General features: G+C 44.0%; 2 protein-coding genes across 5 annotated transcripts; one reads left to right on the top strand and one right to left on the bottom strand.

Annotated features, from left to right (window-relative positions):
* Window positions 1-16206: 16206 nt before the first annotated feature.
* On the top strand, window positions 16207-51288 carry MORF4L1 (mortality factor 4 like 1). 3 transcript variants are annotated; one of them, XM_019945786.3, is made up of 13 exons: window positions 16207-16345; window positions 20785-20831; window positions 22526-22593; window positions 25858-25974; window positions 27502-27588; window positions 28394-28474; window positions 31439-31464; window positions 31949-32037; window positions 33052-33153; window positions 34329-34417; window positions 35909-36081; window positions 36362-36446; window positions 50732-51288. In XM_019945786.3, exons 1-13 carry the CDS (start codon window positions 16306-16308, stop codon window positions 50748-50750), a joined length of 1023 nt encoding a protein of 340 aa, XP_019801345.1. In that variant the 5' UTR covers window positions 16207-16305; the 3' UTR covers window positions 50751-51288. The 3 variants fall into 3 exon arrangements, with proteins under 3 accessions (XP_019801345.1, XP_004317874.1, XP_004317875.1); XM_004317826.4 differs by lacking the exon at window positions 50732-51288 and adding an exon at window positions 37853-38605 and having other exon boundaries at window positions 16211-16345; XM_004317827.4 differs by lacking the exons at window positions 25858-25974; window positions 50732-51288 and adding an exon at window positions 37853-38605 and having other exon boundaries at window positions 16218-16345.
* Window positions 51246-70599, bottom strand: CTSH (cathepsin H). Of its 2 annotated transcripts, none has more exons than XM_033852248.2 (12): window positions 70452-70599; window positions 67105-67136; window positions 66328-66433; window positions 64697-64767; window positions 64012-64116; window positions 61344-61430; window positions 60524-60579; window positions 58640-58721; window positions 57291-57359; window positions 54427-54533; window positions 52490-52615; window positions 51246-51676 (listed from the first exon to the last, which is right to left on the bottom strand). In XM_033852248.2, exons 1-12 carry the CDS (start codon window positions 70540-70542, stop codon window positions 51601-51603), a joined length of 1008 nt encoding a protein of 335 aa, XP_033708139.1. In that variant the 5' UTR covers window positions 70543-70599; the 3' UTR covers window positions 51246-51600. The 2 variants fall into 2 exon arrangements, with proteins under 2 accessions (XP_033708139.1, XP_033708140.1); XM_033852249.2 differs by having other exon boundaries at window positions 70415-70538.
* Window positions 70600-70996: the final 397 nt, after the last annotated feature.

Genomic DNA, 70996 nt, shown 5'->3' with positions numbered 1-70996 from the left:
TAGTGGTGGAACCGGCGGAGGCCACACAGAATTCACAGCTGGGTGACTGGGGCGCCACAGGCTGTGAGCCCTGAAGCCAGCACACTCATTAGAGGCGGGGATCGGTCAGCAGCGCAGTCAAGACTCAGGCTCTGGGCCTGGCCCCACCTCCCAGCTACTTCTGTGACAGTGACTATACACATGCCACCACACGAAATCTCCGGATACGTTTCTGTGCAATTGGGGTAATAAAATCCACCTAATGAAAGTTCTTAGGTGGGGTAAGTGAGGCAAGGAGACTACGTTTGTAAAGTTCTTATCACGCGGAAAGCTCTCAGTGTTAGGACCATTTGTGATAAGTTTTCGCTTACACCTAACTTCTATCACTTATGGTTGAAATCTAGATGGTAAGTGACACAACTGAGATTCAAAGCCAGGTCTGTCTTGATCAAAACCTAAGCTTCTGGGACCACAGCTCCCTTGAATCTGACCTTGTTTCAGCTCCTGGCTGCTGACCACCCTTGAAACCTCCCTCTCCCCTGCCCGCCCATCATGACATCATAACAGGACCTGCCCTCCTTCCTGGATCCCTCCATCCCCACCTCGCCAGTGTTTTCACCAGCTGGGTCCTCACTCTCTTCCCCACAGACTCTCCTGTGCTATGTGAAATTCTCATTCAGGTGTCACCCATGCCATCTCCTAAACACCAGCAGGCCACCAGGCCACAGAGAGGACACCAGAAGGCCTCTCTCCAATGTGACATCCTTAACAGCCCCCTTGTCCTATGACTCTGAACACTCCATGTCCCCTCTTCTGGCTCCTTCACCTTTCCCTGCCCTTAAAGCACATGGATCCCCCCCATTTTGCTTCTTGTTCTCTTCTTCTCTTAATTTATACCCTCTTTTGAAGATTAAGTCCATCTCTATGGGAATACTCATCAATCTAGTTACAGTTTGCATCCTCAGCTTCCAGGCCGAATGTTCAACGATGACAGATGATAGTTGACTATCCAATCTCTATTCCCCTCTGATTCTAGATGCACAGAATTCTCACTGATTTGCAAGAGCAACTTGCACAGCTAGAAATACTCATGTTTCTCCTGCAGCCGACCTGAGTGTTTCCAGTGATGTCCCAGCAGTATTTCTCCAAGGATAGTATTTCTCGTAGGACAGTGTGACTGTCCGGAAGACCTCAACCCAAAGCCTTGAGAGATGGCGGCTGCCTGACAAATGTTTCCTTCTGGGCACTGCCTCGGTTCGTGACTGTCACACACAGCAGGTGACTGGGGTACCAGCAGGTACAGATTTTACCCTCTAGCACTGTTTACTGGTGACGTGCTTGTGCTTTAAACTTCTAAATTCATTTTTTTTTTATTGTCTTAAGAGGAACATCAAGTGGGGTTCAATTTCAAGTTAAACAGTGTATTTTGTTTTGTCTCTCGAAAGGGTATGTGGTGCTTTAGTTTAGCACTAAACTAAAATGAAGGAAAATGACGAAGCAGTGACATTTGAGCCCACAGGAAGATGTGAAAGGGGAGCTGACTAAACTCAAGGAAAAAAAAGAAAAAAAAAAAAGAGCTAAAATGATTTCAGAGATGAAGTTCAGTTATAAGGGAGCAGAGAGAAAACAGGTACAGATAGCATAGTAAGGACCATAAAAATGAAAATTACTAAAGTGAGCAAAATGAAACAGAAATAAAGAAACAAAGGGTTATAGGGAAATGGTAGATAGAGCCTACAGGTGAAGCAATGCCACATACAGATCACTGGAGCCCCAAATAAGGAATCGAAAATAATGGAAAAGAAAAAAGAATTCAAAACTATGATTAACAATGAAAACTTTTTTAAAAAATAGGGAGGTGTTTTATTAGTTCCTTATAATCAGGCAAGCTCAACAAAATAATACGCTAATTAAATTTGCGAAATGCCTTGGTAATAAAATTTCATGAAATTTTAAGACAAGGAAAAGCATTTGTCATGTGAAATCACATCACATTGGACAGGCACTGTGGTTCACATTTTGGGGGCTTGTGATTCCCTCTTCTGCTGATTCTCAAAAGAAGAAATTTTAAAAATACATAGTACGATGCACATATATTCTGCTTTATCTCATAATTTCAGAAAAAAATATGTGCACACAAATGGAAACACTAAAACAATTAAAAATGAACAATCTCCTCAATATCCTTTCATTAATTAAGAAGAAACAAAAGGGCTTCCCTGGTGGCGCAGTGGTTGAGAGTCCGCCTGCCGATGCAGGGGACGCGGGTTCGTGCCCCGGTCCGGGAAGATCCCACATGCCGCGGAGCGACTGGGCCCGTGAGCCATGGCCGCTGAGCCTGCGCGTCCGGAGCCTGTGCTCCGCAACGGGAGAGGCCACAACAGTGAGAGGCCCGCGTACCGCAAAAAAAAAAAAAAAAAAAAAAAAAGAAGAAGAAACAAAAATGGATAGCCATCACAGAGTGATCTTGGGTATCCAGTCAGGGAAAAGTGAGGGAAAGTCAGGAGCAGATGGGATGGCAGTTTTAGGAGAGAAATCTAAGACCAGCAATAGAACTTCTGACATCAATACTTGATCCTACACATTGAAAGGGCACATTGTATATAAGGAAACTGTCCTAGTATAATCAATACCACGATATAGCCTTATAACATTATTATGTTTTAAAGATAAAGAGAATTATTTGACTATTTCAGCAAAAAGGAAAGACGATCAGGCTGGTAACATACTTCCTGGCAGCCCAATTCAATGCCTGAAGATAATGGGGCCATCTTTACAAGATACTGAAAGAATTAAAGAAGTGTGAGCTAAGAAATGTTTATACCCATCTAGGCTATTTCTTCATGAATAAGCTTACAGACAAACCACTTTAAATGTATATGAGCTTAGGAAATATTAGCCAAATGGATCTTTCTTGAGAAAACTACTAGATGAGTCCCAGCCGACCAAGAATGCATGGAGGTTTGGCAAAGGGAAATTAAGGCAGCAGTAAATGTATTTAACTGTACAGCTAGGCAAAAGCAAAGGTACAGATACAAATGACAGAGGAGAATGTCAGTATTCTGCCAAAACAAAAACGGTGCGATAAATGAAAATGGTAGAATGTAGAAAGTAGAATACACTTACAGATGCTTCGGCTGTACAAAATAGTATTTGAAGTTGGCAGATCAGATATAAATATGTGAACATATATAATAGTACAAAGGAAGACACTAAAAACGTATGAGTGATATACTACTAACTAAATTGGATGGTAGAAGAGAGAAAGGGGGGAAGAATAAGATATAAACTAGTTTTATTGAGGCAGATCATTGGAACCAACTCTAAGGAAAAGGGAAACAATGTTCATAGCAGCACTATTTACAATAGCCAAGACATGGAAGCAACCTATCCACTGACAGATGAATGGATAAAGATGTGGTATACATACACAATGGAATACTACTCAGCCATAGAAAAGAATGAAATGATGCCATTTGCAGCAATATGAATGGACCTAGAGATAGATTATTATACTAAGTGAAGTAAGTCAGACAAAGACAAATATGATATCCCTTATATGTGGAATCTAAAATATGACACAAATGAACTTATCTACGAAACAGAAATAGACTCACAGATACAGAAAACAAACTTATAGTTACCAAAGGGGAAAGGTGTGGGGGGGAGGGATAAATTAGTAGTTTCAGATTAACATATACACACTACTATATATGAAATAGATAAAAAACAAGGACCTACTGTATAGCACAGGGAAGTCTACTCAATATCTTGTAATAATGTATAATGGAAAAGAATCGGACAAAAATATATAATGTATTTATATATAATATAAATATATATAACTATTTATATATAAATATATATATATAACTGAATCACTTTGCTGTACACTTGAAACTAACACAATATTGTAAGTTAACTATACTTCAATAAAAAATAGAAAGCTAATAAAATATAGTGAAAGTCATTTAAACGTTTATATATAAATAGAAAATATAATATGACAGAACTAAGACCAACCATATCTGTCATAGCAATAAATTTAAACGGGTTTCGTGCAGCTGTTTAAAAAACAAAGGATTTTCACACTACCTCTAAAAGCAAAGACCAACTTATGCTGTATATGGGAGATATATCTAGAGCAAAGTGATTCACAAAGGTTACAGCTAAAGGGGAGGAACCATGGTTCATCAGGTTTATTAGGCAAAGATAAAACTATAACAACAACAAAAGGCAATACAGGGGTAAAGATCTTATATTGAACGAAGCAGAATTTAAGGCAAAAGGCATTAAGTGAGATGAGGAGGCCATTTGATAATGCTGAAGGGTTCAGTCCACAGTGGAGATAGATTTATGCTTTTTATTTTCTGTATTTTTGAGGTCTTGCTGACATGGGAGAGATCGCCCTTCTCAGAACTCTGTCATCCTTAGTGATGGCAAGCATGGCTTTCATATGAAAAACAAGCCAATGCAGAGCCCACCCCCCCCAACCCCCTCCTCTGTCAGGCCCTCATGCTCTGGACCCATCATCCAAGGCCAGAGACAGCTCACTGCAGCCCTGCACGCTGGAGCCTGCTGCAGTGATTCACAGCAGCCAACCCTAAACCCACCTACTCTGCCTTGCCCGCTCCTTCTTGCAGAAACCACAGTAAACCCTATGCCCTTGTGTCCCTCTCACTCCCTCTGCCTTCCGGCCAGAAGGTGCTTCTCTGGGTGGCCCTGTGTGCCATGCCTCCCGCCTCTAGGGAACTGGCGGTAAAACTTTCTTGCTTCATGACAGTCATTTCTGTGTGTGTGTCTTACCAGACCCGGTTAAAACAAATCCCAGGCACATATGAAAACAAGACATAAGAAATATGAATATACGCATATTAAATAAAAAGTAGAAACTTTATAAAGCAGAAATTACCACAAGATGCTAAGATAAACACACTGACATGGACATTCACAGAGGAATACCTGCTATGTATGGCAACAGCCTCCAAACCCTTGAGGCCACCACAACAAAGGTTTGCTTTTTGCTCAGCCCACGACTCTGCTGTAGGTCAGCGAGCTCATGTCACACCTTCTCACTTCAGGATTCAGGCTGACAGAGCAGCTGCTCCTAAAACTGCCCATCAATGCAGCAGAGGCACAGAAAGCCCTGGAGCATCTCCCACTAAGGATCAAACAGTCTGGCTCAGAAGTGACACCTCATTTGTGTTCACAGCCCTGTGGCTGGAACTAGTCAAAGGGCCCATCCAACTGCAAGGGCCAGGACGGGCAATGCACCCATATCCCCACCAGGGGGAGGCAGAGAGCTGGACACAGTCTATGAACTGCATAAATACAACGGATGCAAAATTGACATACAGGAAAAACAGCCTTCATGTATAAACAAAAATAAGTTAAAAGACATAATGGAAGAGAATATTCCATTTAAAATGGCAACTAAAAGAAGAAAAGCTTGGTGCTTTGTGACAGCCTGGAGGGGTGGGATAGGGAGGGTGGGAGGGAGGGAGACGCAAGAGGGAAGACATATGGGAACATATGTTTATGTATGACTGATTCACTTTGTTATAAAGCAGAAACTAACACACCATTGTAAAGCAATTATACCCCAATAAAGATGTTAAAAAAAAAAGACACGTGCACCCCAATGTTCATTGCAGCACTATTTACAATAGCCAGGTCATGAAAGCAACCTAAATGCCCATTGACAGACGAATGGATAAAGAGGATGTGGTACATATATACAATGGAATATTACTCAGCCACAAAAAGGAACAAAATTGGGTCATTTGTAGAGAGGTGGATGGAGCTAGACACTGTCATACAGAGTGAAGTAAGTCAGAAAGAGAAAAACAAATATCATATATTAACGCATATATGTGGAACCTAGAAAGATGGTACAGATGAATCGTTTTGCAGGGCAGAAATTGAGACACAGATGTAGAGAACAAACGTATGGACACCAGGGGGGGAAAGAGGTGGGTGGTGGTGGTGGTGGTGTGATGAATTGGGAGACTGGGATTGACATGCATACACTGATGTGTATAAAATGGATGACTAATAAGAGCCTGCTGTATAAAAAAATAAATTAAATTAAAAAAAATTTTTAAAAATGACTAACTTCTAACTTGAATGATCACCTATATTCTAGAAATACAATGTGAATGACTCAAATATCTACAAATGGGAAACACAGCTCTGGAGAATTATCTGGCAAGCCCTCCAGTGACTGGGAGCTATTTTTCTACACGAGAGCTGCAGGCTGTGACCAGAGAGGACCAAAATGATACTCTCAGGGGAGTGTAAGGAGTTTTAAAAATGCATAATTTGGGACTTCCCTGGTGGCACAGTGGTTAAGAATCCACCTGCCAATGCAGAGGACACAGGTTCGATCCCTGGTCCAGGAAGATCCCACATGCTGTGAAGCACCTAAGCCCATGCACCGCAACTATTGAGCCTGTGCTCTAGAGCCCGTGAGCCACAGCTACTGAGTCCGCGCACCACAACTACAGAAGCCTGCGCACCTAGAGCCTGTGCTCCACAACAGGAGAAGCCACCGCAATGAGAAGCCCGCGCACCGCAGCAAAGAGTAGTCCCCACTCGCCACAACTAGAGAAAGCCTGAGCGCAGCAATGGAGACCCAACGCAGCCAAAAGTAAATAAATAAATAAATAAATATATTAAAAAAAAAAAAAGTAGAATGGTGGTTACCAGGGGCTGCGGGGGAAAATAGGGAGTTGTTTAATGGGTACAGAGTTTCAATTTGGGAAGATGAAATAGTTCTGGGGATGGATGGTGGTGATGGTTGCACAACAGTGTGAATGTACTAATGCCACTGTACTGTGCACTTAAAAATGGTTAAAATAGTAAATTTTATGTTTATTTTACCATAATTAAAAAAAAAAGAAACACAGTATAGAATGGTATCCAATCCAGGATCGCCTATTGCATCTGATTATTATGGCCACTGTATCTCTTTTAATCTAGCAAAAGTCATTTTTTAAAAATACAGTGCTTACTTCTTAAGGATACAGGGCCATTTGTCCTACAGAATTTCCCACTTTCTGATTTAGTGCTATTGCTTGCTTCCTTGCGCTGTCATTTGTCTAGTTCCTCATCCCTATTTCCTGTAAACTGCAAGTAATATCTAGTGGTTGATAGATCCACGCAAAACATTTTTTGTCTAGAATAATAACCATTGATCTTGTGTACTTCAGGTTATGTCACCACTGAAGACACACAATCTTGTTGAAGATTAGTAAACCACTAGCAAAACTCAGATTAATTTCTCCGGATGATGACAGCCTGATACCTCCGTTTTACAGTTAGATGCCCACCCCTGCATCTAGGAAGTAACCATGTAGTGTTGCTTTGACCCTGTGTGACCCTTATCAACTATTAACGCAATGGTTTAACCTCGATGGCGAATCCTCGTTTTTTCGGTTCTTTTTCTTTTCTTATTTTTGGCCATGCCACGTGGCATGCGGGATCTTAGTTCCCCCACCAGGGCTGGAACCTGCAGCGGAAGTGCAGAATCTTAACCACTGGACCACCAGGGAAGTCCCCGGATAACCCTCGTTTATAATGGTTTGCCGATTTATGCTTTTTCTAATCCTACATTTTTTTCCCCCACCCTATAAAGTAGAGCGCTCCCTCATCACCTGGGACTCTGGTTACTGGGAACTACAGTTCCTACTAGAAAAGCAGAATAAATCTTTAATTTTTTTTGTTTTGGTGGGGAAAGGTTTGAAATAATGGTCCCTTCCCACGCAGATGTGCTATCAGACTATGGGATAAATGTCTTTACCTTTTAGTTCTGTGTGTGAGCAAACGCCGTAATTAATTCAATTGATTTCTGAGACTGCGTTAGCTTTTTAATGATCTTCTATTATGTGAACAATGGGGCATGGATTGGTTCAACCACCGTCGTGTCACTGAAAAATGCCAGAAACCTCCAAGTTACGCGGGGGCCGCGGGAGGCCAGCCAGCTCTACAGCTGCGCTTTGGATTCGGATCTTCTGTAGAAGGGGGAGCGCGCTCTGCCAGCGGGGGTCTCGGGGTACACGGGAGGCACCCCAAGCCCACTGCCTTTCCCCCGGAAAAGTGTGGGGTCGGCGGCATCAGCCTGCTTTACCGCTTGACCTCTAGAGGGCCATTGACACTATTAAACAGAAAGAGTTTTTGTGCACAGAATCAGAAGTGAAACACAGTTTTGAGAATAGTAAAAAACTTTCCCAAAAAATTATGAGAAAAAAATTAAATGCAAAATATGTCTTGGAACAAGTTTAAATAATCTTATTATTTGAAAAGACCTAGAAAAAGGATCATGTTTGACTGCCCAGCTAGCTTAGTCTGTAGAGCATGGGGCTTTTAATCTCAAGGTCCTGGGTTTGAGCCACCATTGGGTGGCAGCTCTTCATATCACCTGTAATAATTAACCTCAATTCAGAGAACCTTAGTTTTCAAGCAATTCAACACATAACTGACTTCAATCTGGAGTTTCGTATTTTCAAACAATTCAACACTTTAAAAACTACTAAGACTGAACAAGTTAAAAAAGGGAACAATAAAACTAGAAAACAATTTCATGTTATAATTACACAGTTAAAGGTTATCTGTGTAGAAAAATATCTGTTACTGAGTGGTCTATTTGAAGGGCAGTGGAATGCCAAAGGTTAGGATATATCAATAGAAGACATGAAAAATTAATGAAATTGTAGGGTTCACACATATTGCTGAAGTGATCTCTGATAAAATGTTTGAACTGTGTAATTTTAACTTTATGCTCTGCGATACTGAAAATTAGTTTGGAGATCAGCTCTGATTCACACTATACACATTAATTTCATATCCTTGAATTCCTCTAAGTAAATTAATTTACTTTGTGCCTTTGGGAAGGGCTAGTGATTATTACGGGCTGTTTAAACTACTGTAAGATTGTTTTAGTGATTAGCTAATCAGGTAGCTATTGTGAACAGGCACAGGGCTTTCTTAATCCTTTTTTTCCTAAGTTAGTGATCCAGATTGAACATATTTCCTGCAGCAATTTTGGAGTCTCAAAACATATCTCATTCAATATCCTGTGATAAACCATAATGGAAAATAATATAAAAAAGAATGTATATATATGTATGTATAACTGAATCACTTTGCTGTACAGCAGAAATTAACACAACATTGTAAATCAACTATACTGCAATAAAAAAAAAAAACCATATCTCAAAGCAAGGGATTATCTTTTCCTTCATATGTTTTCCTAAATAAACTCAATTACTTAGGGCAAAACTTTGCTTTTATGTTCACAGCTGCAAATTCTTTCCTTGTCTTAAATATTTTCCATCATTCCCAGCAATTCTCAAACATTCTCCAAATTACTGTATGTTATTACCATCAGTTCAAGATACAATTTCAGACTTTGGAAGAAACACATGGAAAATTTCACAATCGAAAATGAAGATTCTCTAAATACTGCTGTTATTACAAAGGAATACCTAATCTCTAGGTGATGGGAGGCGAAGTAGAATTTTTCAAAAGGCAAACTCTGTCAGAGAAAAAGCAAACTGGTAAATTGATGAGAAGTCAATGAAGATACATTTACTTTTAAATATACATCCATTTTAAGTTGAAGATCCGTGTTATGGGTTGAATTTACGACTCCCTGATATTCATATGTTGAAGTCTTAACCCCTAGTAATTCAGAATATGACCTTATTTGGAAGTAGTGTTGTTGCAGATGTAATTAATTAAGATGAGGTCATATCAGAGTAGAATGCACGCTTAATCCAACATGACTGGTGTCTTTATAAAAGAGGGAGCTATGGACATAGGCATGCACCCAGAAATGTACATTTAGACACATGGGAGAATGCCATGTGAAACGAAGGCAGACATTGGGCTGATGAGTTTATAAGCCAAGGAGTGCTAAAGATTGCCAGCAAACAACCAAAAGCTAGGGGAAAATCCTAGAACAGATTCTCCCTTAGGGCCCTCAGAAAGAACCAACCCTACAAAAAGCTTGATCTTGGACTTCTACATTTGTTGTTTAAGCCACCCATTTTGTGGTATTTTGTTATGGTAGCCCCAGGAAACTAATGCAATCAGTGTTCTATTGGAGGTGATTTTTTTTTTTTTTTTTTTTTTTTTTTTGTGGTACGCGGGCCTCTCACTGTTGTGGCTTCTCCCGTTGCGGAGCGCAGGCTCCAGACACGCAGCCCCAGCGGCCATGGCTCACAGGCCCAGCCGCTCCGAGGCATGTGGGATCTTCCCGGACCGGGGCACGAACCCGTGTCCCCTGCATCGGCAGGCGGACTCTCAACCACTGCGCCACCAGGGAAGCCCTGGAGGTGATTTTGATTTTAAATTTATTTTAGTATACCTATATTAAGTGTTGTCATCATCTTCCTTTCCTTTCCTACTTATATTAAGTGTTGTCATCATTTTCCTTTCCTTTCCTTTCATTTCTGAAGCTGTAGGAAAAGCAATGGTTTGTTTACATGTGGACGTAAATTCAGCTCAAGTGAGGACATTATGATTACAGCTCCTTCAGACGTAACATTTAGAAATTAGCACAATCTCGAACTATATTTTCTTCTTATTGTTGGCTGGTGACTTATTATGTTGGCTACTGACTTATTACTATTTGTACTAAAAGAATATATTCAAAGATATACTAAGTTAAACACATTTTATTCTCCCATGGAACTCATATTTGGAGACTTTATATTCAACTATTCTATTAATAAATCATTTTAAGAAAGTGTGCTAATTCTCAGTGGTCCAGTTTCTTCAACAAGTAAATGGCAATAGAAAGAGAGAGACAGAGTGAACTCAATCAAATGAAATGCATGGACCGTGTTTGGATCCTGATTAGAATCAACCAATCATAAGATTACACTGTGACATAACACAATACAATCATGAGATTATATGAGACAACTCAGGGAATCTGAACACTGACTCAATACTTGAAGATACTACGGAATTATTTATTTTTAAATGTAATAATGGTACAGTGTTTTTAAAATGCCCTTATCTTTCAGAGATATGTACTCACTTGTTTAGAAATGAAATAGACATGATATTTGGAATTTGTGTGTATGTATTTTGGTGGGGGAGGAATAATTGGGTACCAAAGACACAAGACTGCCCATATGTTAGTAACTATGGAGGCTGAGTGTTGAGTACACACCATGATTCACTGTACAATTCACTTTGCTTTTGTATATAGTTTTAAGTTTCCATAAATTTAAATACTGTTTGATTATGCAAAATCCCAAAGTATCTTAACCTCCTTAGCCCAGTGATCAAATTTAGCATCACTAATGAGACAACCAGACATCATGTGCCTCCTGATGTGATGCAGTGAGAAGTGCAGAGCATCACCTATAAAATATTCTTGTCAAAAACATTCAACTTAGATCTAACCAAGTCTTTAGATGTAACTTAAGTTTATAGGAAATATAGGGAAAGAGAAATGAGTTAAGTAATACCACAAGTAAACAATCAGACAAATGCAGAATGTCAAAGATTCAAAAGAATCAGGGTTTTCAAAAAGCAAATGTAGCGAACGAATACTAACACCACTAACAATAAAGGGTATGTGTGTGGGTGGCCTGTTCTGTGCCAAGGGCTCCCCTCCCACTCCTGTGGCAGTCCAGTGAAGCCAATGAACTGTTTTTCCAGAATGTTTTTAAATGTATAAAATAAAAAACAACAACATAGGATTATAAATGAAAACAATTATATTGAAATACAGTTATCAAAATACCTTAAAATAGGGCTTCCCTGGTGGCGCAATGGTTGAGAGTCCGCCTGCTGATGCAGGGGACACGGGTTCGTGCCCCGGTCCGGGAAGATCCCACGTGCCTCAGAGTGGCTGGGCCCGTGAGCCATGGCTGCTGAGCCTGCGCATCTGGAGCCTGTGCTCCGCAAGGGGAGAGGCCACAACAGTGAGAGGCCCGTGTACTGCAAAAAACAAAAACAAAACCAAAAAACTTTCAGATATACTATGGTCATGTACATGCTTCATTTTTTTTTTTTTTTTTTTTTTTTTTTTGCGGTACTTGGGCCTCCCACCGTCGCGGCCTCTCCCGTTGCGGAGCACAGACTCCGGACGTGCAGGCTCAGCGGCCATGGCTCACGGGCCCAGCCGCTCCGCGGCACGTGGGATCCTCCAGGACCGGGGCACGAACCCGCGTCCCCTGCATCGGCAGGCGGACTCTCAACCACTGCGCCACCAGGGAAGCCCCATGCTTCATTTTTTTAAAAATAAATTTATTTATTTATTTATGGCTGCATTGGGTCTTCATTGCTGCGCGCAGGCTTTCTTTAGTTGTGGCGAGTGGGGGCTACTCTTCGTTGCAGTGCGCGGGCTTCTCATTGCGGTCGCTTCTCTTATTGTGGCGCACAGGCTCTAGGCGTGCAGGCTTCAGTAGTTGTGGCACGTGGGTTCAGTAGTTGTGGCTCGCAGGCTCTAGAGCGCAGGCTCAGTAGTTGTGGCGCACAGGCTTAGTTGCTCCGCGGCATGTGGGATCTTCCTGGACCAGGGCCCGAATGTGTGTCCCCTGCATTGGCAGGCAGATTCTTAACCACTGTGCCACCAGGGAAGTCCCCATGCTTCATTTTTAATACATTAAATAAGATCTAGCAACAGGTCTAATAACTACAGTAATTTCAAAGTAATGACTGTAAATAATATCTCTAAGATATATGCAAGAACTAAAGTGATATGAAAACATCTTATTTTTATTGCGACAAAACCACAGGTGCTGCTGATATTTTCAAGGTTTGCTACCTTCATTTATAATGAAAGGAAATGCTAAATTTCACTTTGAATTTGATGAAACTAAAGATGTAATTTTTTTTTCTCATCCAAGTTCATGGACCCTTTGATTGTATCCATGGACTCCTACCTTAAGAACTGCCTGTCTAGATTTTAAAAGACTTAAGAAATTTAACAACCAAACGGAATACATTGTCATTTAATGGATCCTATTTTGAAAAAACAATCAACAAGCAAACAAACATAAAAATATTTTAGGAACAAGTGAGGAAATGTGAAATGGGAATTATATGATTTTAGGGAATTATTGTTAATTGTGTTGGGTGTGATAATGGTATTGTGGAATGTAGGAGAATGACTTTCTATTTTGGAAGTACATACCGAAGAAATCAGGCATAATAGGTCCTGATGTCTTCACATACACACACACACACAATACACACACATATATATGTATTATAAGGCAAATATGGGAAAATATTTACAATTGTTGAATCGAGATGATATGTAATATATTCTTTCTATTTTTCTATGTTTGAAGTTTTCATAAAATGTAAAATAAGGTGATTTTTAAAGATTTTTTTATGGTATAATATAGGTATGGTGAAGTGTATTACTCATAAGTGTACAACTTGATGAATTTTTACATTTGTAAACACCCAGGTAACCACACCAGATTAAGGTTATAGAACATTTCCAGCACCCTGAAGTTCCCTAATGCCCCTTTCCAGCCAATTCCCCCTTCTACCCCAGCAAACCACTATCTTGACTTCTGACACCATCGTTAAAGTATATTGTCTTTGGTGTCTGGCTTCCTTTGCACAACATGACTTCCTCTTATATTAAAACAAGTTTTTAGAGACTGATAATACCATGTTTGGCGTGGATACGGGAAAACAGGCCCTCTCTTTAATTGTTGGTTGAAATCTAAGTTGATGAAGCCTTTAATAAGTTTAAAATGCCCACAGTCTTTGATTCAGTAATTCTACATCTAGGGGCCTAAAAAAATAAAAACAATGGGCACAAAGGTTTAGTTTGAAAGACATACGTTTCTAACAGTATGAAAAACTGAAAGCAACCTAAATGTCCAGCAAGAATCAAGGTTAGGTAAATGTGGTCTATTTATACTGAAGTATGTCACGAACAATTAAAAATGTGAGGGCTTCCGTGGTGGCGCAGTGGTTGGGAGTCCGCCTGCCGATGCGGGGGACGTGGGTTCGTGCCCCGGTCCGGGAAGATTCCACATGCCGCGGAGCGGCTGGGCCCGTGAGCCATGGCCGCTGAGCCTGCGCGTCCGGAGCCTGTGCTCCGCAACGGGAGAGGCCACAACAGTGAGAGGCCCGTGTACCGCAAAAAACAAAACAAAAACAGAAAAAAAAAAAATGTGAGATAGACACATAAGTAATTGGAGTGACCTCTAAGCCATATTATGAAGTAAAAAAAGAAGACACAGAACAATATATACAGTCCATTTATGGTAAAAGGAAAAACAATTAGGGAGCATACAAAAATGTCCATGCAAAATGATGGGGAAGTAAATGAGGGAAAACAGAAGGATTCCTCAAGTTTTGCCCTGTATTTTATACCTCTGAATTGTTGCATCATGTACAACTCAAATATTCAGATATTACTTGCATAATTAAAACATAAAGGCAAAAAAATTAACTTTAATATAAATGGAGAAAGAACACAATGAGGGTGCTAGGATAAAGAAACTGCAAGGATACTCAAACAACTTACAATAGTAGTACCTTTGTGGGGGAAGGAGCAGATGAGGGACTGAAGTGGGAAAGGGACTTCTCACTATCTTCACTTTTTTTTGTTGTTGTTGTTAAAGCTTCATGCACATTATCTGATTCTTATCCTCAGAATAAGCCAATGAGGTACATTTTGCAGATAAGGAAAGAGCATAGAGAGATTAGCCAAGCCGTCCAATTCCTTTTGTTTGTTTTTGTTTTCTTTCTTTTTTTTTTTCTGCACTGCACAGCATGCAGGATCTCAGTTCCCCCGACCACAGATCCAACTGGAGTCTTAACCACTAGACAGCCAGAGAAGTCTCACTATCTTCAGTTTTATATTAAAATTAATTTGAATTATTGAATTTTGAATTATTTAAAAATATTCTGTATTCAAAACGTTAAAAGAAGTATACTTCAGAGTTTTGGTGTGGTGATGGGGTCACAAAGAGGCCCTTGCCCCTTTCTTTGATATTCTAAGGAGTGGAACAGACCAGATGCTGTGCAGACAAATGGAGTGAGGGTTCTTTGTGGGTTTCTGTGGTCAAAGAAGGGCTTGTGTTCAGGCAAGACTGAAGGAGAAACTGGAGTCAGATAAATGGAGAGGGGTCTGGAATTCATGGGGTGCATAGCATGCTCAGGGGAGGGTTTAGAAAAGGCATGGAGACAAGCACAAAGCCTGGAGGACGGTGGGGGACTGTTTGTGGAAGGACTTCAAATGCCAAGCTAAGGACCTTGGGATTGATCATCCTTAACGTTTGCTGAGCGTCGATTCACTGTTCAGCGCTGCACTGAGCCTTTCCATGCAAGTCTCACAGTACACCGATGGAAAGGTGGTCTTATTCTCCCCACTTTGCAGGTGAGCAAACTACAGACTTTTTGAACAGGGGAACGACACGAGGAAATTCGTTTAAACTGTGTGTGTACTCAGTAACAGTTCAAAGACATCAGGTGACCAAAAAGTGCACACATAGGACAGGTGCAGAACCCCAGCGTGGGTATTACTTGGTATTATTCACGGTAGCCTCTTTGGGCGGCGGGCATAAGCACATCACCCCAAAAAGCCAGAGCTCGGCCCCACAGCCTGCCTAGTGTCTCCCTCCCCGTCCTCATTTCCGCAGGACCCAGGCTGGAGAAGGGGAGGTGCAGGACCCGACAGATGGCCGTCAGTCCCACCAAATAAACTGTCAGTGAGCTTGCTAAACAACGAAACTTCTAGACGCGGACTCCACTGCCTACCCCCCTTCTGGCCAGATTGCTGGCCGTGAAACTTTTCTAGGCGGAAACTACTCGAGATGCTACTGAAAGTAGGCTTCAGGAAGCAGCCTTTTCTCTCAGGCCATTTCAAAGCCCACATCATTGTGGCCCTGTACTGCCCGTGGGCCTCCGCAACTGGGCCTCTCCCATTCTTAAAGTGAGGCACTGCCTTCCCTTGCCCTCGCTCCAACAAACAAGCAAAATCAAATCCCGACTTTAAAAACCCCAGGCGGTCCTGGGGTAGGGGGTGGGAAGAGGCCGCCACCCCTCCCCCACACCGCGGCGCCTCAAGCGCCCGGGAACTACCGATCCCGGCGTGCCCCGGGGCGGCGCGGGCGCAGGGGCGCGTGCGCGGAGGGCAGCCGTTGGCTGGAGCGGCGGCTGCGCGGGTCGCGATGCTGTGAGGTCTGCGGCCGCTGGCAAATCGGGCCCAGGATGTAGAGTTGGCGGTGGCTGACGGCGCGTCTGACGCGCAGTTGGGTGGGGTAGAGAGTAGGGGGCGGTAGTCGGGGGTGGTGGGAGAAGGAGGAGGCGGCGGCGGCGGCGAATCACTTATAAATGGCGCCGAAGCAGGACCCGAAGCCTAAATTCCAGGAGGGTGAGTCTAAGCTCCTGGGGAAAAGGCATCTATCGGCGCAGGAGAGGGAGGCGGGCTCGGGGTGGTTGAGGTTTGGGGGCCGGGGGTGGCAAGGGCTGCGCCCAGAGGAGGCGGCGGACAGGGCTTTGTGCGGGGAAAGCGCATTGCGGCGGGTTATTTCGGTGCGTCATGAGGAGAAAATACCTTGTGAAGTGAAAGCGTTAGGCAGGCGTTAGAGTGGCAGAGGGAGCCATTGCCGCGTGGCAAAGCCTTAGTGCAGTGTTTGTTCTGAGGAAGAGGGCGCGGAGAAAGTAGCCTATTGTAGGGAGGCGACTGGAGCGCCATGGCGGCCGTCAGGGGAAGTGATGTGGCGTGGGGGAGGGGAGTCAGCGGCGGCGGTTTCGGGCGCCGGCGCGGAGCACCCCGGCCGCGTGGGCGGCCAACGCCTGGCGCTCTCGGGGGGCCTCGAGTCCGGAGGTGGTCGCGCTCGGTGGAGCCGCCGGGCTGCGGCTGGGGGGGTGGGCTTCGCGTCTCGGGGCGGGAGAACTGCGTTGTAAAATGGCTGCTGCAAGATGGCCGCGCCATCATGGCCGCCGGCGCCTGGGTCCCCGGCTCTCGGCCGCCGACGCCGCTTTAGGGCAGATACAGCGCCCCCTTCTTCGCCCGCTCCCGCGCGGGAACCGGTTCCCCGATGCTTACCCCAGGGAGGTGGGTGGGAACTGGAGAGAAAAAGCGCGAGCGTCTGGGTCGGCTTTGTGTTGCCGGCAGGCGTCTCTTTGCTTACCGAAAAGCCGAGTGCCAAGATCCTATGGGGATGTGACTGCGCTCTCGCTGTGCGGTTGCTTGTAAAGCAATAAATAAAAGCTACCTGAACGCGGTATTATGTTTCCACCTAGAAGTCCCATTGCCTTGCTGTTATCTTTTAAGTACAGCAGTTGTTTGACCAATTGCAGCAATACTTGGTTAACTGATTTGAAAGTTGAGTTTTTATTGTCTTTGATCGACATGTCTCGGCCGACGGTAGAATCTGATTTCAACCGTCGAAGAAGACAGCTCTTTAATTTCCACAATTAACGTATCCAATCATTTATATTAAAGTGGAGGTTTAGGAGTAAACTAAAATGGAAGTAAAATTCTGTGAGGCAAGCAAGAACACTTTAAAATTCCCTTTCATTATTATGGATGTGTTGGTTACCGTAGATGTCGAGACGTCTGCAAAAAATTGTTGTAGCGATTTTCAAACTTTAATGTGCATTAGTCGTTTACACAAAACCCAAGTATATTGTAACTCTGTGGAATATTTAAGATGTTTCTAAGCGTGTGTCTGCTGTGACTGACTCTTAATATCTGCTTTCTCTCACGCTGAGAAGCTGTGTGACTACCTTCTATGGATTGCCTTTTTTTTTTTTAACCAGATATTTTGGAGCAGGGATTCTTAATCTAGGGTCAGTGTTTATAATTCAGAAGATCCGTGAACTTGAACGGGAAAAAGTGTTGGTTTCTATTGTCTAACTAAAATTTAGTATTTTTCAGTTGTGAATGTTAGAACCCCTCCCCCACAAAACAAGCAAAGCAAACAAAGAAACAAAAAACCGCAGTAGTATTAACTGGATGTTTTCATGTCCCAGCATTACAGTGGTGGGAGATACATTGAGACGAAATGTATGCTCGTCATTATTTCAGAGTTGTGGTAGTAATTGGATCAGTGGCTAAATGCTTATATCCATTAAGAAGCTCATATAAAACCATAGAACGTGATATTTTAAATGTTTTGGTAACTATTTCAATACAGTTGGTTTCTTTTGTAATACTGTTTTACGTGTTTGTAGAAAAATTCTGGGAATAGGCCCAAAGGCTTAACCAGACTGTGAAGGATCCATGGCACAAAAAATTAATCCCCACTGTAGGATATGAAAGGAAGATCACCCAGGTGTGCGACAGTTAAGGTTGGCTTACTGGAGGAAGTGCTTTAGTTCTAAACTAGAGGGATGGTAAGAGTGATAACAGCGAAGGAGAATCCATGTGCTGCTATAGTGGTGAATTAGAGAAGAGTATGAACTAGTGTATCTGTAAGGTTTTGAAAGCTACCCAAGAGTCTCTGCACTTAACCATTACCACCACTTTCCAGACATGTTTTCTACTCTTGTGTCAAAGTTGTAACCATCTTTAAGAAATTATAATTATTTATAAGACATCTTCAGAGAATATCTTGTAAGGAAAAACGAATATTCTGTTGGAACTCACAGAATTATAACACTGCAGAAGAATTGAGCTTCTGTAATGGTGGAAATACGAATGATCAGAAACAGTTTTTTTTCTAAATGGTTCTTTTAAACTTGGAAGTTTTTATTTAATAATGGTGCAACATGTTATAAGCAGTTTTTAAGCACAGTGACTGTTTTGCACTCGACTTGGTCTTCCACTTGAAATGTTAAAGCATAAGGTAAAGAAAGCTATTGGGCAACTAGCCCATTGTCTGGGGGAGGACTTTTAGCTTGTTAGGAGACTGACTGATGCTGGAATTCGAGTAATGTTCCCAGTAAGCAAACGAGTGGGAGGATGGGGAATTGGAATCGCGTCACCCTTGGAATTTTAGAGCATTGGGCAAAATTACCTTTGTAGTTTGATACTAGAAAGGATTAAGAGTGAAGAAAGATTTAAAGAAAATACCTGAGACTGTGGTTTGCTCCTTACCCAATTAACAGTCCCCAGTTAACACTTCCATGAAAAAAATAGGCATTTGTTATCCTGGGTCATGCTCTTCAACTTACTGTATATTTTTTCAACAGGATATTAGGGCCAGGTAGCTAGAATGGAGGTCAAAAGGTCTTAGCCTCAGTGCAATTGTCTTTGGAGGCAGCCACCAAAAGGAGGGAGAGGGGAGTGAGGCCATTTTCAGAGTGCCTTTAGAGAGTACCTGGAGTGTTAAATTTGGGTACACAGGTCTGATCTTTGGCGCTGCTCTTTAGGCCCTATACCTTATCTATATCCCCATGGTCTCATTCTTATCCACCGTATTCAGCAGTGGCTCCAGCCTAGCTTTCTCTTGCCCTCCAGACACATGTACTCAACTGCTTAGCAGATGGCTCCAGTTTGGATGTCCTGTAGGCACTGTAACTTACTCCAAAATTGATCAGAAACCTCTCCCCCCATTTCCTTTTCTCATTAATGCTCCCACCATGCTGGAAGTCAGTTTAAAGTGTTTCTACTTTGGCTTAGCTGTCCTCCTCACTGCTTTTGATTCATACCTATTTTCTGTTCTTATCCCTGACAGTTGGGAGAAGTCTTTGGTCTCCTTGTTTCTAGTCTCCACTTTTTCTGCATAGGCCTAGTAGCCTCAGGCAGTGGTTCCTCAGAGTGGACCACTGCACAAGAATTTGTCATGTTTCTTCTATGCTTTGGTACCAGTTGCTTTCCTCAGCATGGGCCCTTCCCTGTGACCTACCCAAGTAGCTCATCAGTCACTCTTCTTACTGCTTATGAAGATAGTTAAAATAGGAAATCCAGTAAATTGTGCAAAACTGTTTGGTTACATGTCAGTGTCACCTATACTGCCCTGTAGTCTTTTCAGAAACGAGCTAGTAGGCTATTTTAATTTAATTTTAGAGCTGAAAGAGCTGACTCTGTTGGCATTTTTGTTACCTCTGGGCCTGTTGAAATCAAGTGGACCGAAAATAATGTGAGAAGTCTATTTCTTCTACAATCAAATGATATTTTAAGGTACTGCCAGGAATTGCCTGCCTGATTTGTCTGATGAGCAGGGGTGTCTTCCAGATCTTATTCCAGTCCCTAACATTTTATTTAGTCTTGCAAGTCTTAATGGTAGATGCAACACAGAGTGTAAGTTCCAAAGGTTAGAATTGTCTGGGTTTTTTTCTTTTCTTTTTTTTTTTTTTTTTTACTTTTTCCCATTGAAGCAGCCCAACACCCAGAACATCATTGAACACACTGAAGGCATGAACATAGTGGGACCTCTTTTTTTAAAAAAACAGCTGTATCTGATGCACATAGAAATTTTTATGCACAGATTGTTTTTCTTAGTTTAATCAGTTTAAGACGGTTGGAAGCAGAGAAGGAATAGGTAGAGCATAAGGTCCTAAACTTAAGATGTCTTTAAATACCACATGTATCAGTACATTGAAAAATAAACCAATTCTGCCAGTAGATAGCTACAGTAGATTTAATTTGTTTAGGTGATAGATGATTTGATGATTTTAATAGATTGATATCCTGATTACTTTTTGTTGTTTACATCAGTTGCTAAGGTGTTTTTGTTGTATTGAAGTTTGATCTGAAGCGTTGATGGATGCATTGCCTTACCCACTTGCCTACTCTTTTGAGGAGTACCATGGTACAGGTGTGACGGCTCTCCATCACAACCAGATGTGCATATTCTTACATATGAAGATAAATCACAACTAACCCAGTACTTTTTTTTTTTGTCTTTTTTACTTTTACAGGTGAGAGAGTGCTGTGCTTCCATGGGCCTCTTCTTTATGAAGCAAAGGTATTAAACTTGTTTTCTCTTGAAAAGTTGGCTGAAATTACTGGTTGGATAATATCAGTTTTCAGTGGTTGGTAGCTTTAGTGAGAGCTACCTTTTTCATAGATTTTCATAGATTCATAGTTCCTCATCTTCTCCTTATGGATGTCTTACTGTTTTCTTAGTGGGTCTTATAAAGCATTGCTGTCTTGCCATTCATCTTACTGAGCTGCTAAAGGTCCAGTAGTTGGAAAGAGCATTTGAGGGGAAAGATAGAATATTGACTATTTATGGGAGCAAAATAGCATTTTGTAGTTAATGACTTGTGAGAAAATACTGCCAAAGTTAACTTTATTTGCAAATATAATGTGCTGAGTAAGCACTGAGTAGTTACATTAAAGGTAAAAACTAACATTTAAGATGAGTACATTTAACTTACTTGTTGGATTGTTTGGCAAAGTCTGAATTGTGGAGGGGTTCCGGGGGGGTTCCCTTTCCCTTTTCTCTGTATCAGTGTTGTGCTCAGGTAATAAAAACTGATTTTCCATTTAGCCAAAGGTAAGTGGGATGATGCATTACGAAGTCAAAGGTGTTCTTAGTATTTTGTTTCTGGTAACTTTTTTAGCACAAATATTTAAGGTGTGTCAACTTCTTTTACAGTGGTAGTTTTTAAAAAATGAACAGTATGCTGAACAGTATAATATTTAAAGGCAATTTCAATGTATGTTCTAGGTGAATATGTCTCAGAAAGTAAGACTAAAGTGTCAGTGTGACTAACCATTTTCACTACTTTTTACTTATTTTGAATACAGAGTGGATGTATGTTTTTAAAGTTCTTAAATGGCTGAAACTGGATTCATGGAGATGGTCAAGAACTTTTTGTGTGTGCACGTATATCTTAATGGTATAATACCGCTGCAGCTTATAATATATTCTGAGTCCAAGTTTTTTTTTGTTGTATCAACTTCTGACAAACTACTGGACTGGCAGATTTTTCTGCTCTGGCAGCAGAAACACTCCAGTGAACAATTTTAAATGGTGATTGAAATAGCTTAAACTATTGTGGTTCTCTTGATTTGCATCTGATAAAAACTTAAATCCAGACAGCCCTCACTTTTTCATAGTTAATGACTTCTAATGATTGGATCCAATTTGTTTGGCTGCTTTTAAGAAGAACACAAGATGTTTTTCATCTGTCACTTTGCTAGTTGCTGATAATCTGCAGCAGAACAGCTATTGCCTTGTGTAAACTAATGAAATTTTTTAATGATTCAAATTATTCAAAATTATTTTTAATTCTTTAAAAGAATTTAATAATTCTTCAGCTGAATTTATTTTTGAAATAAATGTAGCTTTTGGCTAGTTGGACTTTGAGAAAGCACAAATACTGTTTTCATTAGCTGTCCTTGGATAGCTTATCTAGCCCAGTGATTTAAGGTTTTAGGGGGACCTTTTGTGCTTATGGTTCTTCAGATTTGTTGGACTGACTCCAACAAATTTTAAGACTGTTCGGCAGTTTTATAACTCTGAATACCTAAGTAGTCTGAAAGTTTAAATAATGTTCTTTTAAAGAGTTGCATCTTATTATGTTCATTTTGGCCACCAGAGAGTTTAAGTGTAGAGTTTGTCTTTGAAAGATTGGTCACTTGAAAATTATCCAGGTAGTCTTTTTTATTTCCTTCAGTATTTCTAAGTGAACTTTTTCTTTTTTATTTCAGTGTGTAAAGGTTGCCATAAAGGATAAACAAGTGAAATACTTTATACATTACAGTGGTTGGAATAAAAAGTGAGTATTAGATCTTTAAAAGCAATGTTTTATTTATAATTAACAAGGTAGCTTTGTGTCGTAGACTGATAACAAGCATATGCTTCTTAATTTTTGCAGTTTTAATGTAAATACATGTTGAGGCAAAGGTGAACCATTTGTAGTGTGATGAAAATAGAATAGAAATTAGGGTATACAGCCTTTTTTTTTTTTTTTTTTTTTTTTTTTTTGCTGCACTGCGCAGCATGTGGGATCTTAGCTTAGTTCCCTGACCAGGGATCAAACCCACGCCGCCTGCACTGGAAGCTTGGAGTCTTAACTACTGGACCGCCAGGGAAGTCCCCTACAGCCATTTTATTTTACATTCTTGGAGTATTTCTTGTGTTCCGGTATAATGTCTAATAATAATTAGCCCAACTATTTTCTGGTTTTGGTACATTTTAAGACAGCTTGAGTTTTTTGCCTTAACACAAACTTAGTGATTACATATGGTATTTCAAGCAGTTATACTCAAAGCTAGTTGGCTTTTTCTACCTAGAAGCGGGGGGAGGAGGAAAAAGATTGCCTGATTTGGAAGTATTAACCAGCTCATGTTTTGAACTTTAGAAGCATAATTAAATGCTAACAAAGTGAATTTGTGTGGTTCACTTTTTGGCATATGACCTAACAGAGGTACAGAAATTTAGTTACAGAACCTAATTTTGCACCCCAAAGAGTTAAAACTTTTTTTTCTTTTTTAGAAGTGATATTGATGTTGCTGGGAGTGGACAGTGGTTATAGATTGAACACATTCTAGAATGTTTAGCCATTGGAGCTCTTTGTCAGTGATGGGTCCTTCTTCTTGGGGCCCATAAATATCACATTTGATAATTTAATTCATTTTTGGTGCTTGTAATTGAGTAGCGTATAATTTTTACTATGAGAGGATTTTAATTTTATTAATGGTGTTTTGTGCTTCAAAAATAGTACTGCCAGAAAGTGTAGTGCTAGAGGAGTTGTTTTCTAGCAGATTTTAAAGCTTTGTGTCACCTTAGCCATACTCTGGTAGCCATACTCTGGTAGCTCTCCAAGTGAGCACTGCCATCTGATTTGATGAATACTCTTGCTTTGGAAGGAGCTTTTCTCCTTGACATTTACTGACTCTGTGACTTTGGTCGTCTTTCATACAGTCCCATAGCCAGGTGACCAACCCAGTTAGTTTTATTTATTAGTTAGAAAATTTTATCACAAAATGGTTTTAGCTAAGAAGAAATACCAGACCCTTACATTTTCTTCCATTAGTATAATTGTAGAAAGGTAGAGATGTAAAAGGTGTAAAAAACAAATGATTTTTTCCAGTTAATGATAATTAAAATATTTATAATAATAATATGTTGGTAATACAGTAACTCAGAGTGACCCTGTGGGCTTTTAATCCTTTGGTCTTTTTCTTTTTTTTTTTAAATTTATTTTATTTATTTATCTTTGGCTGTGCTGGGTCTTTGTTGCTGTGCACGGGCCTTCCCTAGTTGTGGTGAGCGGGGGCCACTCTTCATTGTGGTGCACGGGCCTCCCACTGCAGTGGCCCCTCCTGCCGCAGAGCACGCGCTCCAGGCGTGCAGGCTTCAGTAGTTGCGGCGCACGGATCCAATTGCTCAGCAGCATTCGGGACCTTCCCGGACCAGGGCTCGAACCCGTGTTCCCTGCATTGGCAGGCGGATTGTTAACCACTGCGCCACCAGGGAAGTCCCTCCTTTGGTCTTAATAGAAGTAAATGTCTATGATTTTAAATGGGATTTCAGGATTAATGCTAAATTGAAGGTAATATCCAGGAAAGTTTATCTTCTGGATCCCAGTGTAGTTTATGGCTTTTTCTTCCCTGTTAAAAAAATGAAGTGTTTAAAACTGTATTGCAGTCTTTTACTAGACTTAATATGTTATATGTCAATATTCTGTTAACGTCAGGTAAAGTTGAGAGTATATCAAGATATAAAGAGAATCTCAGTTCTCTATAGGAAATAGAATATCTTATTTATGCATATCATGTATGGGAAGTCTATCCAGGAAATTAAAGAAAAGCAAATAGCAAATTCGTGGAATAGATCTGACCCCATCCCCGTGTACACTGTAACTGTTTTAGGATTTCATCTTAATAGAGTGAAGACAGCTTTTGTGCTTAATTCTTTCATGTATAATATTTTCTATAAAATTACATGTAGGTATGTACAGTGTGAAGACTGGGTTTTAAGTGGCATTTGTAGCTTATAAGAAATTGTGGAAATACATAAAATGCTTGCATTTTCTGATAGTGTTGCTTGAAAATAAACCTTTGTTTCCTTTGTTACGTTATCTAGTAACAAATAAATGATAGGGTACACAGTTTTTTTGGTTTTTTGTTTGTCTCATTTTATATATTACTCCTTGTAAAAAGAATTAAGGAAAAAATAGCACTAAATATTGGAGGTCTTTATATCTTTGTAGACGTTGAGGAATATTAACAAGGATGTGTTTTTTGTAGTTGTTTTGGTGTATAGATGAATATAAGGAATTTTGAAATTTTTGATCTTTAATAAGTATTTAGAGAAGCCTTTAAATCCATACAGAAAGGAGGAGGAGTTGCTCAAATACCCAGCAAGTATGTTATGTTTTTATTTAGTGCTGTGTAAGTAGTGCCATGGATCATTGTAACTTTGGGAATTAATGACAAGCTACCTTTAGAAAATTCTGAGATTCTTTTATGCTTGAGCTATGTGTAAAAATTTCTGGATATTTGGCCTTCAGTTACTACCCTAGTAGTGGTGTTCTTCAGAGCAAAAGATGTTGTCATTTCATTTTCATGTGGTTCAGCAAGGGTTTTCAGCTCCTGACATGTGAAGGAAACTCAAGAATTGGCTTTTAGATCAAGGTCCTTATTTAGATGCATTTTATATCGGGGGAAGGAATTTGCAAGGTTCTAAAATAGAACTTTGTGGTAAATAAAAATTTGCTAGCTCCCTTTAATTTAGAGAGAATTGCAACAGGTATAAGAATCAGATCCTCATTTTGAGTACAGTTCATAGGATACTGTACTTTCAGAAAAGCATACCACAAAAGCTCAATCTCCAAACTGGAATTTTCTTAAACTTCAGTAAATGTATACTTTTCAAAAGCACAATAGATAGTAAGATATTTCTAAATTCTCAAAAACCTTATTGGAATTTGTTGACACAGACATTTAAGTATTATATTTGTAAATAAATCTTAAAGCTTAAGCTAAATTCTACACCTAGTTACTGAGATTACTTTGTACTATGCTGTCTGTATCAGAAGTGCTGTGAGGCCCAGGCGCTCTGAAAAAACTTTGAAGACACGTGAGGATATTGTAGCACTTTTTCCTGTTCCTGAAGGAGCTCCCTCAGTACACCACCCCCTCCTGACCTCTAGGTAAATGCATGTTTTAAAGTTTTCTCTAGGAGATCATGTTGAGGATTGCTTTTTAGTTTTTATTCTTCTTTTGGCTGTCTTACATAAGAGGTCAAAGGTGGGAAATTATTAAATAAAAGACTTTGAGGATACATCTTTTTGTGTCACTAAAGGAGCTCCATCAGCAGGAGGAAAAAATTTGCACAAAAAGTTCAGCATTCCCTAAGAAATACCTTATCTTTGTTTTCCCCTTTGGAAAAAAAGCCACATCAGAAATCCTGTTCTGAACAACAAGGTCCTACTATGGCACAGGGAACTATATTCAGTGTCCTCTGATAAAATATAATGGAAAAGAATAAGAAAGGAATGTAAATATATGTATTACTGGATCACTTTGCTGTATAGTAGAAGTGAACACAACATTGTAAATCAACTATACATCAATAAAATAAAATTTAAAAAAAAGATCTTGTTTTGAAGGAGCTTTTCTAAGTGCCAGAAGGCCTTAGCAACTGGATATTTTAAGAGAGTGGTTGGTTCTATCTTTTGATGTTTAGAACACCAAGAATGGTTTTGCCTCGAAAGTTGGTGTATTCGTTTGTGAGTGAGTGATAACCATTGTAACACTTCAATTTACAGTCTTAGCTGAGCTGATCTAGATGGTATTCCGTATTGTAGACCTCCTAATATGTTTCTGACAGACCTTGAGTGTTTATTTTTTATGTCAAACTCTCAAGTGTTTTATATGTATTATTTAATTCTCATAACAATCCTACGAGATAGGTACTATTATCCTCATTTTACGGGTGAAACTAAGGCACAGAGAGTTCTGTAGTTCTGTATCCCAGGCAACCAGCCAGTTAGTTTTAGTTCTTTAAGAAGTCAGCTTATTATGGATTCCTGTGCCTCATGGTTTTTTTGGAATTAAAGTTCTTTTAGGTACCTTTATTCTGTAAGGATAGTTGCTTAGGGGCTCTTATGTTAAATGCCATGCTTTTATGCCATTTAAAAAAACAATTTGAATAATCTCTTTTTGGACTCGCAGTTTAGATTTGGAATGTTGCTTCTGAGAATATGTTTATTGCCTTTAAAAAACTTTTATTTATTCTTTGGCTGCACTGGATCTTAGTTGTGGCACATGGGATCTTTCATTGTGGCATGCGGGCTTCTCTAGTTGTGGTGCGTGGGCTCTGTAGTTGCAGCATGCGGGCTCTCTAGTTGTGGCGCACGTCTCAGTGGTTCTGGTGTGCAGACTTAGTTGCTGCGTGGCATGTGGGATCTTAGTTCCCTGACCAGGGATAGAACCTGCATCCCCTCCATTGGAAGGTGGTTTCTTAACTACTGGACCACGAGGGAAGTCCCTTTACTGCCTTTTTACAGAACAGATTTTCACTTTAGTTGAGAATGAACTTGTAATGCCAGTTCGTCAAATTAGTTCAGAGAAGTCTAAAGTCTTGCCTCTTGTATTTCTAAAAAAACATAGTGGGAGGACAGTCTGAGTAATAATGAAATAGTTTTGAATGATATTTTAACTTTTCTCTTTTTCAGTTGGGATGAATGGGTTCCAGAAAGCAGAGTACTCAAATACGTGGACACCAATTTGCAGAAACAACGAGAACTTCAAAAAGCCAATCAGTAAGTTTGTTTTGCAACATGAATATGAGGAGAAATGCCTGTAAGTTAATTTTTGGAAATGAAATCCACAATGGAAGTCATGTTGGCTGCCTGCCTTTAAAATGATCCTTGGGACCTGTCAGCTGCTGTGTTATGACTTTGACTTCAAGTGATCAGAAAAGCTTCTCCTGGGGAAAGGAAGTAGCATACATATCATTTCTGGAGTCTGTCCTTAGAGGTAGGTAGAAAATAGAGCAGGATGTTGTTGGAAATTTCTGAAGTTGCATACTCATTGTTACGGTCTTATCTCCTGGGCTGTTTGGAAGGTACACTTGGTGGGGGAGGAATAAGAAAGGAAGTGGGGGTTCCCCATTGTTATTCACCTCTGAAAGCACATTGAGAAAAGGAACCCTGAAAGACTGTGTGGTCTATAGAGTAATTGTTTTAATTTCAAAACTGAAATATTAAGAAAATGGAAATGATAAAATGGGATCAGATTAAAAAAAACATTGGGATTGGTGAATTTTAAAACAAATGGAATTTTCAGTTATATGAGAATCTATTGTCACTTTTTACATTTATTTTAATTTTCGTAAGTATAGAAGAGCCGAATCTTAGGCCTTTTTACTGTTCTTCCTTTCTTGAATTGATTTTTGTAAATACATTATCTCTCTGTTGAACTCGTTAAATAAAAACTTTGTACCACAATATGTATAGGCTCGGGACTTCAATTTGAATATAAATTTCAGAATGGAATCAGGTGATCAATTTATTTTTCCACATAAATATTCATTTTAAGATGATTTTATTGAAATTATTTTTGAAGGGAGCAGTATGCAGAGGGGAAGATGAGAGGGGCTGCCCCTGGAAAGAAGACTTCTGGTCTGCAACAGAAAAATGTTGAAGTGTAAGAAACTCTATCTTTGTTTTAATTTTACATACTGTTTGTGAAACTCAAACTTGACACACATTGTCTTCTGTTAGGATTTATTGAAAATGAAAACTGGAACATTGTTGTGATTGGAAAAATGCCAATGAGAACCCCCTTGGTGTTGGGTTGCTGAAAATACCTGTTAATTACATACTGATTCCTTAATTACATACTGAGTCCTTAGCAGTTTTTCTCCCCCCACCTTTCCTTTATTTAGTAAAGGAATATTTCCTTTATGTAGTAAAATATACATAACGTGAAAATTTACCACTTAACTCTTCTAAGTGTACAATTGGGTGGCATTAAGTACATTCACAACCCTCCTTCTTTTAAAATTTATTTATTTATTTATTTAGTTACTTACGTATTTACTTACTGCACCAGGCGGCATGTAGGATCTTAGTACCCTAACCAGGGATGAAACCCGCGCCCCCTGCAGTGGAAGTGTGAAGTTTTAACAGCTGGACCACCAGGGAAGTCCCTTACAATGCTGCTTTTAAGTTATATTAAATATGTATATATATAATGTGTTTTCTTTTACAAGTATAGTGTTGAATTATCAGGACACAAATTTTGAGATTGGAGGATAGATTGGCTTTTTCAGTAGTGCTAAATATGTGTATTAGTTTTAATTCCCCTTTTGAAACCAATGGTAACTGTGTGAGATGCTAAGGTTTCAAATCATCCTCCCTCCTCTCAACCCCCAAGAAAAAGAAAACCATTCCTTGTTAACGCTTAAGATTTAGAACATCTTGGTAATAAGCCTATGTGTGCAAGTCATATGCATACACACATTGGTGTGATAAGTTTATGTACCTGAAAGCCAGTGTGGGAATGGCAGCTTAATAAAAGAAAATAAAGAATCATAACTTTTATTAAAAGATCATTTTTTCTTGCCACTTGAATATTTTAAGAACAGATAGGTTTAATGAGTGGTCCGTCATGTGCTTCTTTTCAAAGGATCAAAAGTAACGTGCTCTAAAATATGATTTAAGAGAAGTATGTTTTCCTTGAGATTATATTCTGTTGCTTTTAGACCTAACTAGTCTGACTTTACTACCTAAAAATTAGGTGATAGTAATGAAGGTAATGATGCATTTTGAAATATTTGGGGTTTTAACCTTTTTGGGTGAGTCTTTTTCTCAAGGAGTCTTCCTTTTAATGGGAACGTTGACACTTTGATAAGATTGTAATCTGAGTACTTAGGAAGGCATCATGTAATTTTAAGTATTGTTTTGCCCTGGTAGAATAGAAGATCTATTTTAAAATAAAAATACTGAGTAATTAAACCTGGAGATTTATTTTTTTTTAATTCTTTCATTTTGATTTGAGATTTTGATACAATTTTTAATATTTAATGTTTAGTTTTATACCTTACACCATCTTTAGTGTTTGGTAATTGTTCTGTAGCTTTCTCTGAATATACATAAACATGTATGCATCTGGTTGGAAAATATGAGAACCAGATTTACCTTTACTTTGTTGACATCTAGGTCCTTAAGGTTGGGCGCTTATTCTTTATAAACTAATAGTGAATATACGTGAATTTTGTCAGTGCTTTGGCTTCCAAGCATACTTTGGTGGTTCATTATTTAGTGGAATGACTTTTCTCAAGAATGACTTTGGGCTTGTTATTCTTTCAGGTACATTGAGTCTAACAGTTCATAATTTGATTATAACATTTAGCCCTGAGGCTTAGAAATAGGAAGTCAGACAACACCAGCAGTTTATTTATTGTATGAAATCCGTTGGCATACTTTGAGAAAGTAGCTTGCATGTTTAATTAATACAAGCAAGAAGGTTGAAGCAAGAGTTTTTACACCACTGGTATTCATTGAAGTATAGTTTATAGATCTTTAGAGTTGAGCTCAGTTGTCAGTATTTTTTCTTTAATTCTTTGGTATAGACTGGGTAAGAAAGGAGTGTAAGGGCTCTTGGCTTCTCTTGGTCCGCACATGTTCTTGACATGTAAAAGTTCATGGTTTAATCTGACTCAGAAATACTGTCCAACAAATATTAGTGTTACAGAAGTTAACCTTAGAGAAGGAGGGAAAAACCTGTAATATCAGATGGCCAGATTTTTGTGTTTATAACCAAGATAAGTTAATTTTGAGTCATCAAATGAACCCCAAGCTCTAAATTAAATAACATTAATTAACATTCGTAAGTAGTAAAGCTGTAGGTCGTTAACATTCGTAAGTATTAAAGCTGTAGAAAAGTAAAAATATTCAGGTGTTCTTTTATGGTCCCTCCAGGCAGAATCTATAATCGTGGGTTTGTAAACTGTTTTCCTTGTATTACAGAAATAATTATGTATAAAATCAAAGTTAGTAATTTACTCTTTGTTAGTGTGTATATAAATAAACATGAGTTAAGTTGCTGTTAGAGATGATAACCAAGACATTAGCTTTGTTCTACGAATGGGAGAACAGTGTTTGGTGTGGTAGTGGAAGGAATATAGTTGAGACGAAATAAAGTGAAAGAATTTGGACCAGTGAGAGTGGAGTAATGGATTGGTCTGAAACATACAAATCTAAAATCAAATTATGCTGTACTAAAGTAATTGGGAGAAAATATTTTAACCTTTGGAGCTTTTTTTTGTTTGTGGAACTAATAATATTATCACGAAGTATATTTTTATCACTTAACATGCTATAAACTTACAAACGAATAACATAACCCTGGAAGGAAGTTTCCTGATGGGGTTTTGGTTTGGTTTTCTAGTATGTGGAGGGAGATATAGATTTAGCCAACTATCAGTAAAAGTCCTTGTGTCTGAGTAGTGAATGAGAATATGCAGGAAATAAGATCGCTGCCTGATCTTAGCAAACAAGGCAGTAGTATTTCTCTATGAACTTAACCTGGTAAAAGGAATTTAAACAGAGGCAATTTTACTAGCAATAATTATTTATCTTTCCTCTTTTTCTTCCCTCCTTTCAGGAAAACAAAAAAGAACAAACAGAAAAGTAAGAATATTAACTTTGTTTAAATTATTTTGCCTTTTATAACATTTGCATTTTGAATTCACTGTTAAATTTTTAAAGTTACGAAGTTTTAGAGTAAGCTTATGTTGATGGTCTCAAATATGAGTCACAGCAATGTTACAGAGTTAGGTACATAGTAGTAGAGAACTCATACTCTTTCTACCATGGAGAAGCCTGTAAGCGTTTATTATTTTCATGTTACTTAATGACTCATCCTGAGACAATAACATTTTAAAAATAAATGTAAGATGGTAATATTATTAAATGTCGCTTTGTACTAGATGTTTGGTAGAGCTGTTTATAAAAGTTACATTTTTGGTAGGAATATGATTCTTTAATGTAGATTTAAGTAAAATCAATGTAATGGAAAAGTCAAAAGAGGGTATGTCATGAAACTAGTTTCCTTAACAGAGTTTCTCATTTATTAAGCTAAAAATACCCCTTCCTGACCCCCAAATTTTTATAGCACCTGGAAATGGAGATGGTGGCAGTACCAGTGAGACACCTCAGCCTCCTCGCAAGAAAAGGGCCCGCGTAGATCCTACTGTTGAAAATGTGAGTTTTTCCTTAAGTTTATGAATATATAGCATGTTAGAATTTTTAATCTTGTCATTTTACAACACAGTAAAAGTCATAGAACTTTGAGTGTCTCAAAAGCATTGCTAACATGGTTAACTACTGAAGTGAAAATACTTCCCTTTTTTGGATGAAGGATATATTTGTATACATCTTTATTTCACTTGTAGCACTAGATATGTTCCTGCTAGATTTTACCCCCAATTCATCATCAGGTGTTCATTGTGAAGCTCTGTGGTCACGTACACCACTAAATATTTCTTTCGTATTAGACTGAATAGACTTAGCTAGGTCACATTAAATGGTTTAGTGTGTCCCAAGATGATTTAGTAAAGCCACAAAAAGTGCCAGGAAAGCCTGTCAGTTCTGCATGTGTGTGTGGATACAATAGTGTAGGATTCTTACATAAGTGAATACAGTGTCTCGTTTCTAATTTAGTATGTTTATAATTTCCAAAGTTACGATTTTGAAAATAGGGGTTTTAAAACTTTAACCAATGTCGTTTACATTTCTGAAGCTGAGGTTAAAACAGTGGTATGTTCTAAAAATTAGGTATTTTTAGAAAGTTATTGAAGACAGATTAGAAGATAGTACATTTAATATTCTGTATTAAAGATGTAACTTTAAGATAGTCATGTTTGGGCTAGTCTTTGGAGGTATGACTATTCAAAATCAGTACATTTGAAAATACTAAGTTAAAATGCATCAAGTTGGAGCGGTCATTTATAGAGGAAAAGGAAATTTGCTAAAGAATATTTGTTTTCACATGAAAAGACATTGAATGGACTATCAAGATAAGATTCTTTCCTCCCAGGAGTTAGCTATATGATCTTTCCACTTATCAGTTTTGAAATGACAATTCCAGCAGTCCATTTGAGTAAATGATTATACCCAGAGGCTCTAAAGGTTCAGAAAAGCCTTTAGAAAACACTTGGAGCTGTTACGCAGCAAGAAAGGACAGATGTTTAATACTCTTCCTTTTTTTCTGTTTAGGAGGAAACATTCATGAACAGAGTTGAAGTTAAAGTAAAGATTCCTGAAGAACTAAAACCATGGCTTGTTGATGACTGGGACTTAATTACCCGGCAAAAACAGGTAACTTGAAAGCTACACAGATTGTAATCTATGTGATATGTTCTTGCTAGTGTAAAAAATTTTTTTCTAAAGGAAAAGCTTATAGACTTGAATATTGAAAGTATGATGAGTATTTTTTAATTCAGGGACAGAATAATTTGATCATCAGAAAGGACTTGGGATTAAAACGAAGTACATATATCAAAGTCCATGAGTTTATAATGATTTTTTTTTTAAAGGTCAAGATAACTCATTGTTGGCAGTTGCTAGGGCAGGAACACATTATTTTGAAAATCCATAAAAGCAAGCATGTTGTTTCCTGTCTTAACTATCATTGAAAATGGGATATTGTCTCATATGTTGCTGCTAATGGAATGTAATAGGAAGCACACAATACTGGCTGCATGGTATTTGTGACCTCTAAAAAGAACCTGAATCTGACAAGATCCTAGGTCTAATTACTTGTGTACAGGAGATAGGGACATTATGAGGTATGTATGTAACATCACAAGGGTAGTCATCAAATTCCAGAATGAGGCACTCTACAGGACAAAAGAACCAATTTCTAAAATAGCACAAGCAGGGGTAGGGGAGAAGTAGGGACTGTGTGAGGATTACGAAACTTCATAGACATCAGTCATATACTGTACAGTAATGTGGACTTCGTTTGATTCTTGATTTGCCTCTGGAGCTAAACTGCTAAGTTTAGCTGAGTTTTACCACTTACTGAGTTGGGGCAAGTTACCCGGCCTTTTTGTGTTTTAGTGTTTACATTTAGTGGAATAATGGGTCCCAACCTCATAGTATTGATGTGAGGATGAAGAGAATATTCAGGTAAGTGCTTCAGACAGGATCTGGCACATAATACTACATAATACATGATGACTTGATAATATCACAGAGGTAAATTTATGTGCAAGTGTATTCCATATATAGTAATAGTGTAATGTGTCCAACAGATTGAGTCTTCAGAGCTGTGCTGTCCAGTATGGGAACCACTAGCCACTTTTGGCTATTGAAATTAAATAAAACGAAATTTTTAGTTAATCATATTAGCCATGCTTTAAGTGCTGAACAGTGCCCTTTTCTATTTTGTAATACTATTAGGTCATCTCTTACTGCGTTAAAGCTTTTCCAGTATACTTTTCCTTTGAAAAAGAAGATATTAGTATTCAAGTGTATTTTTGTTTTCATAGCTCTTTTATCTTCCTGCCAAGAAGAATGTGGATTCCATTCTAGAGGATTATGCAAATTACAAGAAATCTCGAGGAAACACAGATAATAAGTAAGAATATACATATCTTTGAAGTATACCCAAAGACATTTCAAACATTATTTCTAAATAAATTATCTGAAACGTGTACTTTAAAACAATACCATCAGGGGCTTCCCTGGTGGCGCAGTGGTTAAGAATACGCCTGCCAATGCAGGGGACACGGGTTTGATCCCTGGTCTGCGAAGATCCCACGTGCCACGGAGCAACTATGCCCGTGCACCACAACTACTGAAGCCTGCGTGCCTAGAGCCCTGTGCTCCGCAACGAGAAGCCACAGCAATGAGAAGCCCGCGCACCACAACGGAGGGTAGGCCTCGCTCGCCTCAACTAGAGAAAGCCTGCGCGCAGCAACGAAGACACGCAGCCAGGAATAAAAAATAGAATAAATAAATTTAAAAAAAAAACATCAGAAACTAGTAAAATAGAATTTCATTGCTTTAGGGAGTTTGGCTGGCAGATGTTTTCTTTTTTTGTTTTCTTTTTTTGAATCTTATTTTTTATACAGCAGGTTCTTATTAGTTATCTATTTTATACATAGTGGTGTATATATGTCAGTTCCAATCTCCCAATTCATCCCACCCCAGCCACTTCCCCCGCCTTGGTATCTATAGGTTTGTTCTCTACATCTGTGTCTCTGTTTCTGCCCTGCAAACCGGTTCATCTGTACCATTTTTCTAGGTTCCACATATATGTGTTAATATATTTGTATTTGACTTAACTTCACTCTGTATGACAGTCTCTAGATCCATCCACGTCTCTACAAGTGACCCAGTTTCGTTCCTTTTTATGGCCGAGTAATATTCCATTGTATATATGTACCACGTCCTCTTTATCCATTCGTCTGTTGATGGGCATTTAGGTTGCTTCCATGACTTGACTATTGTAAATAGTGCTGCAGTGAACATTAGGGTGCATGTGTCTTTTTGAATTATGGTTTTCTCTGGGTATATGCCCAGTAGTGGGATTGCTGGATCATATGGTAGTTCTATTTTTAGTTTTTTAAGGAACCTCCATGCTGTTCTCCATAGTGGCTCTATCAATTTACATTCCCACCAATAGTGAAGAGGGTTCCCTTTTCTCCACACCCTCTCCAGCATTTGTTGTTTGTAGATTTTCTGATGATGCCCATTCTAACTGGTGTGAGGTGATAACCTTACTGTAGTTTGGTAAATGTTTTCTTAAAGGGCCAGATAAGTAAATGTTGCAGGTAAAATCGAAGCTATATCTAAGTACCTATATAACCATTTAAAATACAACTATTTGAAGATGTGAAAACCATCCCTAGCCTGAGGGCTATAGTTTGCTCACCACTGGTCTATTTTTGGAATTGATTTCTTGCCTTCTTATTAAATCTCTGTTTTAAAAATCTGTTCAGTAGAGGCTCAGGGTCATTAGTTTAACCTTTTAATTCGTTACCCTTAAGTTGGTTGACTTAATCTTCATCTCTCAATTCCTTTCAGTGACCTGCTTTGAAGGTAAATATTTTTATTCATTTATCAGGGAGTATGCTGTTAATGAAGTTGTGGCAGGGATCAAGGAATACTTCAATGTAATGTTGGGCACTCAGCTGCTCTACAAATTTGAGAGACCACAGTATGCTGAGATCCTCGCAGATCACCCTGATGCGCCCATGTCCCAGGTGTATGGAGCGCCACATCTACTGAGATTATTTGGTAATACTGCCATTTAGAAAACAATTTTACTTTTTTTCCTTTGAGCCTTTAATATTTTTGTCTTTCCTAATTTATATCAAGTGGTAACATAAAATAACATTTCAAAAATAATGATGTAATTCCAATTTGAACTTTTATTTAATACAGTAAAATCCAAAGTCGGTTTCTAAAATCATACTTTAAAGGAATCAGTGATTGTTGCGTTTGCTCATGTAATTAAAATACATGCTTATAGTGCTACCTTGGATATAACTTTGACTAAATTCTTTTGTTTAAATAGTACGTATTGGAGCAATGTTGGCCTATACACCTCTGGATGAGAAGAGCCTTGCTTTATTACTGAATTATCTTCATGATTTTCTAAAGTAAGTCTAAAAATCAATGCTTGAAATAAAAACGTGAATTAGTCTACTGTACTGAAAATTACTCTGTGATAGATTGACATTATATAGATACTATTATAAAACTAAACAACAATGTGTGGTATTGGTACAAGAGTAGATACATTGTTAATGGAACAATGTAAGTGCAAATGTAAGCTCTTAAAGATGAAGGGAATGTATGTTACACATACATGTTAAAGGGCTGGTATCTTTAACACAAAGAAGAATTCTTAATATGAAAAAGATGACCAAACCAGTGAAAAATAGACATTGGAAATTCACAGAAGTCTCAGTAAAAAGGCCATTAAAATGTGTTTAACATAATTAAAATATCTCTTGTCGATTGGCTTATAATTTTGGAGAAATGGAGGAAAGGGCACCCTGCTTTTTACAGCTTTTTGGAGGGCATTTTGGCAATGCATATAAAAATTTCAAATGTGCTTTTTACCCTTTGACCAGACAGTTAGGGTTCTGGGAACTTATCCTGTAGAAATACTTGAATGCACAAAGATTTCCAAGCATGTTTATTGCATTTGAAAAAGAAAATGGTGAAGAATTTTAAACCGTTATTAATAGATGAGGTAGGTCTAAATATATGAATCAAGAAAGATGTCCATGTTGTGTCAGTTTAAAAAAAATAAATTGCAGTAGAGTATGGTATGATTCCTCTGATTTGTAGAGAAACACTTTCAATCTTTGGAATAGATTTGGAAAAATAAGGATCATACTTAACAGTGAGTTGTTTCTTGGGCATAGTTTTGGGCGAGAAGGAGTTTTCCGTTGCTACTTTATATAGTTCTGTGTTTGAATTTTCTTAAAATGGCACCGTGTATTTTATAATAATTTTAAAACCAACGTGAACCTGGGAATCTAAACAGCTTTATAGTCTTTGCTTTACCAATGATGAATTAATATCCTTTCTCTACCCCCACTTCTTTATGAAATGAAAGTGCTCTACTACTGGACATTTCAGGTCCCTTTGATTTTTATGGTGTTAATTCCAAGTTTAAACTTGAGAAATACTGGTCAATTTCTGAATTTATGTTTAATATGATTTCAGAGAGCTAAAGAAAACACCTAGATGTTATTCTTTTAGACTAACGACACCTGTTTCTTAAAGGTAGTCCAGGTGCTCAGGTTGGTATTCTGGTGACTCCTGTTCTTTGCTTATTTGAAATAAGGGGAGTAACTCTGGACTTCCATCCTTATTTGTGTTGTTGTCTGGTATATAACCCTATTTACCTGAGTTATAATTACATAGTTTTACTGTGAGGTTGTGATTATTTTAGTATATTTTAAAGTGCTTTGTGTGGCTTCTGTATATAATTAAGAGATTAGTATCAAAATATGATTTTTTTTCATGCTTGTAATGAATATTTCATTTTTAGATACCTGGCAAAGAACTCTGCAACTTTGTTTAGTGCCAGCGATTATGAAGTGGCTCCTCCTGAGTACCATCGGAAAGCTGTGTGAGGCGCTTATACTCACTCTTGTTTGGATCTCTGTAAACACATTTTTGTTTCTTAGTCCTTCTCTTGTACAAATGATGTACTTTGGAAATGTTAGTGTATAACAGAAGTGATGTTTGTTTTCTGTTTGATTTTAAACAGAAAATAAAAGGGGTTACAGCTCCTTTTTTCTTTTCTTTTTTTTTTTTTTTTTCATTTCATAGTTGCTACCAGTGTATTCAATGATGGACAACAGAGAGACGTACTGTAGAGTGTTTTATTGCTTAGTTGACAAAGCTGCTTTTGAATGCTGGTGGTTCTATTCCTTTGACACTACGCACTTTTATAATATGTGTTAATGCTATATGACAAAATGCTCTGATTCCTAGTGCCAAAGGTTCAATTCAGTGTGTATAACTGAACACACTCATCCATTTGTGCTCCCCCCTTTTTTTTATGGTGCTTACAGTAAAGAGCCCATCCTTTGCAAGTCATCCATGTTGTTCCTTAGGCATTTTATCTTTGCTCAGATTGTCAAAGAATGGTGGCTTGTTTCATGGTTTTTGTATTTGTGTCTAATGCACGTTTTAACATGATAGACGCAATGCATTGTGTAGCTACAGTTTTCTGGAAAAGTCAATCTTTTAGAAATTGTTTTTCAGATCTTCAATAAATTTTTTCTTTAAATTTCAAGGAGCAGTGTGCTTGTGTGGATGCATCACAAAACATTTGTATGTTGTGTATTCCTTCTTGTATTTAGACAGTGATTTTTCAGGTGAGTGATTTTCTTGTTTGGCCTTTTATGGAATGAGAAGCTTGGCTTCATTATCTACCTTTAATCCACAGCAGCTTTGGTAGTTTGCCCTCTTGAGTTCTGGCTAAAAAGTTAGAGGTTCACGTGACTATTTCTCTGCTTTTCATAGACTATTATTATTAATTTTGAGCATTGAGGGAGTTTTTTACCTGTGTGACAGCTAGCTTTCTGCTAATTGTTTACTTTGAGGTGTTTACCAACATTATTCACAATGCCTATAATTTGAGCTCCTTCCCCCAGTTTAAATGTAGGCCTCCTTGAGAGGTTTTGACCTGTGTTATCCCTCACCTTTGTACTGTGGAAGTTCTTGAAGTTAAAAGGCATCTCATCTCTGCTTCTAGGAGTACCCCCTGTGATTTCTTGTTTGTTCTCCCATACAGTCCATATATTCTTGTGAATGGTTATAAACATGAAATCGACTGGCCCAAAGCTGGGCTCAGATTTGGCTCTGTCCTCCCCTGGCCGTGACTGTCACTTCACTGTCTGAGCCTCGGTCTCTTCATCTGAGATAGGAAGGTTTGGTGATAGGTTGACACAACGTCTCAGACAATTGTTATGTGCTTTTTTTTACAGATGAGTTGACATTGTGATCAGACAGAATGGCTCTCTGTTTACACTAGTTGTCGAGAGGAGAGACAGAAATCAGTCAGCTCTGGAATCTTCTTTCCTCCCCTTTTGTGGTTTGGCAAGAAGCTGGCTCAGCAGGTGTGACTTAGCTCAAAGAAAGAATAGGCTGAGACCGGAGGTTGAATTCCAGAGGTTCCCCCACTTGCTAACAAGGCCACCTTGTTGACCTGGAAGCACTGCTGTCACACAGATGCCTCGAGGTTCCTAGCCCCACCCCAAATACGTAGAGCATTATGGGGGCAGGTCCTGTGTCTGGCCCCGATGTGGCCACCCTCAGTGCCATTCCTGGTGGGTCAGGACAGCTTACAGGGTTGGCACCTCTGCTAGTTCTAGGTTTTCTCCCAGTAACTCGAGTGGGTTAGTGATGTGTGTGGGAGTCCAGAACCCATCTGTATGATGTGAGCTTTCTAACTGTTGCTTGCTCTCTAACCTCATATTTTCTTTTAGCCATTTGAGACTGCGTTATCCAGGGCAATGGTGAGATTCTCGGTCCTGCCCCCCAGAGATGTGGGTCAGCAGGCTCAACATGGGGTTCATAACTGCCGATTTTATTTATTTTAAAATTTTCTCAACTTTTTATTTCAAATTCAATCCCACAGAAAAGTTGCAAGAATAGTAGGATGAATACTTAGTTGTATACTCTTCACCTATAAGATTTACCTTTTGGGGCTTCTCTGGTGGTGCAGTGGTTGAGAGTCCGCCTGCTGATGCAGGGGACATGGGTTCATGCCCTGGTCCGGGAGGATCCCACATGCCACGGAGCGGCTGGGCCCGTGAGCCATGGCCGCTGGGCCTGCGCGTCCGGAGCCTGTGCTCCGCAACGGGAGAGGCCACAACAGTGAGAGGCCTGCGTACCGCAAAAAAAAAAAAAAAAAAAAAAAGATTTACCTTTTGTTAATATTTTTGCCATATTTGTGTACACATGTTCTCTCTCTCTCCACACACTTTCATTTCTCTGAATCATTTGAAAGTAAGAATGTAATTGCATTTTTAACAATCTCAGTGCAAGATCCTATTTGAGAAAAACTAGACTAGAGATTCACTGTATAGTAATTTATTGGGGGCAGGGGAAGAGAAGGAGAGGGGTTAACAATATTTTCTGTCTGGAAATTAGGGCACTGTCACCTTTGAGAAAGATAAACCAGGTCAGGATCAAACTGATTTAGGAGCCAAATATTAAGCTAACTGATTGAACTCAAGAAAGGGTTTTCAATGGCTTGTTTGCAGTTAAGAATATTGAGAGCTTCCCTCCCTCCCTTATTCCTCTGTGGCAAACCCTAAGAATAAGTGAGAGGGGACAGATATATACACAGATAATTATGTAAATTTCTTAAACAGAGCTTTAAAAAAAAAACAAAACTCCTTGAATATGACTTTAAGGAGAAGCTTCCTTCTCCGGTTTGCTGTCTTTATCCATAGGATAGTAATAGGTGTTGCCAACTGGTTGACCCTCTTAAGGAGTTTGGGGAAGGAAAGTTGTTCCTCCCTCACCCCTCACTCACTTCCACATGACACAAGGTAGCTTCTTTCACATTTGTCTTGATTTGCTTAAAATGGCAAGAAGGTCGTTATTCCAGCTGGCTTTGGCCCTCTCTCAGACCCACCTGTAGAGTTCAGGTGGGTCTGAAGTTCACCATGTTCCCTGCTCCTGACCCCTGCTCCTCTGCATTTGTAGTGCAGGCTGGAATGTCCAGACTAGGGGTGCGGTGGTGGGGCAGGCCAGTGGAGGTGGGGTGGCAAGAAGCGCCCTCCCTTGGCTGTGAGATCCAGCAATAAAGCAGAGGGATGTGATTAACAGCCCCAGATTAACAGCCCCAGAACTCTCATTACAAAAGATGTATGTGCTTTGTTGAAAGAAAGTCAAATAACCCAGAAGGCTGTTGGTGGTTCTTCCTCACATACATTCCAAGTTAAGTACTGTTAGCCTTGTGGTGCAGGTCCTTCCACACCTTTCCCTATGGACAGATGGACACGTCTGAGTTCCACTGGGGCCAGGACAGAGGAAACAGAAACTCAGCCCCATGGGGACCCAGAGGAAGGAGGACAGAACCTTCAACCGTCCTGCTGTCTTGATAAGCCAATTGTCAGATTGCCGTGCAGTGGGGTAGCCAGGCTGGGCTGGTCCCAGCAGCCTTTGGGGAGAATCAGATTGGGGAAAGCTGCAAAAACGAAACCGAAGTAAAATAGTCTCTATAAGTATTGCTTCTTTATATTGTAACATTTAGATACTGAGAATAATTAGAAAAGCAGGAATTGAAAATGAGGAAGAAATGAGAGATGAAGTGGGTGGTTTCAGAAGAACAGATGGATGTGTTTTGTGATGCAGCCTTGGGAGAGACTGGAGGGCAGCTGAGCCTGCGAGGATGTCTCCTGCCCTTGGGAGGGACTGGGGGATGGAATTCATGGGTGTTGTGCCTGGGAGTGATCAAGGTTAGACAGACCTCTTGAGGGTTTGGTGCTCCTTTATCTGATGTTCTCTGGCATGAAGTTATCCATGGGCAGAGCTGTGGCTCTGATCTGAGTTCATCATCCTGTGAGTCTAGCAGTGGTACCAGCATTGACGCCCTTACCCCACCCTACCCGCCTTGGTGAGCATGCACAGGAAAGACAACATACTCTCCACGATGTTCATGGCATAGGTGATAGCTCTGTGTTTTTATTCAAGGATGACATCATCCTACCTTTCCTGGTCCCAGAGCTGGAGACACAAAGATGCCCCCATGGGCGGGTTGGTCTGGGACCCTGGAGGTTCCTGGTATGACCTGTGTCACCAACTTGGGGCACACTCCTTCACTTTACTTTTCCAGGTGATGCTCAAAGCTTTATGTCCATAAGCAACAATTCTTATACCTCCCTCTAGATCACCCTTCCCCTGGATGTCAAAGAAATCCAGGGGTCAGTCCTTCCCAAGCTGGACTGGGACACCAGAAAATTAGATGTGCACACTAATTGACCGTGGTGACCACAGGTGTCGCTGGTGGAAGTGAAGGTTTCCTCATGGTCCATGGGCCTGCCCACTCTCTGGGGACACATGCACAGGGTTGTGAGAGCCCACTCTGGTGCCCTAGAACAACTTCTCTTGGCTGTCACATGTTCAGCCTTCCTTCCTCAGAGCAGGACATCTGCCAGGGTCCCTAAGTCCTCAGTGGCTTCCCTCAGCTGTTGCATGAACCTGTTGATTCTGAATTTGGGTCAGCCTCCAGGGCATTTGCCCTTCTCCAGGGGGAGTCACCTTAAGGGCCTTTCCTGCCAGGTGCCTGCTTCAGGGCCACCCCAGACTACCCCGATGGCTGCCCCAACTTCATCCTCTGGGTTCCTGTGCAAACGTCCGCCCTGAACTGTGGAATCCAGGGAGAGGCAATCTGCTGAACCACACACAGCAAACCAGGCGGCTTGTTTATGTTTATCATCTTTCCCCAGAACAACTTGCTGCTTCTAGATTCACATAACCATGGAAGCCTAGTCAAAGGATTTTTCCCATAATAAACATCCATTCTCTGTTTCTAGCTTAAGACTCAAATTCTCTATCACTCTGCATTAGAATACTTAGTTTAAAATGTTTAAAAATATATATACCAAGAACTATAAAAAGAAAGTAAATATTACCCTTCAGATACCCCCTTGTATCAGCCAGGGTGCAAGAGAAAGGACACCTCAGTGGGGTAGTTTGAGGAGAGTTTAAGAAAGGGCTTATCTGCCAAGGAGGAGGGAAACCCCAGGCAGACATGGATAGTGCCCAGCTATCACCCATGGGCCCGCAGGGGCAAGGCCAGGTCTCCTAAGCGCATATTCAAATTACTTTCAAAGGTTTTAAGAATCCCAAGGATTCTAAATCCTCTTTGAAGAGGCGGCAGAGTGGAGGGGCTGAGAGCACAGACTTGCGTGCGAATGCTGACCTGGCCACTTAACTGATTTTGTGATGTGCGGCACGTTGCTTAACCCGTCTTGTGCCTCAGTGTCCTCACCTGCATGTGGGGGTTATAGTAGTGTCTACTTCATAGGGGTGCTATGAGGAGTGAATGCTGTACATGACCCAGGTGCATTGCCTGGCAAATGGAGCTTGTGAAATAAAACCAATAAAAAAATGTCACTGTATATGCAACAAGCTGATGTAACGTGCTGACTCCCAAGACGGGTGGGCCTTTTACCTTGCTCTTTGTTGCAGGCAGCAGACCAGTATTGTCCTTGGACTCTCAAGCCCCACAGGACTGTAGGGAAAGAATTCCTTTCTTACCACCTCTGCTCCCTTGGTGCCAGGCGCAGGTGCCTTGGACTTGGCAGGCCGGGGCGCCCTTGCTGGGCATCCCCTTAGGGGACTTGGCCTGCAGCCCTGACTCATTGGTAACGAGCCAGCAGAATCCCTCCCTCTCTGCCCTCCAGGGTGGCTGTTTCCTAGTCAGTCCCTGCAGACACAGCCTTCAGCTAAACTCATGTGCTTACTTGTTCTGTTGCCAGTTCATTTGCCTTTCTGAATGCTGTTTGAATGCTAAAAACAATTATTAAAAGTTTAAACTTCATTCTGAGTCAGAAAACTTCACTGAAGTAACTGCTGGTGGGAATCAGGTATACTTTCCATTCTGCTTAATTTTTAATACCAGCTTGGCATTTTTTTTTAATTTTTAGATTAAAAAATTAATTGAAGTATAGTTGATTTACAACACTTTGTTAGTTTCAGGTGTATAGCAAAGTGATTTGGCTATGCATATATATATATACATACATGTCTTTATTCTTTTTTTCTGATTCTTTTCCATTATAGTTTATTACAAGCTATTGAATATAGTTCCCTGTGCTGTCTTCAGAGAAGGCAGAAAGAAAACTCAGTTGGAAGCCTGTGAGTTTGTGAATGCAGCTCCTAGACCTGACTTGCCCCCCTGCCATGTGCCTTCCCTGCCTCCTGGGGCAGGATGGGGCAGATGTTGGGGGCTTTTTTTTTTTTTTTAAGGCGTGCTGAGCAGCATGCGGGAACTTCCCTGATCAGGGATCCAACCCGTGCCACCTGCATTGGGAGTGCGTAGTCTTAACCACTGGACCGCCGGGGAAGTCCCACATGTTGTGGGCTTAATACACAATTGGTTCTGGACAAATGAGTAGAAGATAACCCTCTTTTCCTGAGCACTTTCTAAAGGCCAGATGTGGCACTGGCTCATACAAATGCCATGTAAGTTATGTCACTGTCACGAGCAGACACGTTCTTGGGAGGAGATGCCTAGTTCACCTACAGTAATATTGATGGTGGCAAGGATAGGCCCTGATCTTCCACAATTAATGTGCCTTGATATTTTTAGGTCTTGAGTACAGACTTGTTTGTCTAAACATAGCCTACTGCATTCATCAGGATTGTTTTAGTTGCAACTCAAACTGGCTCAAATTAAAAAGGGAATTCATTGGCTCATGTAACTAAAAACTTTGTGGAAAAGCTTCAGGCATTAAGGTGCTTTGTGGTGCTTCAAAGCTTTAGGCATTGGTCCAGATGCTCAAGCAGTGTTCTCTGGAATAGCTCATCTCTTGACCCTACTTTCCTCCATTTTAGCTTCATTTCATTTTTGGCATTTCCACATTTCAGCAGAGTGGCCAAACAGAAGGCTACTGGTTATGTCTTACTAACTTAGCCACCCAGGGAAAGAGAGTCCCTTTTTTTTTTCTTTTCTCTTTTTTTTTTAGCTTAAAACACCATACATTTATTATTGACAGTTTTGGAGGTCAGAAGTCACTCTCACTGAAACTATTGATAAAATCACTTGTCAGCAGGCTGCATTCATTCTGGAGCCCCAGGGGAGAATCTGTGTCCACACCCTTTTTTAAAAAAATTGAAGTATAATTGACCTATGTTCTAACACCATGTTCCCAGTGTACAACATATTGATTCGATATTTCTATACATTACAAAATGATCACCAGAAGAGTCTTTTGATGCTTTCCACAAAATCCCTTGTTCATTGCCTCTGAGTGGCCCATCTTGAGCTATGTGCTGTTCCCTGGACCAATCACTGTGGCTGGGAGGATGAGGTGGTGTCACTGACAAGGCCTAGGTCACATGGTCCTGGGGGTGGGGGTGAGGGTATAGAGTCCCTCTAGTAAAACCTTAGGGATTAACGGGGGCAAGGCATGGCTTCCCAAAGAAAAACCCAATGCTTTACCCAAATAAAACATGATGGAGAGTTAGAGCTTACTAAACTGAAATTTTCTCTTTGGAATTTCTACAAATGTTTCTGTTTGATTTAAGCAAAACACACAGGAGCCTGTCACTCTCTGGGTTTCCCAGACTCACTGGTGTGGCATTTGCCTCCTCTTACCTCCCAGCCCCAACTTCCTGTCATACAGAGGCCCCTAGACAGAGCTGTCCTGCAGTGCTCTTTGCCATTCCTGAGCTTTTGAACATGCTTTTGCCCTACGTGGATTGCCTTCCTTGTTCCTCATTAAGCCCATTCATCCCGTGAAACTTGGCTCAAAAGTCTCATCTGTGAAGCCCCTGGTTTCTTGGGGGCAGAGCCAGTGCCTAACTGTATGGGTAGCATCCCATACCAATCCCTCACAACACACACACCTAGACTTTTAAAAAGGATATAATTTACATACCATAAAACTTACCCTTTAAAAGTATACAACTGAATGAATTTCAGTATATTCACTAGGTTGTGCAAATATCACCACAATCTAATTCCAGAACATTTTTAAGACCCCCCAAAAGAAAGCCGAGACCCATAAGCAGTCACTCTCCATCCTCCCCTTCCTCAGCCAGTGGCAGTCACCAATCTACCTTCTGTTTCTGTTGATTTACCAGTTTGGGACATTTTGTGTAGATGGAATTGCACAATACGTGATCTTTCATGTCCAGCTTCTTTCACTTGCACAATGTAATAGTGTTTCCGAAGTTTATACACGTCGTATCTCACCTTTTTATTGATATGTCTGAACAATATTCCACTGTATGAGTATACCACATTATCTTTTTGTCAGATGATGAACATGTGGTTATTTCCACACTTGGGTAATTATGCATAATGCTGCTATAAACATTAATGTACACGTTTCTGTGTGGACATATATTTTCAATTCTCTTGGGAGTGGAATTGCTGGGACATGATGGTAATACTGTTTTTAACTTTTGAGGAACCGCCAAACTATTCCAAAGTGACTGCAACATTTTACATTCTTGTCACTAGTGTATGAGGGCTCCAGTTTCTCCACATCCTCCAACACTTAATATTGTCCATCTCTTTGATTATAGCCATCCTAGTGGCTGTGAAGTGGTATCTCAGTGTGGTTTTGATTTGCATTTCCCTATTGAGTAATGACGTTGAATGTCTTTTCATGTACTTACTGGTGATTTGTACATCTTCTTTGGAGAAATGTCTATTCAAATCTTTTAACCATTTTAAAAATGGGTTATTTGTGTTCTTATTGTTGAGACGTAGTTTTTTAGTCTTAATACTCAATCCCTACCAGATACTTGATTTGCAAGTATTCTCTCCTATTCTGTGGGCTGTCTTTTCATTTTCTTCATGGTGTCCTTTGAAGCACAAAAGTCTTTAATAAAAGTCCAGTTTATCTGTTTTTCCTTCTGTTGCCTGTGCTTTTAGTATCATATTTAAGAAACCATTGCCAAATCCAAGATCATGGAGATTTGCCCCTTGTAAGAGTTTTATAGTTTAGCTCCTACATTTAGGTCTATGAACCATTTTCAGTTCATTTTTATATGTGGTGTTAGGTAAGGGTCCAGCTTCATTCTTTTGCCTGAGGATATCCAGTTGTCCCAGCACCATTTGTTAAAAAGATTACTTTTTTCCCATTGAATTGTCTTGGCACCCTTGTTGAAAATTAACCACAAATGTATAGGTCTCTTTCTGGACTCTCAATTCTGTCCCATTGATCTGTGCCTATCCTTATGTCAGTACGACAATGTCTTTATTTTATTGTAGCTTTGTAGTAAGTTTCAAAATTGGGATAAGTGAGTCCTCCAAATTTGCTTCTCCTTTTTGAGATTGTTTTGGCTATTCTGGGTCTCTAGCATTTCCATGGGAATTTTAGCTTGTCAATTTCTGCAAAGAAGCCAGGTGGGATTTTAATAGGGATTGTGTTGAATCTGTAGATCAGTTTTGGGAGTATTGCCATCTGAACAATATTAAGTCTTTAAATCCACGAACATAGGATGTTTTTCAATTTATTTAGATCATTTTTAATTTCTTTCAATAATGTTTTATAGTTTTCATTGTACAAGTCTTACACATCTTTTGTTAAATCCTTTCCTAAGTTTTTTATTCTTGTTGATTCTGTTGTAAATTGGATTGTTCATTGCTAGTGTATAGAAATGCAGTTGGCTTTGTGTGTTCATCTTATATCCTTCAACATTGCTGAAGTTGTTTATTAACTTCAGTAGTTTCTGTGTTGTGTATGTGAATTCCATAGGATTTTTTTTTCTTCTTTTTTTAAACAACATAATTTCTCAAAATAATTGATTTAAGCATATGCAGTGGTGAGTTCAACCCTTGACTCCTGGCTCAGTACTGGTGAAAGTAATCAGCTTAACCATCTCAGAAGGACTGTGCCAAGTCAGTGAGCTGCTTGTGGATCCTCATCTGAAAACAGTCCCGTATCTTAGAAACTTCACCACAAGGAGTTTTTCTTGTAGTGATGCTTAGAGTCTTGGTAGGCATCTGAACTGGTCCTTTCACTTTGAGATTCTTTGCCTTTGCACCACTGATGAAGACAGCACACACCTTCTCCAAAGATTTTACACTGTGGCTGGTCAGGGTAATGCTAATTCGGTGAATTGCCACCTCTGGTTCCGTGGGTGTCTTTCTGGTATCTTTAAAAGCCGTGGCTGCGTCACGGCTTCCTGAAAGACTGTTCCTCAGGGAGATGGAACAGCACAGCTGTGAATCAGGAGCAGAAGTGGGCAGTCCAGGGCTCCACTGGGGCTGCGGCTGTGTCTGCATCTTCCTCCAAGAGCAGGATTTTCTAGATACAAGATCATGTCATCTGCAAACAGAGATGGTTTTACTTCTTCCTTTCCATTCTGGATGCTTTGATTTCTTTTTTTGCCTAAATGCCCCAGGTAGGACTTCTGATACAACCGTGCATAGGAGTGATGCTGTGGGTTTTTCATAGCTGCCCTTTATCAGGTTGAAGTTGTTCCCTTCTATTCCTAGTTTGTTGACTGTTTTGTCATGAAGGGGTAGTGGTGTTTCTTTTTCCAAATGCTTTTTCTGTGTCTATTGAGATACAGCTTTTGTTCTTTATTAATATACCATATTCTATTAATATGGTATATTACATTGATTTTCTTATGTGGAACCAAATTTTTATTCCTGGGATAAACCCACGGTGTGTAGTCTTCGTTATATGTTGCTGGATTTGGTTTGCCTGCAGCATTGTATTGAGGATTTCTGCATCTATATTGATAAGGAACATTGATCTGTGGTTTTCCTGTGATACATTTCTTTTTCATCTTTGGACCTTATATTTTGTTGTTGTTGTTTTATTTTTTACTTTGTTGTTTTTTCCCCCAGCATGGGAGCTCCTTAGGGCCAAAGATGAGTACCGTAAACCTCAGATCTCTAGACCTCAGCACAGGGCCTATGTGGAGGGGTCAAGAGATGGTGACTGAGACAAATGAGGCAGCTTCTGCCCTGTACCAGACTGTCTTCTGGATCCTTGGAGTTCAAGTGCATTTGGAATGTTTTCATCCCAGTTGGATAGAACCTTGCCTGGATAGAACCTTAAATCCAAACAGCACCAAGGCATGGGTCATTTTTCCTGTTTCACAACAGTCATGCCCACGGGGATGCCAGGAGCATCTTTGTATTCTCCCAGGAGCCTGGTGTAAGAGGGGAGTTGCAAACAGCTGACACTCAGTAGTTGTTTGGTAACTGAAGGAGAGGGTGGGAATTGGCCTTTGCAAGCCCCCTTTGTAGGAGATCCATGATCACCTTGTGGGTTTGAGGGCTGCAGACATCCTGGGAGCTTGTGGAGAGAAAGCCTGCATCCAGGTCCAAGCCCATAATCTGTAATGAGCTAGGAAACCCCCCAGATGAGGTTAATTTTGAAAATGGTAATTTGAATTTCTCTGAAACCTCATCCAGAATCTTTCTCTAAAATGAATGACTTAATAAAAATATGATTATTAATAACACGGTTATATTGGTTCATTAATTTCAACAAATATTACGTACTATTGCAAGATAGTAATAATAGAGAAAACTGGGTGTGGGATATATGGAAACTCTTTGTATTATCTTCACAATAATTCTGTAAATCTAAAACTTAAAAAATTTTTAAACTTTACTTAAATGATATAATGCTGAGTGAAGATTCAGGTTAAGCTGTTTTTCCAAATACTGTCCAATTTCCTAGCTCCTTTTATTGAATAGTAGAAATTGATTTGTGTCTGCTACTTATGTATAGAATTCTCATAATCTGGGTGTTAGTCTACTCTTAACTGATACACTCTTTTAAGTGTTGACATTTTATACATTTTGATATGTGAAAAAATCCATTTTCATTACTCAGTTATAAAATCCATCTTGGGCTTTTTCTCCCCCAGGTAAATAGAAAGTATCAAAAAATTATATTGGGATTTTAGATGGAAATGTACCAAACCTGTATTTTTATTTTGGGCTAGAATCAATTTATTTATGTTAATCGTTCAAATTCAAGAATATGGTATGCTTCTCAATTTATTCAAGTCTTCCTTTACAGTTTTTAGTAATTTAATCATTTTATTCATGTAGGACGTGTGTGTGTGTGTGTGTGTGTGTGTGTGTGTGTGTGTGGTTATTCCTGGCTACTAGTTTTGTTGCTACAGTGTAAAATACTTTTCTTCTGAGTTTTGTTGAAGGATTTTGATTGTTTTGTGTCTGGTAAGCAGCCACTCTCTGAACTCTTTTCATTAGTTCTGAGTTTTGACGTATATCCTCTTGAATGTTTTCAGCCACATTAGTATACCGTCCGCACATATTAATGTGGTTTATTCCTCACCACAGCAGCCAGACCTTCCAGATTAATGTTAAGCAACTGTACTGATCTTGGGCCTATTTGTTCCCTGTCTGCCTTTAATGGAACTCCTTTTATACCACTGCCCCCGGGTTTGGGGATCTTTATTGTATTAAGGAATTATGCTTTTATTTCATTTAGTGTTTTTTAAAAATCTAGAGTAGATTAACTAGAATAAAATAGATTGAATTTCATCCGATTACTGTTTATTAAGGTGATTGGCTTTTGTCTTGACTTACTGTTGTGGTGTCTTATGTTACTAGACTTTTGTAACAGATTAAACCACACTTGCATTGTCTAAATAGGGCTTGTCATGAAAATAACAAGTCTCAAGCTGTTAGCTCTCCAGGAGGCCCAAATGACATGAAAGATTTTCTTATTAGGTACATCTGTGAACTGTAGGACCAACAGCACCAACTCGTGCCACAGACCCTACTCCCTGGAGCCCAGAGGCATCGGGAAGCAGCAGAGACTCCACGGCCACCCTCTGGATGGAGACCCCATTTTCTCAAGAGAAGGAATGGTGGAGGTGGTGGGAGCATCAGGGGAGGAAGAGATGGGGGCAGTCCCGGGCGGAGGGGCAGGGCAGTAGGAGCAGGAAGCTGGGACGGGGGAGGCCCCGTGGAGAAGTACAGGCTTCCTGGCCGGTGTCGTGGGTTTGAATCCTGGCTCTGCCAGGGCCTGGCACACTAGCTCCTCTTTCCCCATGTGGGGACGAAGAGTCAAGATCTCAAATGAAACCTGTTCTTCCTCCCGGGTCCCGCCTCTGGGAGACAGTGGCACCAGCACCCACGCCGTCCTCCCAGCCAGAGAGCCGGCCACCCCTTGGTGCCTCCCTCTTAGGAGGCCAGGGCCCGGAGGCAGGCCCAGGCCCCAGCACACAGCCTGACTCGGGGAGGTGCTCACTGAAGGTTTATTCAATAAAGACCACAGAAAAGACTGTCAGTGGAGCTTCCTCCAAATGGGAAAAGCAGCCCTTCTGGGAAGAAAACATTCTTGGTCCATGTGGCGCTGAGTCAGTTAAAAATCATGCTTAAGGCACATGGCTGGTGGTGACCTCTGTGTCAGAAGACGTGCGTGGGCTTGTTGCTCCATGGAATTCTTCCTCGTCGTTTTCTTTGGGTTTCCAGGCTCAGGGCCCTGGTGGGGGGTCTCCCACCGCTCACTTCCTCCAGGGCAGGGTTTTAGGCCCCAGGCTGCCCGGTCCTCCCTCCATCCACCAACCAGTCGCTGCTGCTGCTGCAGCCCCGGCTCACACCAGGGGGATGGGGTAGGAGGCGCAGGCTGCCAGGCCGCACATGTTCTTCCCGCGCTCCAAGAGGAAGTACCTGCACAGAGGGAGGGGCTGAGGCGTGGCTGGCGGCTTCCTCTCCACAGGCCCTTCTGGAACCAAGGTCTGACTCCAGGGATTAGGCCCTCTGAACTTGCTCACAAAACAGCAGTACTGGGTTTATCTGACCACCAGGAAATCTCTGACCTGTGAGTAACTTCTCCTTCCCTCCACCTGGCTGCCCCCTGAACTCTCTTCCTTATTCTGTCCATATCTAACTTGTCCCAGAGTTTGCTGAGGGCCCCGTTCTTAGCTCTGCCTAGGCCCTCATGTAGTTATTTAATCACCACTGGGACCCCTCGGGTAACAGATGAAAACCCCCTTTTCAGGTGAGGACACGGAGTCTTAGAGAAGGGACAGGGACAAAGTCCCATCAAGGTATGTACCCAGGCCACCTGATTCCAGCCCCATTCTAGAAGGAGGGGCTGTCAGCCATCAGGTAAACTTGGTGCTTGGATTTCTCACCCACAGGCCCTCCCAGGTGCTGGCTTAGTCCCAGCAGCGTCCTGTGTTGTGAACTGTTTCCTAGTGGTGGTCATAGAACCTCCTGAGCCAAATGGACTCCTGTTCCGGACACAGAGTCATCAAAGTCTGGGGTCCAGGATGGGAGAGGGGCTGCTGGAGGCTTCTTGGGGGTGTGAGGGTTACATCCTCACGCTCCCCTCTTCCTGGCCTGGGCTAAAGGCTCTGTTTAGCAGCCCCTTCTTGGAAGCCACATTTGAGGTGGAGGAGACCCCCTGCACACTCCGAGGGCCCCCAGACCCGAGCAGTCACGCCCCGTCCCAGCACACGGGACCTGGAAGCTGCTTACCCCTTCATTCCCCACTGGGGACCCCAAGAGTTCTTCACGATCCAATAGGGTATCCCATTTTCTTCTCCATACCCAACAGCCAGGACTGCGTGGTTTACTTTATCTGGAGTTTTATGACAGGAAGTACTGGAAAGTGAAAATGAAAGAGGCTTGAAATATGGAAAATATGTGGGACTTCTGTGGCGGTCCAGGGGTTAGGACTCTGCTTCCACTGCAGGGGACGTGGGTTGGATCCCTGGTAGGGGAACTAAGATCCGGCCTGCCGTGCAGCACAGCCAAAGGAAAAAAAAAAAAAGGTGAGTCGATCACATCCAAGAAGTGAATTAGAGCAAGGTTTCCCAAAGCGGGGACTGGGAGGCAGTTAAGGTGGTGAATTAACTCTCGTTTAGTCACAGGGAAAGAGAAGTATTCTCTTCAGCCCCTTGGGTTCTTCTCACCCAAAGGAGCGAGATTTAGCGTGGTGCTGGCCCAGCTCTGACACCTGACGCTTTCCGATGCCTCTTTCATAACAAGGAGAGAGCAGCCCTCCTGCTGCACCTTCTGAGGGCAACAGTGTCCGGCTGGAGTTTCACATGGCATTGCTTTGTTGCCACTGTATGTAATTTTAAGATTACCTTGTATTTGGGACAATTACACAGGTTTCTCATTTTAGCTAGTGAACTGGTTCTCATGAGGAAATTCTGAAAATTTCAAGAGGACAAACTGCAGTGGTCGTGTGATCACTGAGCCGACGTGTAACTGAGTTGTTGGTACGTGCCAGGCCCAGGGACGAGGTGCGAGACACCAGCAGCGTGCAGAACTCTGCTCCTGGATTTAGGACGCCTCCTTCGACAGGGAGGATGGCAGAGAGGCTACTTCCATACAGTGGACCGAGGGCTGTGACGGCTGGGGGGCTGACAGGAGCCCGAGGAAGGGGATCCAACCAGGTGGGAACGGGGTGGGGCAGGGGCAAGGCTTCCCTGGGGAGGCAGGGGACTCGCATAAAACTATGAGCTCTTCAGTGGGGCAGGGGCACGGGGTGGAACAGGGAGGACGCGGGTGGCTTTGACGGGAGATGAGCTTGGAGAAAGAAGGACCAGATCACGAGGGTTTCCCTGGCCGAGCTAAGACACGAGATGGGGAGATGCTGGAGGATGGAGAAGTTGGAGTGGTGAGAAGGGTGTTCCCGAAGGCTGACTCTGGCTCCGAGTGGAGGACGGACCAGTGGTGAGGGCACAAGGACAGAGCAGGAAGGAGGCAACGGTGGGCACAGACACGGGGAGGGAGCGGAGGGCACGCTTCTGAGCAGTGTTAATGGGGCAGCGTCTGGTGAGGGACGGAAACATGCAGGATCTCAGGTTTCCACGGGCCATCCAGCTTGATGCTGCGGCGAGGCCCTTAGATCTGTGGGTCTAACACCCGGCAGAGACCAGGCTGGCGGATGGAGACTTGGAATTTCTCAGCAAACAGCTGGCCGTGGAGTTCAAGGAGTGTGTGAGAAGAGGGCAGAGCGCTGAGGAGAAAGCCCTGGAGGACACCTGCACTTCGGAATGGCCAGATGACAGGGGGCCATGAAGGAGATGCTACCGGAAGTGGCCGAACTCATATTGCAAAACAGGCAAGAGGCCTGGGTGAGACGACACCAGTGTTAGAGAACTCGGGCTTCCTGAAAAACCCTGCGGTGGAGGCTTCAGCACGGGATTCTGGTGTCTGAGAGCAGCCATTTCCTATTTCACATCTTCAAATTTCTGAACACAGGTTTTCATCACGAGAGGCAGCTCTTCTGCTGAGGAAGGGTGAGCTCTGGGCTCAGATGAGGGCCGGGACCCCAGCCCTGACCAGCCATGTGACCGCCTCTCCTCCTCCCACTTGGGGACCGTGGATCCTGACCTTCAGGGCTGCAGGCTGATGCACTGGCGGAAGGGGCGAAATGCCCACCCAGCCCCTCCCCGGCTCACCTGGAGTAGACACCCTTTTTGTACATCAGAAAGTCATCAATCACCTCGAAGGCAAAGCTCACAGGGTTGTACAGGGCCACCGCCTCCACCATCGCCTCCTCGTCGTTCTGTGGACAGAGGGGCCGACAGGTGGACACACGTGGCCTCTGCCACCTCCCCACCCCACTTGTGAAATATGGCCCTTTGCCCCAAAGTAGGGGACAGAGGCTCAAAGCGATGATTCCGAGGAGGGAAGAGAAGTCTGTTTTAGGCCAAAAAGCTGCCGCCAAGGGGGAGCTGCCCTTCCTTACAGCAGAGCCAAGCCCTGGGTATTGGGGGCTGGTATGGGGGCCCCTGCCCTCTTGTGCCTGAATGGCCGGGATCCTTGGGGTTTTTTATTTGGCTTGTGGGCCCCTCCTCCCAAATCCTGGCTCCCCTGTGACCTCCCTCGGCTTTGCTGGGCTGGACCGTGCGCTCCTCTCTCTCCCCCTCCCTGCTCTGCTCCGAGGGAATCCTGCACCCTTCCGGGTCAGGCCCAGGGTACAGCGTGGACTCATTCACTCGCTCACTCACAGCCACATGCCAAGGCCCTCCCATGGACCAGGGGGTGCAGAGATGGGTGTGACTCCCCCACTCCCACCCGCAGGAACCCCTGCACCCACAACGCCAGTCTAAGGAGCTTTTTTTGGTAGAACTCAGGGGTTAGAAGTCCATGAGCAGATAAGGCCCAGACGGTGGTAGAAATGTGTGTGTGTGCCCGAGGAGGATGCATCCCCATCCAGTGGGGAAGGTGGCATGAGGAAGTCAGAGGCTTCCTGGAGGCTGCGGCTTTGGAACAGAGCTGCAGAGACTGGGCGAGAGCAGCAGTTGCAATCACCGGGGGAGCTTTACAAAATCCCAGTGCCCAGGCTGCGCCCCAGACGATTACATCAGCATCTCCAGGGTGGGTCCCATGCAGCAGGATTTCTTAAAGCATCCCTGCTGGGACCCACTGGGTTAGCGTGAGCTAAGGAGGCCATTCCCCTGGCTGGAGACTTAGGGAGTTGAAATGAGGGTGAGCTGAGGCCAGGGCTCTGCTGAGGGAGGGTCAGGCTGGAGGGGCTGGGGCACCAGCCCTTCCTCCGTCCTGCCTCCCTGGAGGGGCAGGCAGTGACACGGCTGCAAAGAGCAAACGGCTGCCTGATAAGCAAGCCGCTCCCTTCCCTGTGCTCAGAAAAGGCCTCGTGAGCACAGACAGGTCAGGGCAGATGAGACCAGGAAGGCACGGAGGCCTGCTCGCCTAGAGGGGGAGCATGTCATGGAGTTGCCGTTCCTGTGGCCATCCCTCGGCCCTGCCAAGGAGGGCCAGACGCCAGTGCTGGCCTGCTCTTAGGGCCCTGCAGGTGCCATGGGCAAGGCTCTCCTGGGCACCAGGCAAAAGGGATACCTTTGAGCTCCCGGTTCACTGCCTAATGGGATACGAATGGGCCAGAGTCGGTCAGCCCTTGGTGAGTGTATCTAAGAGAAACTGGCTCTTGTTTTTTTTTTTTTTGCGGTACGCAGGCCTCTCACTGTTGTGGCCTCTCCCGTTGCGGAGCACAGGCTCCGGACGCGCAGGCTCAGTGGCCATGGCCCACGGGCCCAGCCGCTCCACGGCATGTGGGATCTTCCCGGACCGGTGCACGAACTCGCGTCCCCTGCATCGGCAGGCGGACTCTCAACCACTGCGCCACCAGGGAAGCCCACTGGCTCTTGTTTGAAGATAAATCTACCATAGTCAGAAATATCCCAAATACAGGGTGTAGATTTTGGAATGACATGGTTTCCGTTCAAATCCAGCTTCCACTTCTAGCTTTGTGGCCTTGGGCATGTTACTTAACCACTCTGAACCTTTCTTCACCTATAAAATGAAGGTGATAATGACATTTATCTCCTAGGGCTGTCTTGGTAATACATGCTAAGTGGTTGGTATAGCTCCTGTCAGCACTCCATAAATTTCATTACTGTTGCTGACTGCATGGCGCCTGCTTTAATTAAATGGTAGCTACTGTCATTACACAGTCATCATGTTTGTGATTTACGCACACATTTGTGGGCACACACCCTCAGCCTACTGCTCTCATCAGCACACGTCACACCTACACACACCCGTGGAAATATTCTTTCACTCTTTATGCATGTTCGCCCGTGCTTGCAAACATGCAAACAGTGGAGTCACGAGGGCTGTTCACACTTATTCCAGCTCCCTCTCGGACAGAGTACGGTTTGTACTGTACTGAAGTTATGGACTTCCCCGTCTACTTGAGGTTAGGTGTGGCTGTGTAACTTGTTTTGGCTTTAAGAGCCAATGCATAATTTACCACTCTTTCCGTCTGCCTGGGTCCTGGAGTGAAGCCAAGAACACAGAGAACAGCCCTGCTTAAACCAAGGGACACGTCACACGAATGAGACATAAAATCTGATTGTTTTAAGCCATCCAGAGTCTGGAGCTGTTCCTGCAGCATAACCTGGTTTATCCTGACTGACACACATTCATACTCCGTGCATTCACATTCCATCTCTCACACACATACCCGACATCACACACATCCTCACATCCTCTTTGGTAGGATGGGGATTAAGTTTTGCATTTTACAGACAAGAAAACTGAAACACAAGATGGAAGAGTTGTACAGACCCAGGTCAGAACCAGAGCACCCAAATGCTAGTCTCTTGCTCTTTCCCTCCTGTCTTCCATCCTGCCCCCGTCATGGTGATTGAGATTCAAGGATAATCAAAACTCTTGAATCAAAGTGATGTGCTGCTCAGAAAGGCTGCCCTGCAGTGCCCATTGGCCATCTGACGGCAGTGGAGACTGGCCTCCTGATAGAACACATTCCCTATCCGAGAGAAGGATCGGTACTCACCATTGTGATGTTGGCTACATCCTTGACAAAAGCAATGGCCTTACTGGGCTGGAACTTGCACTCACCATCCTGTTCAGGGTGGCAAAGGTCATGGGATACAGGTTAGGGATGCTCGGCCCCGGGCTGAGACTTCAGGCCTCCCCTATGCAATTTGATAACATTTATAAAGCGAAAGCTACAGGTCCCAGGGCCTGGGTGATGAGGTCACTTGTGAGGGAACTAGAGGCCTCCTTGCCCTCAAGGACCTCACAGTCTAGTGGGAGGAAAGGGTCCTGTGCTGGCTTTGGCAGAGGTGGGCTCGCATGGCACCTGCTGGGAGCACAAGGAAGGGGCCAGTCTCAGCCCAAGGAACTTCACCTGCAAGAGGCAGGCGCAGAGGACACACGGAGGGAAGATCAAACCCTTCTGAGGCGGGAGAGACGGTCAGGATGACAAGAAGGCAGGACCTGACGTTTAGGAACCAGCAAGTTGGGGGTGGGTGGGAGCATAAGGCTTATGAAGGGGAGAGTGAAGTAAAAGCCAAGACTGGGAAGACAGATCTGTGCGACGTGGGGGGAGGGCAGGCCTCGAAAGGCAGGCCGAAGAGTCTGGAGTTTCTCTTGCAGGCCCTGAGGAGCCTTTGAAGAGTTCTGAACAAGGCAGGGTGTGGTCAGAGCTGAGTCTCAGAGGCCACTCTGGCGGCCCCTGGGTGGGTGGGTGGGGGGCCAAGGAGAGGGCACCCACAGTGATCTAGGGTGAAGGGAAGCCAAGGTCCGAGTGCAGGCAGGGACACAGAATGGACCAAAGGAGCAGATGCGAGAAGGTCTAAGATGGTCAGAAGGCTGACTGAGGTGAGGTCTGGGTCAGGGAGCCGCCCCAAGAACGGACCACTGGCCGCCAAGACATTTTAGGGAAGGGTGGTCCTCCCATCGCCGAGAGGGGAGATACAGGAGGAATCCCGGGTTTGTGGGACAGTCGAGGTGCCCAGCCGTGCAAAGGCGGGGTTGAGGTGATGGCAGGGGAGGCCCTGGACAAAGTGGGTGTGGGCCCAGGAGTGCTGTCCGCACGAACGGGGAGGGAAGAAGCCAACAGACGGCGTCCCGGTGCACTCACGGCAGGGCGGGGCAGCCTGACGGTGCTGCCACCCACAGGGCGGTAAGAGGCCCCCCCCCCGGCTGGCTGACAGCTGGCCTTGGGCAAGTAGAGGAGGGGAAAAAGTGAGCTGCAAGAGACAATTCTGAGAATCCGGGTGGAAGTGGGGAGTCCTCCAGGGGGGTGCAGGGGAAGAGATGTGTTCTGAGGCTGGAACAAGAACGGAGATGGGGAGCATTGCAGATCAAGAAGACGGAGCCCAGGCTGCCCAGAGTTACCTGGCCCTTGTAGGGGTAGGTGTCTTCACCCATGATGCCCTTGTTGTACCGGATGTACTCGAAGGCCTGGCTGGGGAGACCCCTGCAAGAAGCATACACAGCTGTGCCTACCTGAGACTGGCCCCGATGGAGGCGGGGCCTGCAGGGGCTGGAGCTTGGAGACGTTTGCCCTGGCAGGGCTGGGAGGCCGTGGTTGGGGCATGTCCCAGGGGCAGAGAAGTCTCCGAGGGGCTAGCAATGCCACCCTGTTTGCCCGGCCTCAGGATACAGCTCAACAGACTCAGAAGAGGCTATCAAGGAGGGTCCAAGGTCCAGCCACACGTGCTTCCGTGGGACAGAGACCTCTGGAAGCCAGGCCCCTCGCTCTGTCAGGAAAAGGACCCGACAGGATCTGCCCAGCTGACTGTCGTTGCCACCACCGTGCCCACTGGGCCCCGCCTGGGCAGGTGCTCTGCAAACGTGACTTTCCAACCCCTCAGAACCCCGGGAGGTAGCTGCTGTTACTTCTTGAAGCTCAGACAGGCTGAACAACTTGCCCAGGGCCCCAGAGCTACAGCCAGGATCTGCTTCCAAAGGTGGATCTTCCACCTCGTGTTGCCTCCTGGAGTAAAGAAGACTCAACAGCTATCCAGCCACGACTCCCCATCAATCGCCTGTCCCTTCTGGGTTTTGTCCAGAGCATCTGTCACCACCCCACCTGCGGCACAGCTAGACCATCAGCTGCTGTATCCCTCGTGCCTACATACAGGGCAGGTGCTGTCGTACTTGCTGCATGAACGAAAAAATGAAGTAAACCAAAGCAAACATCCCTCGGAAAAATGGTGGGGCCCCAGGATGCCCTTTCAGACCTGTGACGGGTGGTGTTTATAAGTTGCAAAGAGGAAAGAGACCAAAAAGCCATGAGGCTAACCATGATATGATGGTGGACCAGCAACTAGGCCGTGGCTTCACCCCCGACTCCCAGACGCAGCCCGAGCGTGGAGGCCCTCGTGCTGGCTCTGTCAGAGCAGGTGGAGCACCGGGCCTTCCCAGGACTCGCCCGAGAGAGGGATGGGCTGCAGGTAGGCGAGCGGAGGCGAGGCTGGGAGCGTGCCCTAGGGGAGCACGAGGGCCTGGCTTTACACACGTATGTTCTGGGAAAGCCGCTCATCCCGAGGAAAGGTCTCAGAGCACGTGAGGAGGAGATGAGGGCTGGAGACACAGAGAAACGTGGGTAAATCCCTAAGAACCCGTGGGTCGGGGGAATTCCCTGGCGGTCCAGTGGTTAAGACTCAGTGCTTTCACTGGACTCGGGTTTGATCCCTGGTCGGGGCACTAAGATCCTGCAAGCCATGTGGTATGGCCAAAAAAATAAATAATAAAAAAAAAAGGGCCAGGAAAGCAGGCCCAGCAGAGACGCAGCCTTTATGCCTGAACCCTGCACCACGTCTACAGGAAAGCTCCTCGACGCGGCCTGCCAAGCTGGGGTGGCTAGAGCTTTAGAGAACCTGTGGAAAGGCCAACCTGTGTGTGGATCTTGGTTTTGGAGGATGATGTGCTTCTCATTCTATTAATTCTTTCGGCCACTCGCCAGAGGCCTTGGTGGCCAGCGAGGCCAAGTGTGCTATGGGGTGAAATCCGGGTGACACCAGGGAACGAGGGTGGATCTTGGAACCAGCCAGGCCTGGGCTTGCATTACAGCTCTGCCCGTTCCAGCTGAGGGAACTTGGGCGTGTTAGGTGACCTTCCCCCTCCACAAGCGGGGCTGATTTTGCTCCCACCGAGGGCAGAGGCTGTGGCAGTGCCCGGCCCGTACGAGGCCCGACAGAAGTGACCCCGGGAAATGAGCAGGGGCTTTGCCCCCCCAACCCCCACCCCCCCCCCCCACCCCGGTCAGGGCCGTACCCTTGGCAGCCATGATTGTTGAAGTTCTGGGCGCAGTCCACCAGCTGCTGCTCGGCCTGGAGGGAGGAACGCACGCCCGGTGAGCTGGGCGCCTCCAGCGCCCTGCCTCCCGAGTGGACCCACGCCTGCGGCCCCGCCCGCCCGGGGCCCAAGGGCACCAGATGCTAAGCTCCCGGAGAGCAAGGGCTGTCTCCCCAGCAGCCGGCCCCTGTCGGGGAGAAGCTCAGCGACGGCCTGGCAGCCAAGCGGGCAGGTGAGAGGACACGGGGGGCCCTGGAGGTGTGCACGTACGTGTGGCTCCTGGGGTCCCGTGGTGGCAGATGGGAGGGGGAGGGGACAGGCCTTCCCTCAAGCCGGTTCCTGGCAGCCCTCACCAGCCTTGCCGGCCCCTCTTCCCCACACAGGAGGCAGCGGCTGGGCAGTCACCCCTCACTCCAGGGACTCAGGGGTCCCTGCTCGCTCTTCCCTGCCTGAAGGTGACCAGCTTGAGAGGGGCCACAGCTCCTACAGGGCTGCCTCCCAGGCAGGCTCTGCTCTCGGAAGGCCCCAGGTGGCCACACCGAGGAACACCCCGACCCACCCAGGGATGAGCCCTTGGGCCATCTCCTCAACAAGCCTCATTCCTTCTGAAGTGTCAGCTGAGGTCTGCACGCTGCATGTCCGTGAGGCTGGGACACCTGAAGTCCAACTGAAATGGCACTGTCAGCAAAAGCCACAAAGAAGCCTGACGGCCCAGGTCTGGTCCTCCGAATCAGGCCTTGGAGCGAAGCTGTGACCCCTCTCCCGCATCCCTCCCCCAGCACCATGGCTGATTGCTCACCAAAGAGGGCAGCCTCCCAGTTGCTATGGCGACAGCAGACTCCAGGGCCCCGGTGGTGGAGAAGGTCCAGCAACTGCCACAGCTGCCCTAGAGGCCAAGGGGAGGGGGAGGGAGGTCAGGGGCCAGGACCCCGCGGGCTCCCGTGACTTCAGCTGACAAAGCCCTGGCCCACACTGTCCACGCTGACCCTCACGAGGCCTGCGAGGCCGGCATCCTTCTCCCCGTGTTGCAGACGAGGAGGCCGAGGCTCGCACAGGGGAAGCAGCAGCCGCCACCGCTGATGAGTGCCCGTGCACTCCCAGTCCTGGCCCCCCGCTACCAACCCCCACCGGCCTACACGCCAGAGCCCTCCCTCCCGACCCCACTCTGTGCTCTCCCGACCCCACTCTGTGCTCTTCTGTTCCTCGGAATCTTTTTTTGGCATGCGGGATCTTAGTTCCTCGACCAGGGATGGAACCCACGCCCCGGCAGTGGAAGCGCAGGGTCTTAACCACTCGACCGCCAGGGAAGTCCCTCTACTTCTGAATCTTATGCTGATTCCTCTTCTTCCCACTGTCTTCCAACAGAAGGCCTCGCCAGAGTCCTGTTTCTAGAAGCTTCTCTATCACCTTTCCACCTCCAATCTCACCCACAGTCCCAACTGTTAAACTGACAACTCCCCAAACGCTCAGCCCTCACCTCCACCCAGGCCCAGACACCCTGTCTCCCAGATGATCCCACCCGTATACGCCCCAAACCCCTCAGACTCTGCGTGTCCTGACCCACCCGCCCATCTCCCCGTCCTCTGCCACGGTCACTGCCGCTGCCCAGCCACCTTCCTCCCGGCGCCTCCCGAGGGCTCAGAGTCGGGCGCTGGAACCTGCCAGCCTGGTTCAAATCATAGCTCTGCCCCACACCCACCGTGCGACCTGGGCGAGCTGCTGCCCACTCTGACCCTCGGTCTCATCATTTGTAACATGGGAACAGCCGTGCTTGCCTCACAGGGCTGTTTGTCAGAGGGGTAGATGAGATCCTGCCCGTCGTGCAGTTACCCCACGGGCTCCGTAATATTAGCTGTTGTTTGTGTTTTTCTCTCAGCCGCATCTTGGTCTCTGTTCTGCCCCTTGCTGGTTCAGTCTTCCATATTTTACTTCTGAAACTTCTCCTAAGATTCCCGTCCTCGCTGTCCTTGTTGAGTCCTCACTGCTGTCTCCCTGGAAAGAGCCTTCACCCTACCCCGGGCTCCAGTTCTTCCTCTCAAAGCCTTCCCTCGGCAGGGAGGGAGGGCCTGGTCAGAGCGTCTCTGGCTGGTCAGAGGCTGGGCTTGGCCGCCACTGCAGGAGGCAGGGCAGGGCCGAGTGGCCAGCACTGGCCTTGAGCAGAGACCTGGATGGAAGGGCCCTCTGTCATCTGCTTGCCTTGTACCTTCAGCGCTTCCTCCTCTGTAAAGTGAGAAACCCTCAAGGCTGCTGAGCTAATGTCAGATCCGGTCGCCGTATCTGTAACCGCATGGTGTCTACAGTGAGAGACCACACACACCCATAAGGGTAATCGCCTTGTTCTGGCCCCTCCACCCCGGGGCTCCGTCCTGCCCGAGGGTCAGTTAACACAAGGACCCGGAACGTTCTTGGCAGACTTCCCCTTCTCACCTGCCCACAGGGTGAGCAGGTTTCGGGCTTCCACATTTAACGCTTGTTGCTTTGAACGGTCGTGGAATTCTCAGATGGTCTAAAAGCTGCCTTTGGGGCTTGGGGCAGAGGGCTGACTTCATTCTACCCCTCCGACTGCTGGGAGGGGAGACTTGTCTTGGCTTCCAGATGCTGGTTTAAACGTCTAGATCACTAGGCAGGTTCTGGGAACCCAGTGAGCCTGGGAGGATTTGGAGCTATGCCATGTGGCTTTAAGGAAAGGGAGAAAATGTTTCTCATGGAGAGTTTCAGTGGAAAGCAAAGTGCTTCCAGGAGGGAAACCTTCACCTGTATTTCCTGGGATCGAGAGGTCGGCATCTTCCTGAAGAAGGCCACTGCACTGTTACTTCCAGGGGACAGCAAGGGGTGGGTCCAGTCTCTCCAGGACAGAGCAATGTGCTGGGACCCTCCAGCCAGCGGCTGGGTCCTCACCTCTGTGAGTGCGGGGAAGACGCCGCCACTCCCCTTGCCAGGCATGCTGTGCCCTGTGGGGGTGCTCCTGAGAACAGGTCTGAAACGCTGGGTTCCATTCTGTTCACTAACCACCTGCAGCTCCCTTGTGGGAAAGCAGCCAGCCAGGGAGGGGCTGGGCCCTGGTGCCTCGTGCAGCGTATGGAGGACGGGGAAGAAAAGATGTGTGGGCAATAGGAACGGGGTCCCGGTGTGCAGTTACTGAAGGGCACAGAGAACGTGATGTTTTGGGTGACTGTAGAAGAGACCTAGGGCCAATGGGGAACTTTACACAGCGGGGTGGAACAAGGGGGATGCGTAAACTTCAGCCCAGTGAAGAAATACACTTTTATCCCCCAGAGCCAGCCATAAAAACAATGACCTCCCAGCCTTTCAGAGGAAGGCAGCTAGAGAGATGATGAGAAAAAAAATAGAGTTGGGGATATACTCTCTGTGTTTTGGGATTCTTTTGAGTTTTTCTTCCTGGCATGCTGCCTGAGAATGTGGCCATTTGGCGTGTGTGGGGGGAAAGGTGGGATTGTCATGCATACCTGATTTTTCACTGGTGAGACAAAATTTCCTTTTTTCCGCCAGTCCATGGAGGGTGGGTAGGGACCAGTACCCCGAAGGTAGTTACCTTTGGTGGCTGAGCAATTCTGAAACAACGAATTACATTTTTTTCAGGGGGAAGAAGAGAAGCCGTTTTGATGGAAAAGTATGTAATTAAAGTGGAATCACCAAGAGAGAATAAGAAAGACTGTAGCTGTCAGAACCATCCCACCTCCACCCATTGGTTCCAAATGCTAAATGACAGGTCCTTCTGGGAGCCCAGATTGGGGGTAGTTAGGACGGGGTAGGCGGATTTAGCAAATACAAATACAGTTCACTCAGTTAAATTTGAATTTCAGATAAATGATGAATAAGTCTGTAGTGTCTGTCCTGTGCAATATTTAGGATATACTTATGCTAAAATATTATTTGTTGTTTATCTGAAATTCAGTTTTAAGGGGCAACTGTATTTTCTCCAGCAACTCTAAGTTTGGGGTCTGCATGAGGCCATGAGCATGGACTGACGAACTGCTGGGAGCTGACATGTCTGGATCCCCCAAGAACCTGGGGGCCCCCCAGCTGCAGCTGGGGAGGGGCCGAACCGCTCTGGAAGCAGAGCGGGCTATGAGCTGATTCCAAAGGTTTGAGCGAAAAGACTCAGACTTGGTCACAATGAATAACACCCACCTGAGGTTCTGACCAAAGATACTTGCGTTTTAATTCAGCAAAGCTCATGTCTGAAAACTGGTTCAGTCCCACTGAAAAAGAGAAGGAAAAACCATAAACGAACAAAAAAACACAACAAAAAAGAGGAGCTCAGTAAGTCACTAATAAAGAGAAAAAATAATGAAACCCCACATTCACATGTGTCCGATTTATAGCCCCCTGCAACTTGGCTCCTTTAAATTTTTAAATGTCATGTACAGTTGACCCTTTCAAAAAAAATTTTTTTTTAATTTATTTTTTAGTGAAGTATAGTTGATTTTACAGTTGACCCTTGAACCGCATGGTTTGAACTGGGCAGATGCACTTACACACAGATTTTTTTCAGTAGTAAATACTGCAGTGCAACATGATCCCAGGTTCGTTGGATCCTTGGATGCAGAACCGTGGAGACAGAGGAACTGGGTATACAGAGAAACCGTGTATATGGAGGGCAGACTGTAAATTATACTCAGATTCTCAGCGGTGCAGAGGGTCAGTGCCTCTAACCCCGCATTGTTCAACTGTAATTCAATATATCAAGGTCAACTTCACTTGCTTCAGAATTCCCTGGGGAGCTTGCCTTCTCTTTCTTTTTCTTTCCTTTTTTTTTGTAATATTTGTTTATTTATTTTGGCTGCGCCAGGTTTTAGCTGTGGCATACGGGATCATTGCTGCGGCATGTGGGATCTTTTAGTTGCAGCATGAGGACTCTTAGCTGTGGCATGCATGCGGGATCTAGTTCCCTGACTAGGGATTGAACCCGGGTCCCCTGCATTGGGAGCGCAGAGTCTTACCCACTGGACCACCAGGGAAGTCCCATGGGGGAGTTTTTCCACAGTACAAATGTCTGGGCTGCACCCTGGAGATGCAGATGTAATGGGTCTGGGGTGGGGCCTGGGCACCCATATTTTTAGATACCCCATCAGTGAGTCTGGTGAACGGCAGGGTACAGAACCAGCACACCTGCGCCAACTGCCTGCCCACCTGCCACCTCCTTCAGTCTTCCTAACCCGCGAGGGGAGCGTTATCCTCTCTACTTTACAGTCAAGTAAAACTTCAGAGCGGGGTCACACGTCAATACTGGGCAGAAGTGAGATTCAAGCTCTGGTTTCCTTCCACCTCATGCTTTTGCCCACAACACCAACGTGGCTGACACTGCCGTCATTTCTGAGCCCTCAGTATACACGCAGTGTGTGTGTGTTTCTAGTGAAACTAACCCGGAGGGAAGGCAGATGTCCTAAGAGGCTGCTCGAGTCCAGGGCACATCTCTAAAGAGGCTGCCCCGACAGCAATCCAGGGGCTTAGCATCTGGGCTGGACCCACAGATGGCAGGAACAGGGCAGGGCTTCTGTACACCTCCCGTAAACTTCACAACCATCCAGGGGTACCAGCATCGTCCTAAAGCTACAACCCCTTGAATCTCAGAAAATAATGGCGGAGCCAGAATCTGAGGTCAGCCAAGCCCAGCTTCAGAGCCTGGCTTGCTGCTCCGTCCACCCCAAGCCCCTAGTGGGCCCTTTAATCAGTGGCGCCGCTCATTGATTTCCTTCCCCGTCTGAGATGCTCCCTCCTGCCATGGGCGAGAAGCCCGCAGGAAAGGTGCCCCACGGTACTTTTGAATGTGTGGTTCCCGGCGTTGTGGGCATTGATCTTCCTCCAGTTGCTGACAAACGCCTGCAGCCTGTGGTGGTACTCCTCCGAGCTGTATTTCTTTTGGTACTGAAACAAAACACATGAGCAATAAGTCACAGAAACAGGATGCAGCTCACCAGAGGGAGACAGTTTTGTTTTCTAAGAGGAGGATGGCAGGTTTTCTTTCTGCCACGATTCTCAGGCCAAATCTGTAACACAGGCAGGACACTGCCCTGGGTCTCTGTGGTGAAAGTCAGAAAGTTACAAAGCAACCCCCCCCGCCCCCGCCCCGCTGCCTCTGGGGACCTGTGGCCAGAATGAAGCCCATGCAGCTGCCAGAGAGTCAGCCAAGAGACCAAGAGGCCCTGGTGAAGGACCTGCCAAGTGCAGGTCACCTCTGGACGCCGCAACTGGTACTAGGTCAAGTTAATGGCAGACATCACCATGTTTCAAAAATACGCACACTAGCGTTTTCCAACTGATTTTGCAGCAAACACACAATGTGACGTGAATACAAAATACAGAAATGAATCTCAAGGCTTGAAAGGCTGCTAGCCAACTTCATCACTGGGGACCACTGTTTGGAAGGAATTCACTTAACTGAATCGTTCCCAGCGTTTGACCGATTCCTGGTTGGGAAAGACCCAGGGAGATGGGGTTGGAAAATCCCTCTTCATTATCTCAAATCCAGCACAGTTTCGTTTGATAACAGGAAACTTAGTGAAGTGAAGAACTTCAGAAAGAAGTTGGACACTGACCTGCAACATCCATGACTTAAAGTGAAACTTCTCTGCAAAAAGAAAAAAGAAAAAAAAAAAATTAGGCCTGGGTGTCTCGCAGTAACGTCTATAGCCAAGTAGGGCACATCAGAACTGATTTGCATTTTAGGGAACTGGGCTAAATTTAAGCACCCAAAATGGTGTTATCTAACGCTGAACGTGAAGAGGAAGTCAAACTCTTACCGCTTTTGTACTCCAAATTAATTTTGAAAAACTACATGCCATTAACCTATGGTATTAAAAGTCAGGATAGTGGTGGTCCTTAGTGGGGGTACAGAGGGGGCTTCTGGGGTGCTGGTGATGTTCTATGTCTTCATCTGGGTGCTGGTTTCACGAGTATATTTAGATTATGAAAATTCATTAAAATGCATATTTAATGATTTGTGCCTTTTTCTGCGCTATACTTCAGGAAGAAGTTAATTTCAAAACCTATATATCCCAAGTGTGGGCAAAATTTTGTTAAAGGGACAGATGGTAAATATCTTAGACTTTGCTGTCTCTACAGTCTGTTATAACTACTCAACTCTGCCCTTGTGTGTGAAAACGAAGGGGTGTGACTGTTTCAATAAAACTTTATTTACAAAAAACGGGCTGGCCAGTCATTTGTAGACCCCTGCTATATCCACCCTTGTACATTTTTAAGCTATCTAAAAACTGCACTTCAAATGTTCATAGCTGCAAAGGATGTATTCCAGCTTATTGTAAAGAATGACATATAAAAATAAGAATGTTACATCATTCTTTTAAAGCTAGCCAAAAAGATCCATGATACCATCATGATTTGATATCCACCATCAGTAACATGAACAAGCCCTTCTATAAGAGCTGGATATTTCAGATAGTTTCTTTTTCTCCTTGAACTCCCATCTCCACCCACATCTCACAGAATTTTACCCTAAGGGAGTATCTGTTTATACTTGGTCGCTCTAGCATCCTTTTATGCAACAACAAGAACAGAAAGTATAAATTTAAATTACTGTTACTCCCTGTGACCCATATGCCTCTGACTATTATAAAAATTTATTCTGGATTAAGTCATCATCATCACCATCATTATTAACACTGATTAAAACATGTCAAATATACCTTATGAAAAGTATTTGTTAAACATAAAAAGTAAACTTGTATCGGAAAGGCATCTCTTAATGAGGTAAATTAAACTTTACTAACAACCCCCCTCCCCATGGATTTATATATTCATGGGTGACTATTACTGAGTTTCTTGAATGGGTTAGCATTAATTCTGGTCTTTGCCTCAGCCCTTTAAAAGGCTTGAGAAATTCTGCTCAAATAAACAGGATTGTTCATTGCTTATTGCTTCTGGGAACAGAAGGCAATTTTTAGAGCAATGTCACTCAATTCCTTGCACTCCTTCCTACGCCCCAAATCACATGGTGCTCTATTACGCAACATTATTTCTAGGACCCCAGCAGCTGATACTTTGGTGAGGTCCTCTCTTCTCTTGGAAGTAAAGGGTTTGGAAATAGATTCCCTGTCTGTGCCGGTATCACTTGGAACTTTTTTGTGTTTCCCCACTGATCCACACCCCACAGTTTGAAGATCACTGTTGTATGGAATTTAGGATCTCCCCTTGTGGGTCACAGATCTGTTCCGGAAAGCAAGTGATAGCCATTTTCCCAGGGGAAGAAATACACATTTCCCCAATATATGCCCTGCGTGGGGTTTCAGAGGATTGCAAATCCTAGTTAAGGCCCTGCTACAGCGGATGGCTTCAGAGGAAGACAGATTTAAGGCAGATGGAGTTTAGGACAACTGACCAGTGTGTGCCTCCAGAGGTTTCAAAAGCAACAAGCAGGTGTGAAAACCCAGTATTTAGCAAAAGAAAAAGCCAGAGATGACCTTGGGCGAGAAAGATCTCTGGTGACCCTTCACCCCAACCTCAGATAGATCCATTTCAATCCATTGTGACTTTTGGAAGAAAGCACACATCCTTTATGTACTGCCCTGTCTCAGGGGACCACGTGGGAGTGTCTAGAACAGGGATTAGCCTGTTTTTGTATGGCCCACGAGCTAACAGTGTTCACACTTTTGAATGGTTTTTTAAAAATGACATTTTGTAGCACCTTAAAATCATTTGAATTCAAATTTCAGTGTCTATAAGTAAAAGTTTCCGGGAATACAACCTGCTTATTCATTTGCACACTGCCTAGGGCTGCTTTCAACACAGGTAGCTGCTACAGAGCCTGTGTGGTTCACAAAGCCTGAAATATTTACTATCTGGCCCTTTACATAAGGAAAAGTTTGCCAAGCCCTGCTTTGGTGTTAAGACGGCTTCCAGCACCAGCCCTCCTCCTCCACGCAGGACACAGCCAGGGTAAAGCAAAGCCCTGGCTTGGGGGCAGCTGGGTTTTCCTTAGGTTGGGACTGAGCTGGAGCTGGGCGTCCTCCCAGGTCTGCAAGACTGGGGGACTTCCTTGGACAAATGGGTCGGGAGGAATAAGGCAAGATTCTGGTCGAAAAGATTCAGCCCCAGTGATCTCTGTCCCATCCCCAGGCTGCTCTTTGGCTACAATTCTTTGTCCTCAGGGTGAGGGGGCTGGTGGTCTGCTGAGGTCAGAGCCTGTGGGCAGTGGGCAGAGGCTGAGGGTGGGGAGTGGCAGGGCAGGAGGGAGGCTGCAGGGGCGAGCCTTCAGCCGGGGGAGGTGGCTGGACCCCCAGCAATAGAAGGGGTGTAAGAACAGCATGAAGCTGGGCCACTCACAGCCCACCTGGCCATAAGGGGGAGCCCTGGGGCTGGGCCTTACCACCCTGAGCCCTTGGAACAAACACCCTCAGTCTTCAGGGGCTAAAACTGCTATTGCTCTAAGTGCAAGTCACTCCTCCAAACAGCTCGTCCAGCCCATTGTACAGACAGGCTCTCAAGGCACCTCTGGGGATCCCCTATGTGCAAGTCCCTGGAAGCTACTAGGAAAGGCTGGAAAGTCCCTGCTTGCCTCCGGCACGGGCAGATCAACGTCCTCTAAGTCTCCAGATGGGGGGTGGAGGGCAGAAGAGGCCGCAGACTACTGTGGCGTACTAGTCTCTGCAGCGCCCCGAGCAAAGGGGACCCTGGGCACCTAGCCACCCGCTCCTCTGCTCACGCGAGACGCCCGCCCTCCAAACCTCTCCCTCTCCCTCCTCCCGCCCCCCTCCCCGTCACACAGGTCACCCTGGCTGGATCCCTGTTACCGACCCGCAGAGCCCTTGAGCCTCGGGCCTGGGAAATGCGCTGCCCGGCTGCTCCCGAGCCCAGAGTCCCCACCCGCCCAAGGTCCCCAGATTCTCCGACCTGCCGGGCCCCTTTCCGGGGGCGCTCGTCCCCGTACCTAGGGAGCTCACTGCCAGGTCGGCGGCGCCGCAGGAGGTGGGACCCAGGAGCCAGGCTCCGCCGCAGAGCAGCGGCAGGATGGCCCACATCGTGGCGGTGGCTGCGACTCGGCCGGCGCACTGGCTCCGGAGGCCGCGGGGCAGGCAGCCAAAAGCCGCCTCGGCGGGGCGGGAGGGCGCGAGGGGCGGGGCCGGGCGGGAGTCGGGGGGCGGGGGGAGGAGGTGGGAGGCGGGGGGAGGAGGCGGGAGGCGGGGGGAGGAGGCGGGACCCTGTAGGACTGCCCGGAGCGCCAGGCTCGTGGGAGTGGAGCACCTTCGACCTCCCGTCCTGGCCACATCACTCCCCTTTCTCCTTCTCTGCAATGAAGGGCAGAGGAGAGTTGGACCGCTCCGTGCGGCGGGGTCCTAGATCTTCTGGTCTGTCAGGACTGGCAGGCACTATGGGCGAGGGTGGTGCCTGTCCCCACCCCAGAGCCCCCATCTCCCATCCTCATTAATCACATTCCCCTGGTTGTCCCTTGAGCCTTGGGATGAACTTAAACTA

The sequence above is a fragment of the Tursiops truncatus genome, chromosome 2 (assembly GCF_011762595.2).
Source record: "Tursiops truncatus isolate mTurTru1 chromosome 2, mTurTru1.mat.Y, whole genome shotgun sequence".
In the NCBI taxonomy this organism is placed as follows: Eukaryota; Metazoa; Chordata; class Mammalia; order Artiodactyla; family Delphinidae; genus Tursiops; species Tursiops truncatus.
The sequence above is the reverse complement of the archived record's forward strand: the minus strand, read 5'-3'. Positions and strand labels throughout refer to the sequence as shown.

Excerpts from the sequence above, each read along its gene's own strand:
- MORF4L1 (XM_004317826.4), top strand. The coding sequence starts at position 16,306 with ATGGCGCCGAAGCAGGACCCGAAGCCTAAATTCCAGGAGG. Across the intron at positions 25,975-27,501 it reads CACCCCCTCCTGACCTCTAG|TTGGGATGAATGGGTTCCAG; the intron begins GTAAATGCATGT and ends TCTCTTTTTCAG. Across the intron at positions 32,038-33,051 it reads TAGATCCTACTGTTGAAAAT|GAGGAAACATTCATGAACAG; the intron begins GTGAGTTTTTCC and ends TTTTCTGTTTAG.
- CTSH (XM_033852248.2), bottom strand. The coding sequence starts at position 70,542 with ATGTGGGCCATCCTGCCGCTGCTCTGCGGCGGAGCCTGGCTCCTGGGT. Across the intron at positions 67,137-70,451 it reads CCTGGCAGTGAGCTCCCTAG|AGAAGTTTCACTTTAAGTCA; the intron begins GTACGGGGACGA and ends TTCTTTTTGCAG. Across the intron at positions 64,117-64,696 it reads ATCTTTGGTCAGAACCTCAG|AATTGCTCAGCCACCAAAGG; the intron begins GTGGGTGTTATT and ends TCGTTGTTTCAG.